General features: G+C 40.0%; 1 long non-coding RNA gene across 2 annotated transcripts; it reads left to right on the top strand.

The window, feature by feature from the left end:
• The first annotated feature begins 4,949 nt into the window (after positions 1-4,949).
• Positions 4,950-38,153, top strand: LOC121935286. 2 transcript variants are annotated; one of them, XR_006104772.1, is made up of 4 exons: positions 4,950-5,147; positions 6,705-6,892; positions 26,987-27,024; positions 36,299-38,153. It is a non-coding gene; the product is annotated as an uncharacterized LOC121935286 (long non-coding RNA). The 2 variants fall into 2 exon arrangements; XR_006104773.1 differs by lacking the exon at positions 6,705-6,892 and having other exon boundaries at positions 4,977-5,147.
• Positions 38,154-72,089: the final 33,936 nt, after the last annotated feature.

Consider the following 72,089-nt stretch of genomic DNA (forward strand, 5'->3'; position numbering starts at 1 on the left):
CCGAAACAGAAGGGCAGGAAACAGTGGCTTCTGGCCACATCTGGGGTGGGGCATTCCGATCTGCTTCATCTCTTAGTAAGGATCAAAATAAGTAAAGGTGGAAGATGCAGGAGCTATGGAGTTCGTGACTCTTTGCATCTGTGCCACATAATGGTTTAATTTAACATAGCATATCATGTTATATCATTGGTTTATATTTTTTTAAAAAGCATAGCAACACACAGTGGTGTGCCTGTTAAATTGGGCATTGTGAGAGAGAGCAAAAAAGGACAAGTACTGCAGCAACTGCCGTATATGTCTCTCGTAACTTCTAATTTCATTGGAACTAGTAGAAAGCTTGTATTCAGTGTGAAAAATGGCTTTGGATGGAACAGTAAAGCTGTGTGACACACTTTAAAAGCAATGACAGCACAAACTATATAGCCAGAAAATGCCCAGCTCCATGGGAGACTGACAAGCATACATCTGTTGTAAGCTTCCAAGTGTAACAGTCTAACCAGCTCAGGCCTGCAGTGGATGTAATATCAGGTCTGTTAAATCACAGGCTGCAGTTAAATGTGATTAGGTGCTGTCACAATAAATTTAGTCCTCATCTGTTAGAGCCCAAACCAGGCTAAAGGTTATTTAATGCTTTTATTTGCTCTAATTGAAAATTATAGTCAATAAGAATAATTTTGAAACCTTATTTGAGTCAGTGACTCTATTGAAAATGGTGGGTGCTTCTGGCATCCAAAGTACAGTAATTGCCATAAGCTGTATGCCATGTGATCGTAATAGGGGTTAGGACATTAATGAAGTGCACAGTCTCCCATCCACCCCATGATTTTCAGTTGCCAGCAACACAGGTCTTTGAAGACATGATAAAGAGACACACTGTCATCCAGCTTTCACCTGCTTCTTCTCTTAATTGTTTCACTAGAAGGTGAGGGTTCCTGGCAAACATGGGCCTGTTACAGACTGCCAAAATAAAGCTGCTTCGGGTCTCTTTGGAGGTATGCTGTTCAAATGATGCATGCATCCTAAGAATCCGGAAGCTGCACCAAAGCTGCACTCCAGTGCTTAGGAATGGAGTGTGGTTTTGGCGCGACCTCCGGAGTCTTAGGACCCATGCATTATTTAAATAGCATAACTCCAAAGAGACCCAAAGCAGCTTTATTTTGGCAGTCTGTAACAGGCCTTAGTTGAGTTTGCTTTCTTTGGACTAAAGCTTCCAGAAATCTCCATCCAGAATGGGATTTGTAGTCCAAAATGTACTTTTTCCCAGTTCTGAAATCAGTTAACATTTTTTTAAAATCCCAATTTTATATTAAAACAATTATAACAGCAGCTTCTGATAAAGTCACACAAAACATAGTATTGAAAAAATAACACCCATAATCATTAAATGAAACACTCATTTCAACCTGCCTTTTTTGACCTGGCACCTTCTTGATGTCTTGGACTACAACTCTTATCACCCGCATGCTGACTGGCATGGGAGTTTTACTCCAGCACACCAGAAGTTCAGCAGATTGACAAAGGATAGTTTAAACAATATAAATAAATGCCAGAACAGCAAGCTAGTTTTTGCAGAGAAATGAGGGGGATGAATTGCTATAGTCCTCGGTTCCTTAAGTGGGTTTCCTGGAAATCCTGTTGTTATAGACATTGTTTTCCATTGCTATAAAATGGAATGCAATGAAAAATGCAATGGAAGATGCAAGGGCTGAAGCTGGGCCTTGGGGTCTCTTCCACTGTTGAAACATTAGCTTCTGAGGATTCTGAGAGTTGTAGTGATTAAAAAGTAACATTTCATAATATGAGTATTAGTTCATGTTTGTTTGCCCAGAGGATATCAAATAATGCAGGTCTAAGGTAAGCTTTAAAAATGAGCACCCACATAAATGAAATACAGTGGATCCTTATTATACGCTGGGGTTTGGTTCCAAGATCCCCCGTGTATAACAAAATCCGTGTATGCTCAAGTCCCATTACATATAATGACATAGCAAAATGGTGTCCCTAATAAAAAATGGGAAATCAAGGTAAATTTATACTTTTGGAACATTTTTAAACCGTGTATGCTTAAATCCGTGTATAAAAAATCCATGTATAAGAAGGGCCGACTGTATCTAAAACAAGTCCTGCTTGTGCCTAGTTGTGGACACAGGATACCATTTTTATTATTTTATTATTATTCATATCCATAAAGCCCTGATGAGTTCTCCCCACTGGAGGATTTAAGGCTGTGGTAAGTAATCACAGCTTGCTGGCTGCTTTCATGGTGGTTTTGATTCTGTCTGAGGATTAGCCTTGCAAACTTTAATGTCAGCTATTTCTAAGTGCTGGAGAATATGCACATATGATTCTCTGCTGGAAACACATTAATTATCAGATCTAGCCATTTTAATTAGAAGGTATGTTGTTAGAAATATCGCATATTACACTTTCCCTGCCAAAACACTGCTACACATCAGTTTCAAGGCCTGAGGCACATAATTCAGAAAAGTAATTCAAGGAATATCAAATAATAAGTGGAAAAGATAGAGGAAGAGCTAATATTTGAACAAAAAAGTGAAGTTTGGAAATAGTGGACTGGTGCCAGAGGATCCAAAATCCTTCATTCTTCTTGCTGGAGTTGCTTCTTTGGAGATACCCATGGGATCCCCTTGCCTTGTAGGGTGCAAGATGCAGAGAGATCAGATCAGCTGTTGTCATTATGTCCTCTTTATGGGTGTTTCATTTCTGGCCAATCACTGCTGTCAGATCATACAAAATCTACCTGGTTTATATCGACAGTTTCTCATTTGAAGAGCATATAATGAGAATGCTTCAAGTTTGAAGTAATTTTTTAAAAAAATCCCAAGGACTAACATTGTTACTTTTGTTTCCTCAAAAACACTTTTAAAAAACATTATGAGTAAGTTTTAATTGTTATTTCAGAAAGCTCTTTGGAGTGTCATTTGGGAGAATTTGAATAATTGTTTGTATTTCAATACCCCCAATTAATTAATGAAAAGTAATGCATTTGGGCAATCTTTAAAAAGCTAATAGTGGTAGTAATGCATCACCAAGGATGACCCTAGCAGAGTATTTTTTCATTGAGGCTAAAAAGTGATGTTGGTTTATTTTTATATATAGCAATATTGAATTTAATGTGTTAGGTGTTAAAATAATGTTTCCGTGTTTGAGAAACTCTATGTGTATATATGTATGTAGGCATTTGCTTCTTGGGTGATATGTCTATAATGCTGATTACTATCAGAGTTTGAAAGTTACATTTTTGGGGTGACAGCTCTTAGAATCCCTCACCCAAATATATGCAATGATCTAGAGTAGCATTTCCCAGTCTAACAAAGATATTTGTTCAGACTAGACTGTCAGAGTAGTATAAATAGTAGTGCCTATGACACATGGTGAGCCTTCCTTAGCTTACGCTTGGTCCCTGTTGGGCACAGTTCTTGCCACTGAACCGAATGGCAGCCTCAGGGTAGATCTAAAATATATTGGCTTCTAGCTGCTTTTCAGAGACTTGGACTCAACATTTACTCAGTTCTGTTTTGTGTGTCAGGAATGATGATAGTAGCAAGGCAAGGTTAAGATCTTTGTGCAGTAATTCTTGCTTCCTTTGCACTTGCACATTTGTGCATCTGCAGACACATTTGTATAAATATCTTTCTGTGTTCTTTCCCATATTCAAAAGTTGTCATCTTTGCTATAATTTTCACTTCTGTGTAACAGTGGCTGGTGGCTCCCATTGTCACTCTGGGCTTTAGTATGAGCTTTACAGGAGGTAGCAAAAACTGTGGAACCCCATAACCAAATTAGATTCAGTACCAGGGACAGCTCCTTGAAAGTTCAACCTGAAACCCAGAGCAGTTTCACAGCTCCGCTGACATGGACATTATTAGACACTACTGACTAGCTATTTCAGTTCAGGCTCAGTACTGAATGAAAGGCTTGTGGTGGTATAGAAAATATCCACACACCCCCAAGACAATATACATTTTGTTTCATAGCTGCAACATACCTATGCATGTATGTGGCTTTTCATGCAGCTTTCCTATGCTGTGCAGGTGTACTGAATGGGTAGGGCCCCTTCCCCACATTTTGAAAGTGGTTTCTGAATGGAGGAGAATTCAGGGCAAAATTGATACAACCAGTTCCATTTGAAAAGAAGGAGGTGGGTCAGGGGACAAGGAGAGCACGTGCTGGAGTTTTACAGCATTTTCTTAGTCGTGGTTTGCTGATTTGTTCTAATTGTAGCGTCTAATTGTCCAGCTGAGTAAGCACCATAGAAATGCAGAACCAAGCAGTCATGCTATCAAGCACTGATCCCAAAGTAATATATGTCCTGCCTTTCACAATCCAAATCAGTTATTTGCTACCAAGTCTACCCCCACAAACCTTACTGCATTCAGTTTTCCTTTTCACACTGTCTAATCTAAATATACTTGAGCCAGTTTTAGACCTCTGTAGGTGGCTAGGACATGTAGCCACGTTGAGCACTATTTATTTATTTAAATAAATCTGGAAGGTTCAAAAAATAGAATAATTGAGTTGGAAGGGGTCTTATGGGCCACTGAGTCCAACACCTTGTTCAATGCAGGATCTTCAGATAAAGCATCCCAGGCAGGTAGCTGTCCAGCTGTCTAAAAAATCATAAAATATAAGAAGACAAGGACCAAATCCTGAAATACCCTGGCAGAGCATATAGCTGGGAGTGGGGGAGGATGATGGCATTTCTCCTCCAAATGAAATTCTCTCCACCCCCATGCATTTTTCCTTTGGTCACCAAATTTCCATCATTTTGGAGCAGTGAAAATTATTCACACTTCGAACACCTTGAACTCCTAGATTTGCTGTGTTTGAATTCCCTTGGTAACTTTGCTTGTGTGTTTTATTTTTTTTTTTTTTTTTGAGGGGGTGGTGGCGCCGTGCTGTATTTCTAAATGCCGTGCTGAAGATTTAAGTTGCTGCAATACTAGAAATTTGGGTAATGAATGAAAATTTCATGCCGGGGGGGGGGGGATTCTTATTACAGCTTACAGCTTTATTGGAGGAGGCTAAGGCTGCTTGTTACTACCTATTACTTACCTTGGGTACACAACAACAGCTGTAATAGGTGGCTTGGAGCGTGGCTACATCTCCCTGGACTTCTGTTGTTGGTAAGTGTGCACCCAAGTGTATTCTGGTTTTTTGAGCTTTGGGGGGATAAAGAAGTGGCCTACACCTCCACTTTAATGTTACCTTTTGTCCCTTGGGTGTACTAGAATAACTGGAACACACTTAGGTATACCCCTGCCCCTGATTGGTGGCTGGGAAATGGAGCTGCAGCCATAAACTGCCTGGTTGTAGTTGTACTACAGGGGTAGGAGGGGTGTGTGAGAAGGGATATTGAATGCCTCATTCCACATTGTTCAAAAAAGCATACATTGGTAAAAGTGGGGACATGTACTGTATGCCACCTATACGGAGATAAGATCTTTTAGATAATCTTGGGCTTTAAAAATCATGAGTGCTTTGAATTCTGGGAATGTTGACCAGCAGGGTGGGCAATACACCAATAGAATCTCATTAACCCACCGTCAAATAATATATTCAAGTTTGTGAGATGAGGCACCTGGTGAAGGTAATGGAAACATAATACACCACTGCAACTCCATTTCTCCACACCCCAGGTTTTGCCTTATGAATGCCATGTGCTACATATTATATTTTGAGAAATGAACTGGCAAAACTATCTCTGAGAACCAAAGTGGAGAAAGCTGGGAGAGGTCAATCCACTCATCTCTTCATCCAGCCTGATCTCTGTAATGCAAGCCAGTTGGGCATTCTCATCCATTACAGGGTCCTGGATCAAGGCTGTTTTTCCATTCCCTGGTTTAGCATTAAGCAGCAGCATTTTCAGGGTTATCCAAGGTTGCCAAGGGCATTGGTCACTGCCAAGGCTATCCAGACTGAGTTGGGGGACCTCCATAGAGGCTGGGAATTGTCCCTAAGAGTTCCCTTTCAAAGCTTTTGTCAGTTACATGCTTGGAAAACAACCCCAGATTTTCCAGACAAAGATTTCAGGCTTTTAATTTGGTTTAAGGTTGCTTTAGGGCTGCCCATGTGAACGGCAAATTGTCTAGCACCAGCATCAGAGGTCTGATGCGGTAGCTCTATTTTCTTGTCTCCTTTATTTATGAAGAGCCTTTGTATATTGATTGCCTGTCATTGCTTCCTGTACTCTCCTGTTGTTTTTTTCCTTGAGTTTAAGAGACCAGAAGACTGAGTGGTTGATAAATAGATAGAAAAGATGCCTCAGTTTCATTGCTACTTCTCTCAGGACCTCTTGTATCCTCTGGTGAAATGTTACCGGGTACTTTGTTACAATAATAGTCTACAGTGATACATAGCAGGTATTACTTTGTCACCAATCCAAGCAGTGCTCTTAGAGGGAATTGTTTGTCCTTGTCTCAGAAGCCCATCCATTGTCACAAGAGTGGATACTTGACTAGAGAGTGGTTGTCACTACATTAAGATCAATAGATCATGTCAACTCTCAGCCTATAAGAGTGTTTGGTGTAGAGGGAAGGGGGAAGAGCTGATAATCCTCTTGACATTTTAATTGCATTTTCTGGAGACATATTAGCATTCTCTCACACATACGCATGGGACACATGGAAAATTCTTTCAATATCTTGGTCTCAGAACTTGGAATTTACATTTTTTCCCTACAGCTGCCTTAGCCAGCAAGTACTTTGCCATTGTGGCTGAAGATTTGGTATTCTCCCTGCATGTTCGTTTTTCAAAGTTGCTGAACTTTGTTGATGAAAGTATCTCTCCATCCTTTTCTGGGTTTTTGAACTCCCCCTTTGGAACATTAAATTTGACCACATAGTAGCTTGGATCTCCTCGAATATGAAAAGTAAGTGTTGTATTTGTGACAGATCAATTACTGCATTCTTGCTAGTATTCTAGAAGAAGCAGAGTTAGTATCACATTACTCAGTCCCAGAATTTATGTACCAGTGTTGTTGCTTTCTGGTAAAATTTGTTGCTTTACCACAAGCTATGGTAAACAGCAAAAGGTACTACAATACATGAAATACAATAAAATTTCAATACGTTACAATGTATTACATCTGTCTACTACGCATATACAGTATATTTAAATAAAAAGACAAGACATCTCGCACTCATTATAAACTTGAACATGGATTAATAATTCAGTACTAAAGGCATCAGATCCTGTTTGGTCTCGGAAGCTAAGCAGGGTCAACCCTAGTTAGTACGTGAACAGGAAACTACCAACAAATACCAGGTGCAGTGAGCTATATTTTGGCGGAAGGAACTGGCAATACTGTACTACTTCTGATCACTTCTTGCCTAAGAAAACCCTATGAAATTCATGGGATCACCATAAGTCAACAGATGACTTGAAGACAAACACACACCTATACCCCTAATAAGATGACAGTCAGAGTGAGAGAACTATTTTAGCTGTTGAACATGCCATGGAGTTTAATTTTGTAGTCAACATAGCAAATCTTGCAATTTGGCTTTCATTTTAATGGAGCAGTGAATCCATTCCAGGTTTTAATCTGAACTTTAAAGGAACTTTCCAATGTACTGAACCCTATCCTCAGAATAGATTGTAGTACCGGGTTGTGGTTCATCTGTATGCATATAACCCAAAACAATAAATATTTCAATCTGTCTGGATTCTTAAGAGCAGTAGCAACACAACAAGAATAATAGGTATGATTGATGTTTACCTTTCTTATAATTTATAGGCCACTGTTCTGCCAAGTGACATTCAAGGCAGAGCAGCAAAATATCATCCACAAATATGACATGATTAAAAAATATAAAATGGGAGCAGAATAGACAAGCACAGCAAATAAAATTGCAATAAAGGCAGCAATTAAACAATTCACGGTAGCCTGAAAGTTCATTCCCCTTACCCAAGCACAGTGAATCAACAAACAAATTCAGACATCAAATGAAAGTCTCTACTAAAATATAACTCTCATGGCGGCTGGGAAATTTTGGGAGTTGCAGTCCAAAGCCACATTCAGTTGATAGTTCCTACTAGAGTAGACTTATTGAGTCCATTGTATTTACACAGTTGTTGCTTTACTCTTCAGTAGTTGTTTGAGTAGGTTTCCTCTGTTTGGGGGTAACAATTTGAGTTAGGCTCCACTTACCACCAAGTACTTTCCAAAATCAGAGTGGGGCTGAGAGGAGTTGCAGTCCAAGAACATCTAGAGGGCCACATGTTCTCTCCCCCTTCATTAGATCTTCCACTTCTTATATAACTGCCTATCAAAGATGAATATGAGTTGGTATCCCTAAGGAGAAAAGTTTATTTTCATGACTCCTGTTCTTTGATATGCTGTCCAGATCTGGACCTATTACCTTGAAAGTGCTTCAAGAAGCCTCTTGTTTTCTCATTTTCCACTCCATTTTTTTTAAATCCTCAGGAATTTTCACAATAGTGCCTCATAGAGCCCACCACTGTTTCCTATCCCTTAAAAATATTTCCCCATAGGTTATGTCAATCCCTGAGGAAGTCCCTGTTTTGAATTTAAGTATGAAACTAAACACTGCAACTTGGATGACAGTCTCTCTAATTTTGAAACATCTGCCATGTTGTCCCCTTCTCTATTTCTAGGGAACCTCCCTTTGGAATTTTTAATTGAAACTGACTACAGTACTGCATTTGGACAACAACCAAAAGTGTTCTGTCAAATTTTGAGAGATCTATTGCAGTATGCCAATGAGTTATTGCTACCAGAGACAGACATAGAGACATACTCTTTCATTATTATAGATACAATATTGTAATTTAACGGTGTAATATATTTTATGATACTTTATTCTCTGAAAGGCATTATTATCCCATATTATTATGGTGGAGTGAAAACAAATTTTTGACAAGCTGTGGCAAAGATGGCAGTATGCACCTTCCTGAATAAATCAAATCAAATGTGCAGTCTGTTAATGTGCTTAACTGGAATAAGTGGATTTGTAGTTGATGTATGATATACACCAGAGGGAAGTGAGTGAAAAGGTGCAAGGTCAACCATGGTCAAGACAATTTCTGTTTCTCTTTCGGTCTGTACTCCAAAAAGAATGAAACAGTTCTCAATGAGCACAGTGAACTTTAGGTCAGCCATCTTGTTTTCGATTATTTATGCTAAACTTAAATTTTAGCTAAAATTAAATCTCCTTTAAAATATTTTGTCAGATAATTTGTGTATGTGAGTGCTATTTTCAACAAGCCAAGGGTCAAGAAGCCATAGGACAACAGATAATGGAAAACAAAACAATGGCCAACAGACTGGAAACAGTCAGTATACACCCCCATCCACAAAAAAGGAGACACAAAAGACTGCAGCAGCTATAGGACCATAGCACTAATCTTCCATGGAAGCAAAATTATGCTCAAACCCCTACAACACAGACTACTACTATACATGGAGAGAGAAATCCCAGAGGTCCCAGTGGGTTTCAGGAAAGGAAGAGGAACCAGGGACCACATTCAAACATATAGTGGATAATGGAATGCAGCAAGGAATTCCAAAAGGAATTTGAGATGTGTGCTGGAGGAGAGTGCTAAGGATTCTATAGACAGCCAAAAAGATGAACTCATGGGTCCTAGAACAGATCAAGCCAGAAATCTCCCTGGAAACCATGATGATTAAACTGAGAGTAAACTTTGGTCACATCATGAGAAGGCAAAACTCAATGGAAAAAACAATAATGCTAGGAAAGGTGGAGGGAAGTTGAGAGAGAGGAAGGCCTCATGGATGGACTCTATTAAGGAGGTCACAGACATGACTTTACAGGAACTAAGCAGAGCAGTGGAGGCCAGGGTGTCTTGGACATGTCTCACTCACAGGGTTGCCATGAGTCAAGATTGACTTGAGGACAACAAAAACGTGTTCAGTGGCATGATTGTGATATGGATTTTCTCCTGTAGAAACCAGTGCCTTAGATCCAAACTGAAATTATCAGCACTTGGTTTCTGTTAAAAGTGAATTGAACATAAATTAGGTGGGCTGAACTCCAACTATGGCCTGGTACAGACGGGCAGGAAGGGGTGATGAGACAGAATACTGGGGAAATGAATCTATGAACAATGAAACAAGATAATGATTGCAAAAAGAAAAATCTGTAATCAAAAAGCAGATCAATGCCATGGCAAACACACGCCATGGCACGCCACGGCACCGATCCAGCCTCCACAGAGCACAAAAAAGAGACGGTTTTCCCAGCTCCTTTTTATGCCTGTGACAGCCACTGCTGGATGGCTTGATCACATCCCTTTGGCACGGCACCATCTGAATGGTGCCAAGATGGCGCCTGGGTAACACATGGAGGGCTCAGCGTGGGGACCCTCAGCCCTCATCCTGCCTGAACGGTTGTTGATAAAAACTAGATCAGTGACCAAGGGGATATGTGGGTGAGTCAGAGCAAAGCTTAACCCCCAAAGAAGAAGATAAGGAAAGAAAGTGTAACAGACAGAATCTAAGGGGAATAGTCCATATTAATTTAAAAGTCACCCATAGTAAGTGTAGGAATGTCATCTGAAAAAGTCAACTATGGATCATAATCAGAAATAAAACTGGAAACTGGGTTGCAATCCACAAGTGCAAAGGAGAAAGTGCCTCAGTGCATGAGCCTCAAAAAGAAACTGTGTATTGCTGGAAAGGGAAAATAATAATAATAATGTTGATATTGGTTTAAGCAAGAAAATAAAAGACCCACCCCACACTCAAGATGACTTATGCGAGGAAAGGAGAACCCCCAGAAGGAAAGGGCAGAAGATATAGCTGTATCATGAGCAAGAAGCCAGGATTCAGTGAGAGCTAGGAGATAAAAGATCCAGAAATGAATAAATTGTGAACAATAACAATTTGATGAGTAACAGTTCCATAAGGAAGAAGAAAAAAGAATCTGAGAAAAAGAGAAATAACAAATTTAAATTAGAAGATGAACCATGACATAGAAAAAGGAAAATTAGGAAAAAAAGAAAAGGAAAAAAAAGCCCCAAAACAAATGTATTACAAGGAAGAGTACTGGAGCTTGCCTCAATTATCACTACCAATGAAAACTCAGATCCTCAGTCTCCAGACAAATGGCACCTCCTGGGTCTAAGTCCTGCATAAATTGGAGACATCCTAATTTTATTCTCCATCCCCTGCAGCTTGTCTCATCTAGGGGTGTCAATGCAATTCCTGGGCCTGGGTTTGCAAGGAGATAGCTTGGAGTCAGTTAGAAGTCCTATAGTAAATCCTCACAAAGGCCGGTTACAAACCGGCAGTTGGGACGTCCTCTGGACGTCCCATTTTAAAAAAGGGGCGTCTCTTATAGACGCCCCTGAGTCTAGTACGGACTGTGTCCGTACAAGATGGCGGCGCCCCTTCCACATGGGCGCCGCCATCTTTACGTACTGGACGCATAGCGTCCAGACGTGTCGCGGCGCCTATGACGTCACGAATGCGCCAGGGGCGCCTCGTGATGTCATGGAGGCGCTGCAAAAAGAAGCTCTGAAATGGTGCTTCTTTTTCGGTCCGCACGGGAGCCGCGCCGTCTGAAGGCTCCGGCTCCCCCGCGGACCTACCGGCGGCGGCAGACCGCCGCAAAGCGGCGGTATGTACCCCGCCAGCAACAGCATCAGCTGGGTGACACAGTTTGCCTTATACACAATGGAAGGCCTTGTGCATCCCCCCTTGCAGAAAAATATGTTTGTGTTTGCAAATCTCACTTGCTAGATCACCAATGCCTAGTTTAGTTGTGATGGATGAATTCACCAGCTCCCCTTCCCTCTGCAATGATTTCCATTATATAAATATACAGTGGGCCATTGGTATCCACTGGTGTTTGGTTCCATGGGTACCAAAATCTGTGGATACTCAAGTCCCATTGTACACAGTGGCATAGTAAAATGGTAGCCCTTATATAAAAGGACACATTCAAAATTTGCTTCTTGGAATTTATATATTTTATAAATACTTCCAAAACATGGATGCTTGACTCCGTGGATGAAAAATCCATGCATATGGAGGGCTGACTGTATAGATGCCATTCTTCTAGAGATCCAGTGTGGTGTAATGGTTTGAGTATTGTTCTAGGACTCTGGAAACCATGGTTTGAATCCGTGCTTGGCCACAGAAACCCACTGGGTGACCTTGGGCATGTCTCACACTCTCAGTTTAAGAAAAAGGCAAAGGCAAACCTTCTCTGAATAAATATTTGCAAGAAAACCCCATCATAGATTTGCTTTAGGGTTGCCATAAATTACAAACTACGTACTTGAAGGCACACAACAGCTTTCTTTTGAGGGAAGGTCTGAGGGTGTATGCTTGTTTGTTGGAGATTTAAAACTCATTAGGAGATGTTAAAGGACACCTTGTTAGAGGAAGCAAAACATCCTTAGAATCATAGAATCATAGAATCATAGAATCATAGAGTTGGAAGAGACCACTAGGGCCATCCAGTCCAACCCCCTGCCATGCAGGAAATCCAAATCAAAGCATCCCTGACAGATGGCCATCCAGCCTCTGTTTAAAGACCTCCAAGGAAGGAGACTCTATCACCCTCCGAGGGAGTGCATTCCATTGTCGAACAGCTCTAACTGTCAGGAAGTTCCTCCTAATGTTCAGGTGGAATCCTTGGATGGTATTAGGTTTGTAATGGTTAATCCCACATACTATCCTTTGTTATCAACCCTAATTCTGTTTCCTTGTTCCAGCTAGTTTGAGGGCAGAGATTTGCATAATAAAGGAAACATCATTCTAATTAAGCAAGCCACCTCCAGAATCCTTTAAAAAAACAACACACACACACTTGCAGGTAGGAGGGAGTTTACTAGTATGAAAACATAACTCATTCACCTTCCCAGTAGCTCCTTCATTGTGCAGCGATTATTATTAGTGAGGTTGAGCACTTAAAATGCAACTAGCCTTGCATTTAAAACCTGTATGGGTGAGGAAGGGAGAATAATCCTTTCTGAGCAGCAGGGGGTTGAAAAGGCACAGGAGACAGAGGATCAAAGAGGTTAGTGGGAAAAGAGCACGTTTCAGCAATAATGAGGTTGCTCTCTGTCAACTCAATATATTAAATGTATCCTAGTTTGACAACCCTCTTGGCCTTTACTGGTTGGCTTATTTAGCCTTAGGTATTGAGGCTGGCTGTTCTACCCAGCTGAAATGAGTGGCTGCGTTCTAATTGGAAGCAGGGAGAACCAGAATAAACTTGTGGCCTCATAAGGTAGAAATGCTCTTAAGTTATTATCCAGATGAGGGCATTGATCCATTTCAGTGCTTATAGAGTTGGCTTTACTCTAGTACGTCTCCCTGTTCAATACTGGGAAGGCAACCAAATCCCTTTCCTTAAAGTATACCTCTACATTTCATTTAAAGGGTACTCATCTGAAATCGCTCAAGCTTTTCAAAACAAGAAGCCAAGGCAAAGGCCCATTTCCTTTCATCATTACTTACAATTTTTTTATTGGTGCTATGGAAGTTTACTGGATGTCTGTGTTGTTTTTTTTAAATCCTAAGTGATTAACTGATTTTCATCTTCACCATAAACTGCTTGTTTTTTTTTGTTTGTTTTGTTTAAAGTACTGCACATATGCCACAGCCATCTCTGCCGTTAGGCAGAGTGAGACAAATGTTTTGAGGCAGCATATGCTACATGGGGAAAGAAGCAGCCCACCTCCCCAGCTAGTCCTCCTCAAAATCCTGGTGATTTCCTTCTGTTGGAAAAGAAAGCTTCATGTACCTTGTGGACTGTCTTGCACCCTTCAAATATCCTTCTGCTATCAGGTGCAGTGGAGGACATTGACCTGTCCCCAGTACTGGAGTAAGATTTCTCTCTGGATCAGTGGGCATTTGTGCATGGAATGGACAGCAAAATGCCTTGGACTCTGTCACACATACCACACCACCCACACATGCACACACTTGATTTCACATATTACAAAATATATGGTTTTAATCTTTTCCTTCCTTTTTAGATGGCATAAACTAAGACACATTACTTAGGTAGCATATGTTGGAACAATTTGAATCTCTTTTTTATGTGGATTATATTCATAACTTTGCTTGTATAACCCAAAGTTGTGTTTTAACTCTCAAGGTCTGATATTTTAACATTTCTTAAATATCCCAAACAGTGCAAGTTTGTATACTATTCAAGTTATGCATGTTGTTAAAGCAGTAAAATTAGATTAGATGTGAAAATAAGTATTGCATATATTTACTGTCTTCCCAAATTTTCCAGGTTTTTAAAAAATGTATTATCATGTTTCATAAGCCACTTTGAGTATTATTCAATCACCAGGCGTGGTTTAGATTCACTAAATATACCTGTTTAGTTCAAAACTATGCTGCTAAATCTGAACATAAATCAGCAGATATGGCACATGGCTCTGTGGCAAGATGAAGTTGCCTTGAACCTATTGATAGTCTTTGATGAAAAGGGTGTGTCTTGAATGGAACCTAGTAGTATTTTCTGTGTAAAGGACACAAATCTAGAAAAAAATCAATTTTGTTAAAGAGTTGTTGTTGTTGTTGTTGTTTTTAAAAAATAAATAAATAGAAAACTGGTTGGAGGGGAGACCAGTCTTGTTAAGAGCTAAATGAAAAATGGAAACAACAAACAAACTAAAAAAATCAGGCACAGACTTTTCCTCCTGATCAAAGCAATGGTGCTTGTTACTAAGACAACAGGTCTAGAGTAAGGGGATGCATGGAGTTTGTGATGTCTTGGGTTAATGCACAATATTATGCCATAACGTTCCATAAATACAACAAGCATTGGTCAGGATTCTGTTAACTATTGCTCTAGCATAAACTCCATATGCTGCTGCTTCTTGAGGCAGGAAATTGGAGAGAAAGGCTGCTTCCTCTTCCTCAGGTGGTCAGGAGCTATTGGACAGTTCCCAGGTACAACAACCCTTAACCAGTCACTGATTTGCTACTGGGTCACCTCTACTTTTGCACACCCAGCTGTCATGCCCTACCTCCTTTTGAACATTTAAATGTTCAAATCTTCAAATGAGAAACCCAATTAATTTTATCAACAAGGAAAGGAGGAAATCAAGCTGACACTTGAGTTCTAATCACACCACACCATTATATCATCATGGCAGAGGTTTGGTCCTCCTTTTGTTTCAGCCTTATCACATGGCACTGTGGTTTTCCTGGTGCCATTGAGCTGTATAGTTGTTGGAAATGAGCGGGTTTTTTTCATGCTGAAAATAATCTGTTAATGACCCCTTTTGCCACTCTAATTCAGTAGTCAGTTTGCATGCAGATTTTGCATTCCACTTCATTGCAGGAATGATTGACTAGCGGGTGTGATCTGGCTGTGCCTCCTTTGGGGATTCCCAAGGAAATCTTCAGTAGGGAAAACTCACACTGCATCTGGTGCTTAAATGGGAATGACAAACCTTCACAGAGAATAGATGTGTTTTCTGTGATCTATATTCTTGAAACTCTTTTCTGACATTTTTCCTTTTTTAATATGTGTGTGTGTGTGTGTGTGTGTGTGTGTATGGTTTAGTGCAATAATGCTGCAGTCCTGACCTGTTAACCATTTAAAATCACTATTCAGATACCTTTACTGCATGGAGATGTTTTTCAAAAATTTCTCCACTGTTTTGGTGTGGTATCACACACCAATGTTGCCACCACAGCTTGTTTTTTTAAAAAATAATTTTAATTTAAAGGTAATAGTATAATAATGCTATGATGTTACGCCATACCAGCATTATTATGGCTTAAGAAGTGAAAATGAAGTGGTTTGGGAACAGGACAACCTAAAACAACTGACTAGCGTGATAAACTCTTTTGTTTTTTAAAGGAGAAACATATCAATAATGGCAGGGGATGGTGTGAGTCATTTCTTTTCATGTATCACCTGTCACAATGTGAGATCTGGGCACTGATGAGTGCACTGTAATGATGTTGTGCTATAATAGTGTTATTATGGCTTAGTGAGTATGAGAGAAACAGTTTTGAACAGGACAGACTGAAACAACTAACTAGGGGGTGCGGGGAGTACAAGCTGCACTAGATGACACCTTAAGGGAGGGGGGACATCTCTGTTCCTCAGATGTCCGCTTTTTGGTAGGAATGGGCTATGGTGTTTGCTCAGGTCCCTTTAAAATCCTGAAGTTCAGTGGAAGAGAAGGCGTGGGTGGAGTGGGCTCAGTGGGTGGAGAAAGGAAAGACACTGGGATTTGTTTTTTTTTAAATAGTTACTCTCTATAAAAACATCACATCTTGCTAAATTTTTACTTTAACCACATGAAACTATGTAAATGTAAATACATTTAGGCTGTGCTTATGATATTGTAATTTAAAGGTTTAATTTTAATTTTGCTAGTTGTTTATGTCACAACTATTGCCATTACATTCAAATGTAATCCATAAATTGTAATCCCCATATATCACTATATGGGGATTACAATTTATGAATAACATTAGTCCAAAAAACATTGCTAAGAATTCTGTATTATATGGTATGAGAGGAGGTAAATGCGGGGGGGCGGGGCGGTATGACACCATGAGTTACCACTCTGGGCACTACTAACCCTAGTGATGCCACTGCAACTGGCTGGTGTGATTAGCACTTCTTTCTCAAAAGAAGAAAGAACAAAAAATGGTGTGGAATGGTGTGATCTGGTTCTCTTCCTGTGACACTGCTCACAGGGAGAAATTTGGGCAGTGATAAGTGTGCCATAATGGTGTTGTGCAGTAATAGCATTACTACAGATATGTATGTGCGTATGTGTGTATATATATTATATTGAAACAAACCAATCATAAGTACAAGGCAGGGCAAATTGGGTGGTCACAACAGCGTTAGTACAGATTAAAAAAAATGTGCAAATCATGCTGTTACAACACAGATGTGGCACCAGCAATCAGCTGTTGTTGTGACTACATATGAAGTAGTTTTTGAAAGATGTTTTGAACCAGCATAACAGCATGTTGTGATAAGGACCTTGGTAAAACATGAAGAACAGCCAGACCTCACTTCAGCCAAGCCAGTTCAAGATCTGAAGAGAAGGAACTTTGGGAATGATGAAAGCTGAAACAGATGACCTATGTGACCTCCCTCAGACACAATATGCAGCTACAATCATGGTCTTCAAAGGGGATGCTGTCTGAGAATATCAAAATTAAATACATCTGAGAAATATGGGACTAGAAGCCATCAGCATTAGGAAACAACACAGCTTTCCTGGTGATACTTTGCTTGGTGGCTGCTTTTGCAGTTTGGACCCTTGGTTAGTTTACAATATAGTGATTGTTTTCATGGTTCTGTTTATAGATAACAGAAAGTCAAAACCAGGTGTTAATGTGGCCGGGCAAGTGCAACCCGTATGCAGTCCAGATCCTCGCCATGCTTATCCAGCTCCTGTTTTTGAAAAGCCACTGGATAGGCATGGCTAGTGTCTGGGCTGCATACCGGTTGCACTCGCCTGGCTGCGGCTATGTCTAATAACACTTGGTTTTGACTTTTCAATCTCGCATCTATCCTGGTGGGATTTCCGGGTGTGATAATCTCCAGTGATTAATGGCTTTCAACCTGGAGTGGTAATGATATATGCTTTCCTCCCTATTCCTGATTCTCTGAAAATGACCATGGCTCCACACACTGACCAGTTGTACTCTATGGTAATTAAAGTCAAGGAAGGCACCAAGGAGGAAGAAGTCAACTTTGAACCCACTCCCCACCTCCCAGTTTCAAAGACCATCTTTTATTCTCAGGTGTGCAAGGGTACCTGGATAGTGTCCAGGTGTACAGACATGGCCATATCCAGTTCTAGGAGACATTTGGTTGCCCTTGCTTATTCAGGGGAATGCCCAGCAAAGTACTTATGCTCCGGCGTAACAAAATACATGACTAACAAAGTAATCACTTTGGCACAACCAGCAATTACTGCAGCATAGGTTGCTGTTCTGACCATTTTTTCTTATCCTAGCCATTAATTTGTTAACATAAAAGTTCATGGAATTGTGCCTGCCTGAATCTGAATTGTGACACATTTGGCTAAGCCACAGCAGCAACTCTTCAGGTAGTATGCTTGTCTCTTCAAGCAGAGAACTGTCTACTGAGACAGTAGACAGTAGGACACATGGTCCCTGAAGCCTGCCTTCCTCTCTCTTTCATTGATTAATGACTTTAGGAAATAATTTTTGTCTGAAAAGCCAGGCAAAAACAAATGTATTCTAAACATAATACAGTACATAATCACCAGAGAAATCAGTGCAGAAACAAATCCCTAAGGGCAGGAAGTTTAAAAACAGGTTAATTCACTCTTTGTTCTTCAGGGTTTTATTTATCTTGGTTCCTTTCCCCCCCCAATGAAGAGCAGGCTGTTTGAAGCTTCCTGATCATCAAGAATTATAACTGCAATAAAAGACAAGATATAAAAGTTTTGAGTTATTAATTTGATGATTATAGTTCTCAAACCTAATGGGAATGCTGCAGTCCTTATATTTCCTTTCCCTTCTTTGTTGTTGGCAAGATACAGCGTAGATTTGATTTGGGCACAGTTACTTTGTTGTAATTATGGGGATGGAGTAATAAATCTGTAGAAGCTGATTATAAACAGTTTATAAGGAGAGTAGACAGTTAAATAAGGCATGGTGGAGATTCACAAAACTCACTAATTCCATGTCTAGCACTATTGGCATCACCAGTACCATCACCATCAGAATGGCAAGTAGTCAATGATTCCAGTCTTTCTAATATTTATTTGTTTAGTATTTTGGCTTTTTCCCAGGGCTGAGATACAAGGCAGGCTACAGCATATCAAAATAACTAGTAAAACACAATAAGCCACACACATACAAAATAGTACATTAATTTTAAACAACCATCTAACCGCTTTAAAACAACAACATAATAAATTAAAAGATAAAAATACAGTATTAAAGTCAAGCATGTCCATTAGATCCAGTTGGTTATTAAAGGCCTGCCTGAATAAAAAGGTCTTTACCTACTGGCAAACAGACAATGGGAAGAGAGCTAGGCTAAACTCCCTAGGACATTAGCCCCATCTTCATAATTCAGGAGTAGCCACCAACTATCCCTAACAAACACATTTTTGAAGGTTGTGAGGCTAACAGAAGGACCTCTCCTATGGATCTTAAACCTAGGTCCAAAACACACTGGAGAAATAATACAGTTTGAGACCAGTTTAACTGCCATGGCACAGTGCTAGGGAATTCAGGGAACTGTAATTTTGTGAGACATTTAGCTTTCTCTGTCAAAGCGCTCTGTTTCCACAATAAATTACAGTTCCCAGAATTCCCTAGCACTGAGCCAGTTAAAGCGGCCTCAAACTGGATTATTTCTCCAGTGTGTTTTAGACCCTAGGGAGTTTATCACACTGGGGAGAAAGCGTCATGTTCCCATTTTTTCCCGTTTTACCATTGCACAGTTGCAAAGAAGATGATCACATGATGTCGGGATAATTGCTTTGCCCACAAGTTATCAAAGTGTCATGTTCCCATCAGATTGTGTTAATGATTTGAATCGTTAATAACATCTCAAAAGTGCAATCTAAATGTTATTACCACAAGTGTGTACTTACAAAACACTACAATTACACATTTCTGCAATTGCGGTCTCATTCCCAGCTTGCTATTTGAAATAACAGCAATGACCGGGGGGGGGGGGGGGGAGGGGGACGGGAGAGACTACAAAAATGGAACCATAATGCTTTAGGTATGTACGCTAAATGCGCTATTCTTCTTTAATTAAAGTGGAACTGCATTGTTTTTGGTTTAGGTGTGATCATCTCCCGTTACTGTTTCATTGCTATTGTGCAATTGTACAGTGGTAACAGGAAAAAAAAACCTGGGAGCATGACGCTTTCTCCCCCGTGTGATAAACTCCCAGGTAAAGTTATAGGAGCAGATGTGGTCCTTTAGATAACCTGGACTCAGTCCTTATAGATCTGTATATGTTGTAACTAGCACTGTGCCATTATTTTAAAATTCTGATTGATTATTTGTTCACAGGTATAAGCATCAGTGCCTATCAATATCTATTCCAGATGATCTAACAGTAGGGGGGGGGGGGGAAAGAAAGAAAGATTACAAAAAAGAAAAAGAGAAAAGAAGAAAAGAAAAAGAAAAAATGTGCTTGATGGGAAAGTAGTATTTTTGTCTTAATAGTCTCAAAAAGATTTAAGGAATGTAATTTCTAAAGTATAATGGCACATGTCTCTCCAAGAGGAAGCCTTCATAAATCTTATTTATGTATCCTGCTTGTGTAATGCATTTTTAAATCTTTAAACACAGGCATTAATTTTCACTGAATTTCTTAACACGTGGGTACAATGTAGGATCTCCCCCCTGCCTTACCATAGGGCTAGGCTAGTTTCAACATGTGCAAAGAAATATTGAGTAAGAGAAGAAAAACAAAGGTACAAGTGGAGTGTCTCTCATCCTAAATTCTGTAATCTGAAATACTCCAAAATCTAAAAAGTTTTCTTGGTGGCTGAGATAGTGACACATTTGCTTTCTGATGGTTTAGCCTATACAAACATGGGGCCTGAACAGACAGGCCAAAATAAAGCTGCTTCGGGTCACTGTGGAGAGATGCTGTTTAAATGATTCATGTGTCCTAAGAGGCCCGAAGCTGCACCAAAGCTGTGCTCCAGTCCTTAGGACTGGGGTGTTGCTTTGGCACCACTTCCGGCCTTTTAGGACACTTGAATCATTTAAACAGCATCCCTCCAAAGTGACCTGAAGCAGCTTTATTTTGGCCTGTCTGTTCAGGCCTTCTGTTTCATGCACAAAATTATTAAAAACATTATGTATAAAATTTTCATCAGGCTATGTGTATAAGATATATACAAACATAAATTAGTTTCATGTTTAGACTTGGGTCCCATCTCTAAGGTATCACATTATGTATAAGCAAATATTTCAAAATCTGAAATAAATAAATAAATCCAAAACACTGCTAGTCTCAATCATTTCAGATAAGGTAGACCCAACCTGTTCATACTTTGAGATGCATATTGTAAAGACATATCAGTAAAGGCTTTGAGAAGCAACAGATTTAACAGATGGACATGAAATGTCGGGATAGGAAGATGCACTGATGTTGGGGACAGCATGAAACAGATGTCCTAGAAAAGGCCAAGTAAAAGACCAGATATAATTCCTTTAGGGATGTGTTTCAGAAGAATATATTAAATTTAATGAGTGCATTAAATTTGTTTGGGTCCTTTCATTATTCTAAGTTTGTTGGTGCTAGAAGCTGTGAGACCTGAAAATTTGTATGAAGGTGCAAAAAGGGATTTGTATGGACATTGTATTAGAAGTGAAGAAGAAATGAAAGTGTTGCCAAGTGGGACGATTGATACAAAAAGAAGATTTTTTGGGTTCTTAATTTACAGGAATGGCTGAATTGCCATTCTCCCCAGGAATTCTCCTAGTTGCCATAGGTAATTTTCCTTTGCTTTAATAATATTGGAAAAACACAAGAGGAAAACCAAGGACATGCTGTGTGTAAAGTAATCATGTTAGAAACAGCATCACACTTGTTTCACCATTCCAGCATTACTGGGACACCATCTGCATGAAAGAGCACAATCTAAGAGAAGTCAGGGTCAGTCGCATACGAAGCGAAACTCTGTTATTATTTTCCCTTGAAGCTTCTGTAACAAAAGTCAGGAAGAGGTTGAACAGAGTGGTGCTGTTGGTATTTAGTCCAACAGAGAAATTTTATTCCGCCAGAAGGTGGGAAGGAAAAAGTATTATTTAATCCTTTAGTAAGCTGCCTTATAGTCAGAAAAAAAGCAAAAACTGAAAAGCATTCACTCAAGTCCATAAAGAAAAATGAAACATCATCTCAGGATACTAGAAAGATGGTCTTTATTTGCTAAAAGAGTCTGAAGGTTTTGGCATTGGTGCTCGTAAGACATTTATATAAAGATTACAAAAGGAAAAAAGGTAAATATATGACATATATTTGCATAAAATATTAACATATTTATACATTCCTTTCAGTCAGTACATATCCTCTTCAAATCAAAGCTGCAGAAATTTCTCAAGTCGGGAAATCCAGAACAAGTCAGGCTATGACACATCTTGTTCCATATATTCTGTATCAAATGCAGATATCTCTCAGAGCTGGTCACCTTGTGCCATTTTCACCCCAAAACACTGTAGCTCCCAGAAGTGACCAGGAATCTACTTCCCAGTTTCTTTTTTTTTGGGGGGGGGGGCAGGTTTTGGCCAGTTGGAATGTGTTTTATTATGGGATGATTACAAGTAAACTGCTATTCCAGGTAATACATTTTGCATGAAAAATATTTTTGGGTGGATGCAGAAGAACCTTTGGGCTACAAAGAGGGGGCCAGGGGCTGCATGCAGTTACATGCTGCACCTTCCCCACCCCTGGTCTATACTGATTTGAGAGCATGATTCTTCAGGGTTTCAGACAAACATTTTTCTCAACTATACCTGGAGGTTCAAAGATATAGCCGTGTTAGTCTGCAGAGAGATCGTGTAGCACCTTTGAGACTAGCTGAAATAAAGAATTTGATAGCATGAGCTTTCATAGACTTCAGTCTACTTCCTCAGATGCATTTAGTGGAGTGGAAACAGGGACAGACATATAAATGCCATTGGTATGTGAGAATGTCGGTTCAAATTCAAAATCCTTTGTGTATGGAAATGAAGTTATGGCTCTTTGAAAAGAAGTGGTCCTGCTCCTTTCAATAGATTGAACGTGGGCTTATGTTCACAATCATTTGAATGCTCAGTTCTCACCAACTGGTTTCTTTATCAGAGGGAAAATGTTCACTTCCATGCATCTTTTACCTTTTGGGGAAAATATTACCTTAAGTGTGGAAATGTAGGGAAAGAAATGTTGGCGAGGGAGAATTAAACAGCTCCCATGTTATACTCCACCTGTATTTGAATTTCTAAACTACAATAGTGTTCTTAACTTGCAATACTTGCATATCACACTAGACAAGCGGTGGTGGTAGTGGTGATGATGATGATAGAAAACAAAAATGATAACAGCAACAGTATTTTAATCATAAAATAAAATTTTCACAAGAGGAAGAGCAAAATAAAATACTGCATGTGTAGATCCGAATGCAGAAAATATTTTGAATTTTCAACAAATAGCACTAAAAGGACATAAAAAACCTGTTGTAAGTGTCCATTTTCCATCGGCATTGACTGACCCTTTGGTACATTTTCTTTGGGAAGAATTTAGCTGAAGTTTCAATACTTCTTGATGAACAAAAAAGCAGAATATGATCAGAGGTACCAACAAACTTATTGAAAACAAGTACAGAGGGGAAATCTTTATTTTATGTCTCACATAGGTTTTTGTTTCATGAAATTTTAAACCAATAAAAGGTACATACTCTGATTAATAAAATATGCCAGAGATCTTTTAGGGAGGTGGTGGAGAAGAGAAATTAAATGATCCCAGCAGTACTATAAAAGCTAAATCAGAAAAAAAAAACTACACTACATAGCAGATTTTTGTAAGATAAATCAATAACTACATGCTCCAGAAGTGCTTTGTAAGCTAAAACTGAAGTGCCCTTCTTACTATTCTACCAAGGGCTCCTTCAAACATTATTCATTTTCTATAGAAAGTTTGAAATTCCTATGTAGCATCTTCTGTTTCTCTTGTAGGGATTTTCTGTTTTTGAAAAAGGTAAGATTCTTGGCATAGAATACATTGTAGTCCCATTCTTGGACATATTTGAAATTAAATAATAGAAATCGGTGCACTTTAGATTCATTTTAGGTGTGTAGCTCCTGGAACCTGCCACTCAGTGTGGCAACTGGCCATCTGACTGAGGTTTCTGGGTGCTGTAGTCTAAAAATAACTTTTCCAAGCTCTGAATTTAAGATATTTTAGTGTCTCTGCTTTTTATATCATCTAGTTGCAGCAATTCTATTAAATGTGTCTGCCATCTCCCTTTCTTAGTATTCTTCCCATACACTTTCTCATAAGCTAAGCGATCTCTACTGTTGGCACATACTGTATAACATCCAGGGGCGGCTCTGTCATTAATCTAATTGAGGCTATTGCCTTAACTGGTAGGGCAATGGCAGTAGCAAATGTGCTTCTTGCCCATTGGGCTTCTCTTAGGCTAGAGAGATGCTCTTTTCCATGGAGCTTTTGAAAGCTGACTTATGGCAGGGGCAAGGACTATGACCATCTTTGCTTCCATCTCCTTCTTCTTGGGGAGAAGGTGCTGCTGCTACCACATCTTGCTCATTTGCACTCAGGCAAGCAGGAGTTATTGACACCACCATGTCCTCTTCTGTTTGGATGACTAAGCAGAGGCATGGGTATCCTTCTGATGCGGGTACTGCTGCTGCAATCTTGCCCTCCACTCCTATAGGTAGCATGTTGGGTTCTGTGTGTCCACAAATTGCTTCAGGCCAGAAAATTGCAACTGGCAGTAACAAGTCTGTGGCTCTGAAATAGGAGTGGGCAAGAGTTGTCTTTGGTGCTGCTGGCTCCAAAAATGCTGCTGCTTTCCTTGAAAGGGGCATGATCCAAAAATCTCTTATTAGGGCATCCAGAAACAGGGTGCGGTGTAGTGCAAGCATCACATCTGTGGCATTCTTTTCACAGGAGTGGTGATGAGGATGTGGACACCACTGCCTCATCCTCTTTATTTGGGGGTTGCTGCTTCTGTCATATCTTCCTCTGGTTGAATGGAGTTATCACTTCATGGCACATAAGAGCAGGGAAAGTCCTTCGCTTTTAATGAGAAGCAGAGGAACAATTTGGGTTGCCTCTGAGCATATAAGCCCACCTACTTGTTCATTACAACAGTTGTGCAGGGAGCTTTCTAGAGACGCAATGAGTATTGCGTTGGGGTAATTACAGAAGAAACATGAGGAATTCTTGCCAGCTCCTAATATTAATCCTACTCTCTAGTTTTTCTTTTGTTTTTTTCTTCTTTTTCTGCTATTATGATGTCTATATCATTGTAATGTAGAGGTTGTAGTTGTACGTCCACTTACAAGGAAATAAACCCCAATTATTTTGTGTGGTTTACTTCTAAGTGCAAATGCCTAGGATTTTACAGTTTGATGACTCATCTCACCAGCTAATCAATTTTAAAAATGGATAACCAGAAAGGGTGTCCCTAGTTAATTAAATAGTTTTGTTTAAATACAGTCGCCCTTCCCTTTTCATGGACTTGGAATCCGCATCCCATGCCTGTTTGTGGGCGGCAAACACAGGGGAAACAAAATGGGGTGCATGCTGCCATTCAAGCTAATGTGGCTTGAATATTGGTGATTTTCTGTTTTCACGTGCGCGGGTGTGTGTGTAAATGGATCCTTCATGAAAATAGAGGGGCAACTGTATGTCACTGGCATAACATTTCTTTAATCTCAATATTTACAAAAATTACCGATCGCAGGGAGAAATGTTTGCAGGGCTCATCCCCTCCATCAGCCAGTGAAGCAGTCACTGGAGGTAGCAGATTTCAGGTGTCATGAAAGAGGAGGAAATGTATACTTATTTAATTGATCATTATTGTATTTTTGCTTCAAAGGAAGAGCAACTTTCTGAATGTTCGGTCTTGGTTAGTTTTTATTACTAAGCACTTTGACTTGAATGGGGGGTCAGGTGGGATGTTGCTCCACTTCAGCCAGCAAAATGTCCACGCTTCTACAGAGCAGCAGAGATCAGGCTAATATTTTCTTCTGCCCAGTAACTACCCCTCTGTTGCCTCATTGCCAGGTTTCCTGGTTTGAATTCTTTCTGACAGCAAGCATAATATTTAAAACATGTGAGCAGACATTAGAGGAAATTTTAAAATCTGAAGTGTTTTCTGAAATTTTCTTGTAGGCAGAAGGCAGATGTCTTCTCTTTATGGCTCTCTCTGCCCCTCTCTCTATGGCGAAAAAACTTTTGCACAGGGACTGTATGGAAAGCTTCATTAAATAGTTACTAGATGACACTGAACACTGGGTCAGAACAGACTGGCATAAAAAGCTGACTTCCAGCCAGCTTGGCAGCATGGTGTAAACATGATGTATGTCCCCAAGACTCCTGGAAGCTGGCTTCACACTGCCAGCTGCCCACACATAAGTAGGTTTCCGTGTGTCTTGGGGATGTGGCAGTTACATGACACTAGCCCCCGACTTGCCAGGAAGCTGAAGCTGGGCTGTGGAAGAGCCGGTAAAGGCAGCATTTATGTGGCTGAAAAAGGAGTGGCTGAAAACTGCTCCTTTTTTGGCTGGCACTGCAGTAGACTGGGGCTACAGCGTGTGGTTGCTTGGCCCCAATCCAGCTTTGTTGGGGCTGTCTGTTTTGTCCCTTGGTGGCACTTGGGTGTAATAAGGCATTTCCTCTTTATAAATGAAAATAAGGTTTCTGTCTAGGTTCCTGGCTGATGTGATCTCTAAGCCTTCCAAGAACAAGACCTTGGTGAAAATGTGTGTGATTTTTTTTCCTGCTAGCATGTAAAAGAATTACAAGTGAGTCCATTAAAAACCCTGTAAAACTAAAACATAGTTAACCAAGAGTGTTCTTTCTTTTTATTAGCCTGATGTTCTCACCCATGGCTAGAATGTTCTCTAAATTTGCTATGGGTTTTCGTTACAGCATATTGTTACAGGCCAAATTATACTTGTTATATTGTGCTTTTTGTTGTACAACTGAAGTAGCATAGCTTTCTACTTCATCTGGTAAATAAACGGTACCTCTCAGTAATGTCCTTGAACAATTTTACATCTTAAATGCAAAGCTCTAGCTTGTTCTCAAGTTCTTTTTTTCCAAATCATCAGTATGTAATAACAAAATTTTAAAATGCCCTAACCCAAGAATTACAAGCACAAAAGGATTCCAGGACACAATCAGATAAGTATTAATTTATTTAATTCAGCATATAGAATTATGTTGTCAGTAGCTTCTTTATAGCTGAACTCCTGATTAGCTATAGTTTTTAATCCTGTTTTTCCTTTTTTCAGAGATTCACACTGAAATCCTCTGGAGCTCATTCACTATGGTAAGAAATTGCCACCAATAAATAAATGTTTTATGCAGAGTTCTCCTTTGCTTTTCCCAACTAATGAACATGAGACAAATTTGTATAAATGATTTGCTTGGGTTCTGGGAGATGCACATGAGATACTTGTGAGCAAACTAGTTCATTCAAAATAGAATGCTTCATTTGCATTCCCATAAGGCCATTTAAATTGTGCAATGCTCATGTATTTCAGTGGTGGGCAATATCCTGGTCTGTGAAGTTGCATAAGACTTATGGAAAACCATATTGACATTTTAACTGCTATAATTTAGGGTCTGTCAATAGAACTTGATGCTGATATTTTGTGGCAAATACAGGGGTTTGCTGTGGAGTGTCCCCTGCAACATGTGGTCCTTCAGTCTTTTGGGACAGAGTGTCTCCCTCCATTCCAGTAATGAAACAGGAAAATGTCTCATTTTTATCAGTGCCACATTTCAGCAGTGTGCTTCTTTGAGCAATGGGAAGTGGCGGTGCCTTTACACCAAAGGCCCAGGAAGCATATGTGTGATGTTTTGTGTACGCTAGTAAAGTTAGCAGTATATGGGTTATTTAATAGATCAGTTCATTAGAATGGACAGTTTGGCATGTTATGTGCTCACTTATCCTTAAACTGTGAGGAATTCAAAATAGCATTTATGGCCTGAAAGCCTTTTTTTTGGGGGGGATGGGGGTGTCTTTGTTCTGTATTGTACAGGTTGAATATGTATATAATAGGCAGGAATAAAATAGCCCTCCAGATGTTGTGCAGCTCACAGCAGCTTTAGCCAGCATGGCCAGTGGAGAAGATGCTGGGAGTTGCAGTTCAATAGCATCTGGAGGGCTACCCTTGGTATATATACACGCACACACCCCACCACCACCACCAAAATCAGAGTGATTTCCATTACACTGTTCTCCTACCTTGTCACCGAAATGAGTTAATGGCACAGAAAAATCCAAACTAGAAGTGGCTATATATGAAACTGTGTCCCTTTCCAGTATTTCTTTGCCATCTCCCCCTTCAGATTAGTAGCACACAACACAGCAGTTACAACTAGAGCTAGGCTTCTTCTCTGCATCTTTCTTTCAGTCTCATTCCCTCTGAGCTTTCCCCCCTGTAGCTCCCTTACTGCCAAAGATCTCTTTTCTAACTCTCACCCTGTCCCTATGTGAAGTTTTATCCCTATCCACATACTATTCTCTGTTATAGAGTTCATTGCAAACTTTTTTTGATGCCTGAGCCTCTGAATATTCTCATCCACTACACCATCAGCCAATCAACATGAGAGAATTCATTGCCACAAGCAAAGTAAAATATAAATCCTTTACCATACTTTCGAGCATAAACACATGCAGGGGATTGTGCCTGCCCTGATGTTTCATAATATCTTAAAAGATCAGCCTCCATAAGTCACAACAAATGTGCAGCCATCAAGAGTGGGTAAAACTATGTCAGAATGGGGCTAACATTTGTGCTGTCCTCTTTTAAGTCTGTGAAAACCTAAATAAAATCCCCACTTGACCATGATGCTTGCTGGAAACCACAGTTGGTCATTGTTTTTCAGCATAATCTGCTTCTTGGTACTATGTGGAGAATAAAAAGGAGGAGGAGAAAGCCATAGAAATGAAACTTAAATGTTTCTGAATGGAAATAGCTGGAATTTTTAAAAATTAGATATTGGATTTTAATGGTATCTATATCATACATAAGCCTCGTTGTTTCTGGACTGATATGGGGAGCTACTCACTTGGTTTTAGTTGACATTTGTTAATAATTTAAGTGGGCAATCTCTAAGGACATGCCTTGGAATATGGACCTTATTGCACACACAATTTTAAATGTTCTGGGGACGGAAGGAGGATGCTCGTGTGTGCGTGCGTGCTGCAGAAAACGGAGTTTATCGCACACGAATACGTCCTCCAAGAGGCCCTGTTCTGTCCCCCAGCGCGCACCCATTTGCATCCAGTCCTGACGGGCGTGATTTTTGCCTGACGGATCCGTCAGCAAAAAATCATGCCCGTCAGGACTGGACGCGAACGAGTGTGCGCCGGGGGACGGACAGAGCCTCTTGGAGGACGTATTCATGTGCGATAAACTACGTTTTCTGCAGCACACGCACGTACACGAGCATCCTCCTTCTGTCCCCAGAATGTGTGTGCGATAAGGTCCTACATTACATGCAGTTGTCTTAACATGAGACATACTCTGCCTGAAAAAATTATTGTACTGTTTTTCTGTTGAAGAGAAATGAGTTAACTGCCTGGTTTAACCTGACTGGTCAAAGTAATCAAATGTGATGGAAGAAATGATGCAATGCCAAATCCATATCCCTATCATCCAGATCATAAAAATAAAAGTTTATCTTCAAGCTGTTTATATTGCTGGAATTAAAATATTCATTTACTCAAATTATGATTTAAATTATTCAAATATACACTGCTGCAAAAAGCCAGGCAAAACATTGATCAGCAATTCTGCATAATAGACATACCAAAATAGAACCCTTTTATAAACCACCTTGATATTGAAAAATGTACAGATGTGATTGTATGCCATTGTTTTCTGCCTGCATGCCAACTCATATGGCATTGATGTAGTTAGGAAACATACTCACTCACGAAATGTTTTTGAGAGTCCCTTCTTTCTCACTTCTTAGTAGAATAGCTTTGATTCCAATTCATGCTTTCCTTCCAGTTCCAATGTGACACAATTCTTCTAATTATTGCATCTTTTCAATGGCTTTTGTATCCCTTTCTAAAGAAGATTTATCACAAGAGGCACACCTGCTACCTTTACACTGAACTTGATGTTATAGTGTTAATTTCATCCAGTTTAATTCTCTTATTCTGTAGAAACAATCAACCTGGTTATGAAGAAGGATATGCAGATTTTTAGAAGTAGTCAATTATAAATACATAGTTAGTTGCAATTAATTCCTTTTGATCTAATTATAACGGTGTAACTACATTATACCAGAGAAGAGCAACCAAGATGATCTGGAAACCAAGTCTTATGAGGAACTTAGGGATCTAGGTATGTTTAGCTTGGAAAAGAGAAGACTGAGACATGACATGATACCTTTAAATATATGAAGAGATGTCATGTAGAAGATAGAGGTAGAAGGTAAGAGTGAGCTTTCTGTTGCGCAAGAAACTAGAACACAGACCAGTGATTTAGATTACAAGAAAAGAGATTCAACCTAAACCTTAGGAAGGCCTGTTTTACTGTAAGAACTGTTAGATATTGGGATAGACTGCCTTGAAAAGTGGTGGACTCTGCTTCCTTAGAGGTCTTTAAACAGAGGTTGGGTGAATATCTTTCAGGAGATGTTTTAGCTGTGTATTCTCGCATAGCAGAAGGTTGGACTAAGTGGTCCTTGTGGGTCCTTTCTATTCTATGATTGTAACTCAGTGAGGAATAGCATTTCTTTTCACAATGTAACTGTCACTTTTATTTACTTAGAGGTACTTAGAACCTTTTGTCATAGAGGTATTGTATTGCAGTTCAGGGGTGTGGACTAGAGATCTTTTGCAAATTATCACTGAACTACAAATCCCAGGAGTCCATAGAAAGGAGCCATGATAGCTAAAAGTGGTGTCAGAGTGCTATACTACAAAGCTTAGTGTAGCTATGCAGTGTAGACTGCAGTCCTATGCAGATTTTCCTTATTGAACTAAAAAAAATTTTTTTTAGAAGATATATATTAGATTGAATTGTTACATACTTTATTAGTCTCAACTATGTACTTGAGAGCTAGCATGCTGTAGTGTTTTGAATGTTGGGACTATGACTCTAGAGACCAGAGTTTGAATCCCCACTCAGCCATGGAAACCCACTGGGTGGCCTTGGGAACGTCACAGTCTCTCAGCTTCAGAGGGGGAGGCAAAGGCAAGCCTGCTCTGAACAAATCTTGCCAAGAAAACCCTATGATAGGTTTGCCTTAGGGTCATCATAAGTCGGAAACAACTTGAAGGCACATGTACACATACAGAAAGAATTGTGTACTCAATTGTCTAGGAGTAACTCTCACTGTTTCATGGTATTTTAGTATCACAGAGAAGAAGCATCTTTATGAGTGCTGTTTGTAGATTTGAACCAACCAGCAAATTCTTTGCTTGCAGACATTTAGTTTGGGTTTTTCTATGCTATTAACTCATTTTCATAACAAGGCAGGGGCCAATGTTGTGGAATTTCCTCTGTGTGTATATAATAGGTACAGGAATTCTGCAGTCCTCCAGATGATGTTGGACTGCAATTCTCACCATTCCTGGTAATTGGCTATGCTGGATGTTGTTGCATTGTGTGCAACAACATCTGCACACGATGCCTACTCTTGCCATATTGCAAGGCATAAAATCAGCAAAATAGAGCATTAACCACCACCACTGTCAGTTCTATTTGCTTTTTGGGAGAGGAGTTCTGGGGGCTTGGTTTTGTTTGCTACTGGTTTTTTAATCCGCAGAAAAAAGAATCTCAGTTTTCTTCACATTTTCCTGGAAAATTTAGATGAGAGGTTGTGTGACTGGCAGATGCACATTGGTGATGGAAGGAGGAAGCTGTGGTGGTGGGTAGGACAGACAGAGTCCAGCGATCATATGATCAAGTGACAATTCTCAAGAGACATGAAGTTTAAGAGGCTCATTCACATTTTTTAAAAGGGTGCTGCATTTGTGTGCATAACTGGGTATACCTGCTTGATATGTATTAATATCTGTATCTATGTACCTCTGATTGACTGGCTTAGCTTTATTGAAGGCCAAAGGCTAGTCCTTCCATAGTAAAAGAGGAGGCAGGGAGGTGTCTTGGATCAGGGTAGAAATGTTTTCATGCTTGACAGACAGGAAAAAATAAATATAGTGGACACATAGCTGAAAATGATTCATGGAAATTAGCTTGTGGGCCACCATTTTGAATGAAGCGATCTCACAGTGGGGTAACATGTGGCTGCTTAAGCCAAATTTGCCATGATTTGCCTCGACGTCTGAAGTAATAGTTTAGACAAGCCAAGGGTCTCTGTGAATCTGGAAAACCTGGGGCCCACCCAGATTTTATAGTAAGTGTAGACTTGCCCAAAGGCTGCCACAAATGAGGGAGAAAAGTGGCTTGAAGCAAGGGGGCATTTGACCTATTTAAACAACAAACTGCTATTCCTAGAGACTTTCTGGAGAGCATTTGTAAAAAGGATTTGTGGGCCACATGGTTGCAGTTTGCCCATACCTGGTGTAAAATAATATAAAGATTATGTAAATCATTTCATTTTTTAAATAGTCCTGTGACACACCCACACCCTTTCAAGATCCATTCATTGTGTCATTTGTAACTCACTTGTAACTTGCCCTGGTTACAGCGGAGCCTAGTCAAGCTTGAAGTCATTCTCAGGTTCCATTATTTTCAGTGGGCCTTCTGACATTTCAGACTCTTACCAAGAGGCAGCCTTTCCTGCCCTTGACTTTAGTTACTAAAATCCAGTATAGCTGATGAAAGCAAAACATATTCTTCTCTCCATTACTCTGTATTACAAAAAAATAAAATAAAAAATAGAAGTAGAAGTGACTCAATAGGATGAGAGAAATTCTGCATTCAGCACTCATACTTTACTATTTGTGTCCAGTTTTATTACTTTAATGATGAAGACAGTGGTTAGTTAGCGGTACTTTTTAACAACCCACCCTAGACTTCCTCCAGAGTAGACATGTCTAAGATTTCACTGTGAATGACCCAATTTTATATGTATGTTTTGTTCCTGTAGTCAAGACCAGGTCTTTGTCTGTCTGTTTCATATATTAGAGCTCTTGCCAATTTAATATTTGTCAGACATTTAGATGATTGAGTGGCTGGTGGAAAAAGTAAGGACGATTAATTTTTAGCTAATGGAAACAAAAGGGAATCTTTTTTTTTTTGGTTTTGTTTCATATAGTTTCATCAAGGCTATCCTGCCTGAACGTTATTAATATTAATATAAATATAACATCCAGGCACAAGTAGAAATGGATCAGGCACAGGGTTCCCTGTGGCATAGAAATTGTGCTGGGAAAATCTACACGAGAAAGCTGTCATCCACATAATAAATGCTTTTTCTTTGTCAGTCAAAAGTAGTTGCCTCTTATAATGTGAGCAGAACATCTTCCCAGAAGGGTCTTCTATGGTTATCTTCTTAGTTCCCTATAGTGACATTTTGTCATTTTTACAATATATTCAACAAGATCTTACTTTAAAACCACCAGTTAAGTGTGCTATGCAATTTTCACTAGTGAATTTGAACCATTTCCCAACTGCCTCTGAAATTCTGGTAATTTCCCTGATGCTTAATTGAATGTATCATTGTGTGGTTTGTGTCTTTGGAAGTTGTCAACCATGACTGTACCAGAGAACTTGATCTGAAAATCTCTAACTTGATTCCTATCTGAAGCTATATGTTTATAGGAACACATTGGTTAAATGCTGGTACTGCAGCCACAAGGTTGTGAGTTTGATCCCAGGCAGGGCTCTAAGGTCCATTCAGCTTTCCATCCTTTTGTAGCTTGTTAAATTTTCTACTTTTTCAAAAGTAAAAGTAGACTTCTGATACTTTCCTCTCCCTTTTTCCTTTGGAATGTGTGGCAGTCTGTGTGTTCTCTGGAGTCACAGCTGTTCACCCTGATGTGAAGGAAACTGAGGACAAGTGTTATAGACCTGCCTGTTCTACTCCTAACCTCCCTGTGTGCAATGTCTGCAAAGGAGGTAAAATGTTCAGATAAACAGAGTTCCAAAGATCCACATGACTATTTCCTTATTTGCACAGGGAGGGCTGTGTGAGAATTCCTAAATACATCCTCTCCTCCAGTTGTCTGAAGGGGTGGGCAAATCATCAAATTTCTTGTTATCTCAATTGTAAATTAATGTCAGCATGCATTAACATCAGTTTGCAAACTGAGCAAAGGTCATTTTTAAAGGAGTAATTAATACTTTTCTTACTTATTATTATTTGCGCACACTTTCCCCTAACATTTTGATTTCAGTACATTGTTGTGTATAGTTTCCCTTAAAATACACATTTTTATCAGTTTTTAATGAATTGGGCTGTAACATTCTGAAAAAGTGTGGAATTCATCATGGAAAGGTATTCTAGTGTTTTATTTTAAATAGGCTCCACGGATGTGAATCTGATAAGAGCACATAAAAAGTCATATCAGATCATGTATAGAAATTCTGGCAAATGGTATTTGAAGAGATAAGAGAGATAATGGGACAATATCTTGAAATAAGCCCAGATACTGCTTTATTACCAATTTCTGATAAGGTTAAATGTACTCAAGTTATTAAAGATTTGATCACAAATTTATTGACAGCCACAAGATTAATAATACCAAGAAAATGGAAAATCCAAGGTAGCTACCAAATAGAAGAATGGTATAAAAAGTTTGTGATATTGCTATTAATGTTAAATTAACAGGTAGACTTAAGGTTAAAAAAAAAAGAATTATGGAAGAGGAATGATTTTGAAGAGGTATGGAATAGGTTTACAGTGTATGTCTTTATTAGAAACAGATCACTGGCCATTAAACAGATCACTGTCAAGTAGAGTACTCCAGGCCTGTTAGAGATGACTTTTCTGTTCACATATTTATTTAATATTATTTATTTATTGATTTATATCTATTATTTCTCCCAAGGTGGGATTCAAGGCAGCTTATAATAATTTTAAAAAGATCAAGCTAAAACATTAATTTACAAAAGTTAAAAAAGAATTAGATAACAATATTTTTAGACTATGATTAAAAAGAGTTAAAATCACTAGAGACATAGTTAAAACATCCTTTACAATAAAAGATTAAAATTACAACATACCACTTTATATACACACACAACTGCTCCATAATTAAAATGCAAAGGCTTGCCTGAATAAAAAGTTTTCCACCTGCTGTGGAGGAAAGAGAGCAGGAAGGGGGCCAACCAGACCTCCCATGGAAGGGAGTTCCACAGCCTGGGAGCAGCCATGGAGAAGATTCTCTCCTCATTCCTCACCAAATGTGCCTACAAAGCTGGCAAGACTGAGAGAAAGCCCACACCTGCAGATCTTAAAGCATGCACTGGTGTATATGAAGAGTTACAGTCTTTCAGATTGTCTGGACCCAAGCCCTGTAAGGCTTAAAAGGTCAAACCCAGCACTTTAAACGGAAACAGATTGCTAGCCAATGGAGCTATTTCATCAAGGGAGCAGGGACGTAGCCAGGATTTTGGGAATGGGGGGAGGGAGAGTCCAGACTAAGTGCCATCACTTTAGGCACTCTCTCCCACCCACCCACCCAATCTTTTTTGTGGTGGCCACCCAGGCAGAAGAGGGGTTCGGACCCCACGCCCCCCTCCTTGGCTACGTCCCTGAAGGGAGTTGTATGAACCCCATAATCCAGGAATTTAAAGTTTATTTCCAAGACTGAATCTCCCAGTACCCACATGGGCAGAAGGAGGAGGGGCCCACCTGCATGAATATCCTTGCATATCATCTGAACTAAGGACTACAACTACAACATTTTGACCAAATACAGAGCTATGACAAGGGGGTGAAACAGACTGCCCCTTTGCGCTGGCTTGGGGTGGTATCAGAATGTGTATTTAGACACTGCATGCTTTGATGCTGCCCCCAAGCTGGTGTCTTGCCACCCACCCAGCTACACAGTGGGCAGCTTTGTGGTGCTCTGGTGGCATGGTATTTATATGCCACACAGTGCAGAAGCATCACAAAGCCATGGCGGCAGAGGAAAAGTTGGCTTTTTGTGCTCCTTATACCTATTTTTAGTCTCAAAATCAGATTTTTAAAAATAAAGGAAAGTGTGCTTTGTTTTTTTTTAATGGAACTGACTTTTGGGTTACTCCTGGATTCATGTTGAGAGGCTAATGCAGCGCTAGAGGATTTACAAGCTGCAAAAGTAACTTAGGACTGCCCAGGTTTATATAGCCAAATTTGGAAGTAGGCGTAGGGAGATATTAGCAGGCTTTGGGAGGAATCCTCAAGATTTATAGAGGGATAGCAATTGTTATTGGAGGGTGGAAATCTGAAAGTGAAAACTGATCTAGTGAAAATACAACATGGCACTGGGTATAGAATACAGATTGAATTTTGAGGAATACTGCCAATAAAGAGACTAAGAGGAGGAACAGAATTGGATGTTAGGAATCCTAGCAGCATTTTGTGCTGTAGCATTTTGTTATAGGATCCAACTTGTTCATTCAGATTAGCTGTGAGAGGTCTAAGGGCACTTTACTAACAACTTGTTCTTTTTTGTTTTCTTGCAGACATTGTTGGAGAACTACTAAACACCAATATCTTCTGATGGGACTGAAGGATGTATTATTACTGCTGAAGGGGAAAATGTATTGCAAATTGTTTTCAAGTGTTAAAATTAAGTAACCTGCAATGCAAATAGACAATCACTCCTCACATTTGTGTTTACTTGTATGATGATTTTCTTTTATCTAATGCAGTGCAGAAATTATTAAACATCTGAAAAGTCAAATTACAATATCATAGTTCATTTGTAAGGAAGAGAACTGCATTTGAACTGTTAAGGTGAAGAACACAAAGTAATAATAAAATATTTCTTTTTAAAATTTGTATTATTTTGTATATATAATTTTTATTTTGATATAGTGGAAGTATATAAAATTCTCTAATGGAATTTTCATCTTTGTGAAGTTCACTTATATTTTTCCAGAAGGACTAAAACTGGGATAGCATCTCTAAATGGGGACATAAACATTTCAGAATCAAACGTTTACATAGTTTTGTGAAATTTTAGTTGGCCATAATAAAGACATTACTGATTTCAGACTTTGTTTTCTTCTTTTGGACCAATGCAGCTTCCTTTATTTTTATTTCAAATTTCAGTTTGCTTCATTATATATATATGAAACAGATGTGTCATAGGTTGTGTAAGTTTAGTCCCTAGTACAACTGATCAGTCTCCAAGTTATCTTTTTCACTTGGTGCCCTATCATAGTACACAATTATAGCACTATGATCCAACTGCCATGGCAACATCTTATGGAATCCTGGGATTTACAGTTCGGGGAGAGGTTCTCAACCAGTACCTCATTAAACTACAAACTCCAGGATTCCAGAGGATGTAATTGTGGCAAGTAAAGTGGAATTTTAATGCTATGACTGTATAATGTGAAAGAGCCCTTAATGAGTGAACTGAAGGCCTTGATACTCACTGCACATTTGCTTGAGAGCTAACCAAAACAGAAAGTGAAAGGAAGCTGTTAAGAGTTGGATTGAGACTTAATATCTACCTATCTTGAAGAATGGTCCATGGAAAGCAGGAGCAACTCAGACCAAAAGTCCGGGGCAATGGAAGCAGCTCAGACCAGAATCTGAGGGCAGCAGCCACCGACAAAGCAAGGGAGGGGGAATTCGACTGATCATATTTATACTTTAAAACTAGCCACAAGCCACGGTGATTTCATGGGAAACAAAGACTTGATCACCCTTTTGAAAGACCAAAAGGGTTCCCAATGTGGTGGCTAGCTTTGATAACCAAAAGATAAAAAAGGCTAATTTGTCAATATCTGGAGAATCCCAAAATGAGGGGACAGGAAGGACATTTAGTAGTATAACTGGATGAAAGGGACTTCAGTCTCATTTGATTTAGTTGCCAGAACTCATATTTCGATGTTTGGTTTTTTAAAGAAGTTAAATGTATGTGTGTGTGTCCTCTATCAAGCCCCTTCTCCCGTTGTTTTCAGCTTTCCACATTTCTGGGGTCTGTGTGCTATATTCACAATACTAATTTTTCCAATGTTTTATAACTCTACAGCTCATGCTGGCCTCACCAGTTTGGTATCAAAACATAGCTGACCAACAGTCAAAACCTTATGCATTTTGCCAGTTGATCACTGTGGGTTAAGCAGGTATAGAAAATGAAATAAATGGGTTGGATCCAGACTAAATTGATCATACCTTTGCCTATTGAAATCAAGGGGACAAATTAGTCATGATTAGCATGAGTTCCATTAGTTTTAGTTGGATTAGAATATGAATAACTTTAGTTGAGATCTGTCTCATCATTGGGCAATACAGAAAGCATAAAAAGATTACAGCTGGATTCTATTCCAATCTATTCCCACCTGTAACATTGGCCCAATACAGATAGGCCAAAATAAAGCTGCTACGGGTCTCTTTGGAGGTATGCTGTTTAAATGATGCATGGGTCCTAAGAGTCTGGAAGTTGCGCCAAAGCCACATTCCAATCCTAAGCACTTGAGCGCAGCTTTGGCGCAGCTTCCAGACTCTTAGGACGCATGCATCATTTAAACAGCATACCTCCAAAGAGACCCGAAGCAGCTTTATTTTGGCCTGTCTGTATCAGGCCATAGCTTAGTTTTGTGACTGATCCTTTTTTCCTCTGTATAGCACACTGCTGTGAAATGTAAGCTAAAAAGTGAGCTTTAGAGCAATATACAAGTGTCCTATATGTATTATGATATATATGTAATGAAAATTTCCAGTAGTATCTTTTATACTGGTATTTTCTTAATGGTGGAAATCAAACATCTGCTTCTCAAATGAAGTGTCCCTGATTGCCACTAATTTTTGTCAGGTGTCAACTGTTATTTTATTTAAAAGACTGTGTGGCCTTTTCCATACAGACAAACAAAAAATCCTGTATGGGTTACAGAAAAGATACAGAAAACCTACACATCAATAGGGCAAAAACTAGTAATCATGGAAAACATGACTTTTCCTCAGAAATTAGTAACACAGACAGCAGCTCAAATCAGTATAAGGAAACAACAGTACTCAGACAAAACAAAAGAAATAAAGCTGCAGTCCCACCAAACTATACTAAACCTCATTCAGTGTCACATGTGTCAATACATTAGCTAAATTACCTATTGTTCTCTTTCAAGTTTTTGATAGTAAGCTGCTTACAGAAATGCACCTGGAATCCATAAGGCCTAAATGTTCCGAAGGCAGTATATCCCATGTGATCTTGGAAGCTAAAGTTATCACTTGGATTGGAGAGCACCAGGGGACACCACGTGCTGTAGGCTGTATTTCGGAGAAAGGCAATGGCAAACCACCTCTGTTTGCTAAAAAAACAACAACAAAAAAACCACTTTGATATCTGTGGTGCCATCATAGGTTGAAAGGCAATTTGGAGGCATGCACACACCTAGAATCTATGCACAGTGATATGCCATGCCCCTGCCTGAGGAAATGCAGAATGTTTCAACTTCCAGTTTATTTGATGCTTTAAGATAAATGGATTACTCAAGTTCATTGTGGTGTGGGGTACATATCTCAGGAATGAGGGCACAGCTTTCCAAATTGTTGTTGTAGTTATTATTATTATTAAACTTTATTTCTAAAGCGCTGTAATTATACACAGCGCTGTACAAAGTCGGTAAAATTAAAGAGAATATAAAAGCCTGCCCAAGGCATACATTCTAAAATAATAACAATTAAAAGAGGAATAGATAAAATTACCATATAGAAAAGAAAAAACAAATTAAAAACATCAAATATAAAACAAATCACATCACATCAAATATTATCAGACAGCCAGATGACAATCACAAATTCCCTGAGAACGCTTCCCTAAACAATATGGTTTTCAGCTCAGCCTTAAAGCTGGTTAGAGAAGTGATGAGCCGTGCATGCAGAGGAAGAAGGTTCCAGGAATGAGTGTCCCTTCAAGTTGTTTCCAACCTATAGCAACCCTAAGGCAACCCTATCACAAGGTTTTCTTGGCATGATTTTCACAGGAGGTTTGTCTTTGCCTTACTCTGAAGTGTTCCAGATGCACAAGGGCAGCAAAATAGGTCATGCATTTGTTGGAGTTAGTACTTGAGAAAGACTGGCGGCAGGAGTGCCTACTTATGGATATTGTTAAGTGACTTGTCACTAGGTCCTATCCTTATTTAGAGTTCTGACATGCTTTAAATGAACTATCCAGTGTAGAACTGTCAGCAATATGTTGTAGTGTATCATTTTTATCATGTATTGGCTCTCATGCTATTATTCTTATTTGAATTATCTGTTCTCTGTGGATTGCTTACTGCACAGTGCAAGTGTAGAAAATGTGGCATATAAATAAATGACTAGACCTGTTAACCTTGCTCTAGATCAGCAAAATGGCACTTGATTTATTTACTGAAAGAATCGATGTAATGAATAAATGAATGAACTATTTCTCAAAATAAATAAATAAATAAATAAATTCAGAGCCAGCACATCAAAAATATAAAAGCATGAAATACATGGTGAAGCAACTCACATAAAATTGGGAATGTCAAAATACAGAAGCAAATGCACATGCAAATGGCTACCAATCTGTTCCCACTTGAACATGCTGACCATAAAGTCCTATAATCCTGTAATGTAATTTGGCAGTGAACAATTCAGAATCATTCATTCAGCTATGCAGCAAGACCAGGTGTTAAGATCTTTGGGGAAAGCTCTTCTCAGTCCCTTTGCCTTCCAGATGAATTGAAGTGCAGCTCCTATCATCTGTGCCAGCAGTGATATGAACTTTTCTGCAACACATCTGGAGCATGTCCAGGTTGTCGAAGGCTAAATAAAAGACAAAAAACAGCAGCAAAAATAACTTGATCCTTTGTGCTAAATACCTCCAGGGCATGTACATGTTTTAGCTAATGCCAGTAGGACATAAGCACGAGCATTAGGCCTACAGAGCTAAGAAGGACATTTCATGAAAGCATGTTTGCTAAGCTTCATTTCTCCATGACTTCCTCAAAAGAGACTCAACTCTTTACTAGCTGCTTCTTTTCCATTTCTCCCTACCTAGCTTTTCATATTTAGAAAATCCTGTCATTTGAAACTCACACTTCTCTTTTGCCACATTGCTGGGAAAATTATCACTCATATAACAGTCTGGCAAGTTTCATTAACTTTCTCTTCTTGTGCCACTTTATTCTATAGAAGTGCCAGGTTGGATAATGTCATGTTAAGCCCCAGTGCTATGACAGGTTTAAGATCTCCTTCAACAGCCTCCCCTCAAAGACCTACTGCTGGCAGTTCTAACCTTTTTTTGAGGGGGGGAACTATTGGTAATAATTTATATTAAAACTTTCTCATAATTTGAGAACTTGATCCTGATTACTTAGCTCATGCCTAAATTTTGCACTGCATGGGGTCTTCTTATTTTAGTGGCAGTTTATGATAGCATTGCTGCTTCCGCTGGTCTATTTTATTTATATATGTCATGCTGACCTACACTCCAATGCTATGTAGGTCTGTTCAAAAGTATACCGGTTCAGTGGCTTTCGCTTGCAGGTGAATGGCTTCAGGATTGCAGGTCTAAAGAGCAGACAATTCAGAAATGCTAAATGCCAGATTAGCTGGATCATAAGATAAAGCTTTCATCAAGCTTAGATGGAGATTCTGCTTGGTTACCTGCAACTTTTCTTTAAACATCCTGATCCATCAACTAAGAGGTTCTGTGTGAAATAACCACAAATGATGATATGCCACAAATATTATCTCTTGATATTGGCAATGATTCTCAGTTGAGCAACTTCATAGTTTCAGTTTTAAGCCATGGTGGGATCAGCAGCTCCTGGTGATTCCAGCATCAGTGGGGCAGTGAATCCATGACAGGTTTTTGTCCAAACTGTAAAGGTCTCCCGTGTGCTCAACCTCTTTTGAAGGATAGAGTGGAACATCTTTACCCCTTTAAAATTTGGTCTGACTGCATGCAGTGCTTTATCTAGTGGTATATGTTAGCAAATGTAGAAACTTTGCAGTATGATCACCAGTGCATAGTTGCTGCTGTTTCACCGATTAAAACAGTGGCAAGGCTGGAAGCCATTCCTCTAAAAACAACTCATTGTTGAAATCTCTCCATATCACATGCTCATGTTATATTCATTTCCTCATGTACAATGCATTCTCTTTCACTGTACAGTATTAGAAGCTAAGAAGATAAGGCCTCTTTTTTTTTAAAGTAGGCATCCTTAAAAGTCTGTCATTATCCTACAATGTGTTATCTATCAACAGCCTTTAATATAGCTCAGCAGTCTCCACGTGTGAAGTGGTGTTTTTTAAGGCCCAAACTAGACATCACACTATCTGTGCTGTTACTAACTATGGGGATTGTTTTAAAAATGGAACATGCACCCCCTTAGAATAGAATCTATAAATGGAGACCCTGCTAAGGCAGAAGACAACCTTTAATGCTTCACGAGCCCAATCTTGATTGATTCCTCATTTTCTATTTGCATTGAGGGAAAATTTCACAGTCAGAGACATTTTCAGAAGGCAACATAGAGCTCATAACCTTCAACTCTCCTGATTTGGCAAGTGCAGTCTTGATTAATCTTTACCATAGACTGAGGTTGTTTCGACACATGTATTCCAGTTTTCACCTGTGAAACGTTAAGTGGCATGAGGGCTGCACATGTGCATGGAATTTTTTGAAGGGAGGGAGGGTATTGTTAAATTAGGATGATAGGGATTTTTCATTCTTCTGCAGCTGCTTGTGCATTTGTGTGTATTTCATATTTTTCTTAGACTCATATTTACAAGTTTTTTTAATTTAAAATGTCCTTATTAGGTTTACATTTTCAAGCATTTTGAATTCAAGCATCCATCCATTTTTGAATGAGAGGACTACTATTTAGGGGTAGCCTTTACATGAAGTAAGGGGAAGTGTGTATGTATGGCGGGTTACAGACGGGCAGGGGAGGACATCTTGGAGGTGTATTCTGCTGAATACGGAGCCTCCAGATCGCCTGCCCCGGGGGCGTGCTTCAGGTGTTGAAGCTTCCACACGGGGGGCAATGAAGACGCCTCACCTGGGTCCGTTTCGGACCTGGAGTTTCCAAACCGCCGTCTCGGAGGACGCTGCAAAAAGAGAGGCAGCTTCCTCACGGGCGGCCCAAACCGCGGCTTTTTTTTCTTTTGCCGCATGAGAGGTGCGCAGCTGCGCAGCTGCATCGCTAAGCAGCGGCGGCAGAAAGCCTGTCTGCGCATTTAAAGCACCCAAGCCCCTTTAAACTTTTTCCCTGTGCACTCTAAAGCTAGGCAGGAGTGGTGTGAGGTAGCAATGTCCAAACTCTGTCCTCCCAGGCGTTTGGACTTCATGTCCCAGAATCCCAGACCACAGGGCAAGGTGGCTGGGGATTCTGGGAGATGAAGTCCAAATGCCTGGGAGGACAGAGTTTGGAGATTTCTGGTTTGGGGACCAGTGAGCCAGGCATGGTGACACGCTCCCCATTGGTGGCTAGTCTGTTGGGCCTGATGCTTCCATCACTTTTAATGAAAGCATACAGCTCCTTGTAAAAGGGCGGGGGGGGCGCCCTTCGTAGTACTTTTTTCTTTTTTTCCTTTGCCGGCTGGTGGATGCGCAGCTGCGCAGCGCTAAAGCAGCGGCGGCAGAAAGCCTATGTGCGCATTTAAAGTGCCCAAGCCCCTTTAAACTTTCCCCCCCGCTCTGCCCAAAAACAATGGTGGTCGCCTGCCAGCTGGTGATCAGCTGGTGTTGGCATCCTTGTCCACTTGCATGTTGCCAATGTCACCAGCATCATGGATGCCTCCTCTCCTTTGGTCCCCGCGCTCCTGCTGAATCTGCAATGCGCAGCCACAGCTGTCTCCGCTGCCACCGCTGTCCCCCTGCCATCTCCCCTCACCTCATTTGTACATATGTCAATATTTACAGTTTTAGCGTTTTTTATTGTTAGGTGAAAATGGCAGAGGAATGTGTGTAGGGGTGCACTTTAAAGTCCAAACTTTCCAAGCAGCGCATGCGTACATGTTGCTCTAGGGTTAGGGTTAGGGTTAGGGTTACGAGGCTTAAAATGCGCCGCAGCTGTGCCTCAGCTTCCACAGCTGCATGGCAGCGGACATTGCAATTAAAGCCTGATTGCAAACTGCGCATGTTCCAAGACCCCAACTCACTATGCGACGGAGCTTTTAAATGGGCAACTTAAAGTAGCGGCGTAGCAATTCTGGTGTACTGGTGCAGCAGCTCTCATGGCTTCTTCCCCTTCTCGATATGTGTCAGCATTCAGGTAGGACTGCTCTAGTTTCTGCAAAATGTTTGGCTGGGACCATATAGCTATGAGGTCAGCCGTCTCAGTATGAGACCAAGACGTCCCCCTGCCTTTTTTTGGGGTGCTGGTGGATGGCTGAGCCATCCTGCCTGGTGGCAAAGGGGAGCCGCCACACAGCTGTGCCAGGAGCAGCCGAACTGTGCCCGTTCCCAGGTGAAAATGGCGCAGGAATGTGTGTAGGGGGTCACTTTAAATCCCAAACTTTCCCTTTTCACTTTCTACAACCAAAACATCCGCCGGCAAAACTTACAACTTCCCGTGGTTCTAGCAACGCATGCGCACAACTGGCTCTAGGGTTAGGGTTACGAGGCTTAAAATGCGCCGCAGCTGTGCCTCAGCTTCCAAAGCTCCATGGCAGCGGACGTTGCAATTAAAGCTTGACTGCAAACCATGCATGTCCCAGGAACCCGACCCATTATGCGACGCAGCTGACACGGAGCTTTTAAACCGGCAACTTATATTTGCGGCGTAGCAATTCTGACGTATCGGTGCAGCAGCTTACAGACGGAGATGCGCAGGTACGCCGCAAATCAAAAAGAAGCGGAAAAAAGCAGCACCTTTTTAATGCCGCTTCTTCCCGCTTGGGGCGTGCGGGGGGCGTGTTCATGGCGGCATTCAGGTAAAGCCCGTCTGAAGGCTCTACCTTCATGACGTCATGAGTACATCCCTTTTTGCCCGTCTGTAACCCGCCAATGTATGTGTTAAAGGAGCCTCTTTCAAAAGAACCCATTGCTCCAGCTAAGCCAGGCCTCCAGTTATTATTTCTTTTATTTATGTATGTATTTACTTATTTAATTTAGATCCCACTTTTCTCCCAGTGCAGAATCCACATAGATTGAAACCGATTCTAAATAAATTAAATGATAACAGTAAGTAACAATTTGAAAAGACACTGGTATTAAAAACAGAATGAAGAATAGCATAAAGCCATTAAAAATTGTTTTAGATGTCTCCTTTCAATAACACTGTTTTTTATTTTTTTTAGATTGAGAAATTTAATCACTAGCAACGACAACAACAATAAAGCAACCTTTTGTGATATACATATTTGTTGTGTATGAAGATTAAGTTCTGTTAAGAATTGATGGGACTTTATTTCTGATTAAAGATGAGTCTGAGTAAATATGCACAGAATTTCACTATTAAGTACCCAGTGGTTCATATCTCTGAAGTACTGAGCTTCATTAAGCTTCTCCTAAACAAGTCCAGCAGCCTTAATAAAAATGCATTTTTATTGACCCCCCCCCCAACAGTGTGTAAACAAGTTGTTTTCATATTGATAGAAGGAGCTTGGATTAAGTTTAAATATTCCAGAATACTGTTTCAAATGAACAGAGGGTCTCACTGTAGGTGTGCTTGCTCATAAAGATAACAATGACTGAAGTTGGCTGTCTTCCTTTCTGCCACAATTGCCATTTCCCAATCACAATTTCATTGCATCCTATATACTTTTTAAAAGTTCACACATTAATGTGTCTCCTAATATGTATTTTTGTGTACAATTTTGCTAAATGCATGCATTTTTCAAAGCAACTGTTCCTAATATAATGCATTCTTGTACATTATGTTCACAAATACTGCCATTTTTGTGTTCACTTTCCCCAACAATACATATTTTTGGACACATTTTCATAGAATATGCCACCAAAAATAAAATAAAATAAAATAGAGTAGTGTAAATACCGACAGATAATTGTGGTTAGTGCATTTATTTGTTTGGGAAGTGACTTATTTTGAATGAGCCAGTGGGGTTTCGTGGTTTCATTGTTGTACTTGGACTCTGAAACACCATGCTTTGGATCCCTGCTCAGCCATGGGAAGCCACTGAGTGACTTTGGGCAAACCAGACCAAGGCAACGGAAAATCTTGCCCAAAGGGCCATGATATAGGTTCACCTTACTTGAATGCACACAAAAAATACAACAGTATTAGAGAACAAGTTAAAGAAATCCTCCCGTCCTCTGCTACTTGAAGATCATTGAAATTTGGTCAGATTTTTCTCTCTGATATGATGACATGTACTGGATTAATGCTATATGTTTTGTTTCTTAGCATTTTTGCATAAACTTCTTAGTCAAAGGATGAGATGGAAGGTATTTTGAAGACATGTAATTTGTTCAGACCTCATACTCCAACAAATTCTATCATAAATCAATTGTGATAATTCCTTCTCCCGGTTCTGTCTCATGGTGATTTTTCAACAGATTGAAAGTAAGCTAATGAACATTCCTGTCAAAGCTAAAGCGTGCCTTTCCCCATCTCCCATACTGGGCCTTATTGAAAAGGAGATGATGATTTATGTACGGAAATGGAAGGGAATGTGCTATACTTGCCTACCTTCCTCCCGAATGCTGAAGTAAAGCTATTCTCATTTATGGTACTGTACTTGGTATTTCCTCTAGTATAAGTAACTGGCTATGATCTCTCATTTTCTGCTGCTTGACACCAAGTAAGTGATAATGGTGACAAGAAACACTGTACTTGCTTTGTAAGTCAGCAATGTAACCTGCACTGTATACCTTTCTCTTTTAGAAATCATATTTAGAGAGGTCAAACCTATATAGTCTTAACTCAATGTCAGTTAAATAACCCACACCAGCTAACATACCTAAGGAAGTGAAATGACACCTGAAATAGGAGAGAACCATTGGCACTGGTTGTTATTATCTGAGTTTGGAAATACAGATTGGTTCTCGCTTATTCAAATTTCCAAAATTCTCCAAAAATCAAAACTTTTTTCATAGGTGGTTGAGATAGTGACACCTTTGCTTTCTGATGGTTCAGTGTACACAAAATTTGTTTTCTGTATAAAATTATTAAAAATATCTTATAAAATTACCTTGAGTCTATGTGTATAGGTTATATGAAACATAAATGAGTTGTGTGTTCAGAAAGGTCCTATCTCCAAGATCTCTCATTATGTATGTATATGCAAATATAAGTATTCTAAAAGCAATCAATCCAAAATCCAAAACACCTCTGATCCAAAGCATTTCAGATAAGAGAGACTCAACTGGTATTACCTTTTGAACTGCAGATCCCAGAACCCTGCAGCTGGCATGGCCAGCCAACCCCTATTTCACATATTGGCTACTGGCCATGCTGCCCAAGGGATTCTGAAAGTTGAAGTCTGCTTATACTAACCATTGGTTCTTTTAACCCATTATTTCTACATAGTATGGTCTACACAGAATAACAGGTTTGTAATATATATAAACTGTGAAACAGATTATATGCAGTGGTGTCACAAGGGGTGTGTGGTGGTGCACACCGCCCCAGGTGACACCCCAGAAGGGGGATGACACCCAGTTGGGTTCTCCCCTGCACCGTTCCTGCTTGCACTGTCCCAGCACCTCCTATGTGCAATCTCATCCCCATCACCATCCCTGCACTCCCCACATGTGCTCATCCTCATGCAGCCCCAGGCTTCCCCCGTGTGTGTTCCCACCGCCATATACAATCCCCCTATGCCATCTGCGCATTCCCCCCTGTGGTCTGCCGTCCTGTCTTTTTCCTCATCAGGAAAAGGACGGGGCAGCATGGGGGGGAAGGAGCATGTGTTGCCCCAGAAGTCATGCCCCCCAGAAGCTTTGGCCCCCATACCAGATAACACCTGGTGCAGGGGTGCTATTGGCTATATGAGTACATTTAAGGGGCACCAGTCATGTGCATTGGCTCCATTCTAGTGAATGTCCGGGAAAGCAGCCAAAGGGCTGATAAGGCAGCTAGTTCTCAAACAAACAACCCCCTCCCAGCACAGCAAAGTCAGTGTAAGCTACACAGTCCTAGAGAGTTGCAGTAGCTTTACCAAAAGGGATTACCAAGAGAATTGTCAGACGGTCCGAGGTTCAGGGTAACAGATAGGCAGGTTGATGAAGCAGTCCAAGGTCAAGGTTTCCGGGTATTCAAGACAAGGAGCCAAGGAGCCAGAGACAGAGTCTTTCCCCTAAAAGAGTCAGATATCCACTGGCAAAGAACCACACATGCTCCAGGTGCTTAAGAAGGCAAGGAGCTGGCCTTCAGCTGTGCCTGATTACGAAGACGCTTCTGATAAAGCCTCCGAGATCTTCGAAGGCCCTCTCTTTCTGCTCGACACTCATTGAAGGTAGGCACACTGCCCAGATCCTCCTCCATGTCCACAGCCTCGGCACCAGGCAAACTTGACTGCTGAACCTCTGGAGGGGCCATAGACTCTGCTTCAGCAGAACTAGGGCCAGCCTCTGGCTCCTCCATTACAGGTTCAAGCCCCTGGGGCTCTGGCTCCTCCATTATAGGTTCAGATCCCAGAGGCTCTAGCTCATCCTCTGAGTCCTCCAAGCCATCTTCCAGGCTGGGCATGACATTGAAGCAGTCTCATGCACCTACGCCTCACATACACTGGCAAGTAGTTTTGAAGAAAGCTTGAACTGATATGAGTGTACGTAGAGACAGTATATTTGTTGTGATATGATATGTAACTGATATGAATTATCATTGTGATATATGTAACTGATATGAATGTGAGTAGAGTATGAGAGCCATCGTGGCATAGTGGTTTGAGTGTTGGACTGTGACTCTGGAGACCAGGTTTCGATTCCCAGATCAGTCATGGAAATCCACTAGGTGGCCTTGGGCAAGTCACACTCTCTCAGCCTCAGGGGAAGTCAATGGCAAAGCTCCTCTGATCAACTCCTGCCAAGAAACCCCCATGATAGGTTTGCCTTAGGGTTGCCATAAATTGGAATCAATTTGAAGGCATATAACAAACAAAACAACAGAGGCAGTATGGTGTAGTAGTTTGAATGTTGGACTAGGAATCCATAAGACCAGGGTTTTAATCCATAAAAAACCACTGGGTGATCTTGGGCAAGCCACACTCTTTCAGTTTTAGAGGCTGGCAATGGCAAACTGCCTCTGAATTAATCTTGCCAGGAAAGCATTATCACAAGTCACCATTAGTCAGGGTTGATCTGAAGGCATGTCTCAGCAAGAATCCTCAAGATTATCAGGATCTGTAGCTAAACAGGGTTCATAACTGTAAAACACAGGTTTTAAAATAATTACCCAAATGCAGCTGTATCATGAGTTCAACTATACTTTTGAAGTAAGATAACAACAAAACACAATGAGACACTGTTCTCTATCATGTTTCCATTCCCTTAATCTCCTGAAGCAATTTTCTTCCATTACAGCAAAATGACAGTATGTAATTTTTAGCAATTTTTAACTTGAGTGACACCTTTTAACACTTAAGGAAATAAAAGGGTGGAGCCAGTTAGCTTCAAAATAATGTACATGTTCATTATCTTTCACGTGAAGGCTATGAAAACTTTCAGTAGCGGAAAGGGAAACATTTCAACCCCCAACTTTTGTCTTAAAACTGTTTTGTGATATTTAATGTGAGGGTTTTAAAATGTCTCCAACCATTGCTCAGTGGCTCCTTAGGAAGTCATAAACCCAAGGCTGTAAAATTTGGAATCAGATGGCAGTGTCACTAAATCCTGTCCTGTACTTGTCAGGATCTTAGGCACCAGCAATCAAGGCTGACAAACTGTACTTTATTATTTCTTAATGTTGGAACCAGGTCGCTTTAAAGATGCAGTTTGTATCTAGCTGTCAACACCTTGAAAGCCTGTATTGGCCACAGGAGAAAAATACAGTAAAGTACTAGCTGCAATAAACAGTTTCACTATAGCTACAGGTATAACTCCATGAATGCATGGAATGAATGGGCTCAACTGTTAAATTAAAATGTTGATTTAAATTATAGCCTTTCCTAGTGGAAAGTGAAAAAGTCAGTGCTGTAAGTGACCTATGCACAACCTTGTATCCAGGCAACAAATGGGTCAAAAGATGTTAATTGAAATTTATAGATATAGAACTGCAAACAAGACTTTGACCAGTTGACACAAGAAAAGTATGGATGCCTAAACACATATATTGTGTGTCAGTATTCATGGAGGATATGATCATGCATATATGTTAGTCATGACAGCTATACAGTGGGTCCTTGGTATCCACTAAGGTCTGGTTCCAGGACTCTCTGTGGATATCAAAATCAGTGGATGCTTAAGTCCCATTAGATACAATGGCACAGAAAAATGGTGTTTGCTACATAAAATGGCAAAATCAAAATTTGCTTTTTGGAAGTTACATATTTTTAAATATTTTCAAGCCATGGATGGTTAAATCTGTGGATACGGAGGGCTGACTGTATATTACTTCCAATATTAGAAGCAGGCTATGAAAAACATATTTAGGACAGCACTATTACCCTCACATCCTGCTGGTGAAGTTTCCATGGACATTAGTTTGGCAATAGTGGGAAGAGAATGCTGGGCTCCATAGGTTTTTGGTCTAATGCAGCATGGCTTTTTTTATGTTCTTACATTTTAATGGAAAAAAAAAGATGAAAACAGGTGTAATTCAGGTCTAAGGTAAAGAACTGCTGATGAGAATTTGTATGATATAGTGGGTGCAGTGCAAGATGACAACTAGGGTCTAATCCTCATTCAACTATAATTGTAGAGCATGATCTTTCACTCTCTCTGCCTAATTCATAAAAGGAACCAGCATGGTGTAGTGGTTTGAATGTTGGACTATGACTCTGGAGACCAGCTTGGCCATGTAAACCCACTTGGGCAAATCACACTCTCTCAGCCTCAGAAGATGGCAATGGTTAATCCCTTCTGAAGAAACTTGACAAGAAAATGCTATGATAGATTCACCTTAGGGTCATCATAAGTTGGAAATTACTTGAAGACACACAACAATAACAACAACAACAAACAATAACAGCCTAATCTATGCCTCATTGCTGTGGGGAGTGCTTCATATACTACACTGAACTCCTCTGAGGAATGACAGTAAAATGAAGTATGCAAGTAAACACCCATTACACTAAAAAGGCCAGGCCTAGTTATATGGTGTGTTAGCATGGCAATGATTAATGGCCCAATTATTTTATCAATAGCACATATCATATCTGTTTGGGGCCTTTTTTGTTTTTGATTTTGATGTTGTTTTTTAGATCAATAACTTGCTGAGCAACTCAGTCATATACTGTATGTACATATATTGGGGGAATTAATGGCAATGTAATATACTATCCAAGCATGGGGCTGAGGCTGGGACAGTCACAATTTGATTTTTTAAACCAAGACTATTGCATTTGTTTCTGTGTATATAGCAAGAAACAATAGCAAAATATTTCTATACCACTTATCAGTGCACTTCAGCGCCCCCTAAGTGGTTTACAATGTGTAAGCTAATTGCCCCCGACAACTTGGGTACTTATTTTAGCGACCTCAGAAGTATGCCAGGCTGAGTCGACCCTTTTAATAAGAGTTAAGATATAGTACTTACCCATGGATAGGTCGACTCGGGTTTTTTGGGTCAATTTTTTGACCTAAAATTCTAGACTTATACATGAGTATATACAGTATGCTTTTTTGAAGTGTTTGGTGCTGCACTAATGGCATTAGGCAATGACAATGGTGGTGATAGTGGTCTCTAGTAGATGTTCTCTGTCTCTTTCACACTATACAAATAGAGCTCTTTGATACCTCTTTACCTTCCATGGCTCTATCTGTGGAATTCTGAGATTTGTAGTATGGGGAGATACCAGAGCTATCTGGAAGAGAGTTCTAAATCCCTTATGTGGTCTCCAGCTGCTATGTTGTGTAGTGATTGTAGCCTCTCTGAGAGCAGGTTTATCCAATCTAGTACCCTCTTGGATTACATGTCTCATCAGATCCAGCCAGTATGGTCATTTGCATGGACAGCACATCTGGAAGACACGAAGATGATGAGGGCCTTGACGTCTGTATAGAAAAAGAAAGCCAAATGGGCCTTAAGCAGCACTCACAGATGACTCAGCTTCTCCTTCCTTTTTCCCAGAGGAAAGGCAACTTATAAAAACGTGTCATCAGAGCACATACTAAGTTTTGCACACTGATTTTTGATGGCACATAAGCAGCATTCACATTCTTATTCCCAGATTGGGATCCATGATTACAAGGGAGATTCCTTTAGAGGAGCATGCAGGGAGATATCCACTGTGCTCTGGTTCATTCCCAGGAAACAACAATAAGGATTATTTTCCCTGCTACCCACAAAGTGATGATTGTGGAAAGGGGAGATTCTGACGTGAAAAACCTTGTAGGCTGGATTCAGTACCACCATGAATGCCTTTAGGCCTAGGACCCCTAGGTTTTGTAATCGTAGTTAGGTGATGCATCAGTGTGTAGTAACTCTCCTTGTCTATTTATTATATTTTGGTTTATGCTGGTTCCCCTGTACAAATAAAAAGTAATAATTATCTGGTGGGGTAAAAGAATCTTTTTTTAAAAAAAACCCAAACCAAATTATATCACTGCCACAGAAATGAATATAAATAATGTGATATTCCTACAGCTAATTGGGGGACTTTTGAACTAATGTATCTATAAAAAGTCACTTGGTGTGGTACATTTTTCTTACTTTACGTAATTTTGGTAATTGTATTGATATACTTCCTTTGCTCCAATAACCTCCATGTACCATATGTAGCAGGGCAGTTGGGGGCTTCCAGTCTGTAGATGCAGTGTATCTTCTCTGATTTGTAGCCTGAACTATCCAAGGTTAGGAATCCTATCCAAAATAGTTTCATCACTTTGGATAGTTCAGATAAAGCAGATAGATTACTCCAGTGAAGGGAAGCCACCAGCCACCTCAGGTACATGGCCTTCTTCCTTCTCAACCTGTTGTTGTTATGTGCCTTTAACACATAATTGTAGATGTTTCATGGCAAGATTTATTCAGAGGAGGTTTGTCACTGCCTTCCTTTAACACTGAGAGGATCTGATGTGCCCAAGATCCCCGAGTGGGTTTCTGTGACTGGGTGTGGATTCAGATCCTGTGCATGCTCTATGCTATCACTATCATCCCACTTTACTTGCTATGGTTCATCCTATGGCTCATCCTATGGAATTCTGGGGGTTGTAGTTTGGTGAGGCAGCGGAGTGGTCTGGCTGAGAATTCAAAATATCCCCTAAAACAACAAATCCCATGACTCTATAGGACAGAACCATGGCAGTTAAAGTGGAAGAATAGCACTATAATTCTGTAGTGTGCATGGACCCCAAAAATGGGCTCTACTTCATTCAGCCATTTAAACCACCACATCACACTGACTCTCTCCTTCCTGTTATCCTTCAGAATAAGTCAAGCTGAAAGATAGTAGCTGGCTGATGGTAAACTAGTCATTTACATGTAGATGACTACATGTGGAACCTTGAACATCAATCTCCCAAATCTTAGTCCAGTGCTCTAACCATTACATCACACTGGCATAATAATTAAAGAAAGTATTCAGCTTTTCAGGACAAGGCACATCTATGATATAGAGTGGAAGCAGCAGAGATATATTTTTGTTTCTCAGAAGCTTATTATGCAAGTACTATATCATTTTAACAAGCAAATTGCAGGAACAGGTCTTGAGATTTAAACTCTGCAGACCTTAAGTAATGACTTCTCTCTATTTTGTTACACCATGCATCTTAAAATGTTAAACACTTTCCCTTTTTCTTTTCACAACAATTTAATTTACTCTATTGATGGTACTATAAAAATCCCCCCACTTTAAGAGCGTAAACAATACAATTGTAGATTTCAGGCAAAAGTGAAAGTGAAGTATAGAAACAATAATTCAAATGTCTGCAATAATTGTTTGGAAAAGCGCAATTAGAATGCCATTTACTCATCCACTCTATCACTCCAGTTTTGCATGAATTCCCTACAAATAGGGTTTATTAGGTGATTAGTGAGATGTTACTGTGAAGAACAGTGTAAGACATAGCTTTCTTGGGCTGGATAGATTTCCTGGAAACCATTAGAAGAGATTATTTGTGGCTATTAGAAGGGAAATAAGGGGCAAAACAGACAGCCAAAAAGAGCCAGCTTCCTGGTGAACTTGGGGGCATGGTGTTCAGAAAGCAACACACCCCCAGCCCATCAGGAAGCTGCATATCCAACCACATGTGTGGCAGATCCACAGCGTTTCGGCAGTGCAGTGTCTCCACATGCTGCGCCAAAGGAACACTGAAAAAATGCTGCAGTGGGGCAAAGGTGCCCTTTTCCCAGTGCAAAAAGGAGCTGCTCCTTTTTGTGTCAGCAAAAGGCCGGGTGGGGTGTGTGACGTGCATTTACTGCGACCCCAACCTGGTAAGTGGCAAGCTGCTCCTTACCCACTGTCTCTTTTGCCTCTCAGTTTGATTTAAAAAAAATTATCTATGCTAATTTTGGGATTTTCAGCCTTTCATATAAAAAAAAGGTGGTCTAGTTTTTATTCAGAGTGTGTATTCATTTTGTAGGGTTAAGTAGAAGGTAAGAGCTCCTCTACTGTCAATACGGAGAAAGGGAGAGTGTGTGCGCACAGCACTAGTCAAGCCCATGGATATACATGCAAGCAGTAGAAAAGCAAAAGAAAGTGGTGTGGGAGGAAAGAGATGTTAGGACTACTTGGCAGACCTATTGCAATAAATAGAATCTCAGTTCACTACAACCAACTTTGGCTCTGTTGAGCTGTGGGTCCACTTTGAATAAATTTAGATCCAGTTCCTTGCATTGTATCTTATTTGTAGGGACTGTAGATTTAAGCATGCATCTCAGCATTTGAAAGCTTGCACAAACACTATAAGAATGAGATGTGCCAGCAAATTATTCCCATCTATGAAAAATATTCTTCTGGGCAGGGGATTTTAATGACACCAACAAAAATTAGAGGAGGAGATTTCAAGGTTAAATGTGTATTCCCCACAATTCCCCTTCTCACTTTTGCATAACTGCTTGATAACTGGCATGCAACTTGGCTTGGATTCTATTTTACTCTGTGTGTGTGTGTGGGGGGGGGGGAGTGCTGCTGCCAAGTGCCTTTGGCTGATTTTTTAAAAAGCTGCTGAACACGCATACCTCCCTGTTGCTTCCCTGGGTTCTGAAGAGAGATGCTGGGTGGCAGAAAAATCAGTGAACTGAGCTTCTTTAAAGTTCTTGGTAGCCTGGGAAATAAGAGCATCTGGCTTAACCTGCTCAGTGTGTGATGGTACCTGCTCTGAATTGTCCACTGGGGATGGAATGATAACACGATCTGTCTTGCTTTCTTGGGACTGTCTTTTAGCTAATGTTGTTTTTCACTGAGCAGCTTTTTGATTGGATAATATCTTTGGGTGCATATGGGTGGATGTAATTTGAGCAGGGAAGCCACCGTGGAAGTACAGCATTTTGGTTAGATGTACAATTTTATCTCCAGGATTGCACTCTGGGGAAGGCAATATAGTATGTTTATAGCAGAAACTGGAACAGTGGTGATTGGTGGGAAAGTAATGTCACCGCTTACCAGTTTTGCTCCCTTTCCTTCTGAAGCAGTTCCGTTCCCTGAGCAATATTTTAAAATTTCATTTGAAAAAAAAACACACGGGAGGCAAGAACATGCGTATAACTGAATAAATGTACATGAAACTGTGGGCATGCTATTTATTTAAGATTTTAAAATTGCCTTATAGCTTGAGTTCTGTGGTCACTGTATAAATTAAAAACATAAAATACAAGGGAAAAACAAAACAATAAAAACAAGACAGAGAAAAGCCAGGTAAAATGAGCAGCAGCATATAATAAACCCAGAGGTAAAACCAGCAATGTTGTACTGGGGAAGAGTTCTATATGGATACTGTGGACTGCTAATCAGACAAATAGATGGGTCCTATTGCAAATCAAACCTGAACTTCTCCTAGAAGACATGGTGACTAAAATGAGGCTGTTGTACTTTTGTTGTACTTTTCACATATCAGAAGACATGACTCACAAGAAAAGACAATAATGCTTGGCAAGGCTGAAGGTAATAGGAAAAGAGGAAGGCAGCATTCCATATGGATAAGAGTCAGTCAAGGAAGTCATGGCTCTTAGTCTGCAAGACCTGATCTGTGGGGTTGCTGTAAGTTGAAGTCAACTTGATGGCAGTTAATAACAACAAAACCAGCAACAATAACAACAAAACATGGGCACAACAATGTGAAGATCCCAAAAAAGGGTGGGAAACATTTGGCCCTCCACAAGGTACTGGGGCTGCAATTCCTATCATTGTCCATGTTGGCTGGAGCTAACAGGAGTTAGAATCTAACAGCATCTGGAAGACTACAGGTTCTTTTCCTGGTGTCCAAAAGATCACAGTTCAGGTGCCAGGCGAATTTCGTGTGTGTGTGTGTGTGTGTGTGGGGGGTGTATCCACAACTGAGGCCACCACTGAAAAGGCTCTTTCTCTGCTTCAGTTTATTGGCAGGGGTACCAAGAAAAGCCTACTGAGAAGGGCCTCAGAATATGACCTTAGTGTCCATATAGGTACAAATTAGAATGAATGCTTTTCCAGGTAACATGGGGATTTAAAGGTTTGAATTAGTCTAGAAAATGGACTGGCAGCCAGTGCAAAGTACTAGTGACATAATAGGATAGTATTGGCTAATCTTCATCTAGCTGCCCTGAAACATGAAGCAATTTAGATGAGCCCTTGTTTTGCAGATTAGAACATTTGTCAAGTACATTACAAAAGTGTAGAGAGCTAGTATCAAAAGGCAGGAGAATGAGGAGGAAGAAGAGGAGGGGAAAGTAAAGTGGGCCCCAATTTGCATGTACATTCACAAATCTGTTGTATCAAGAGTGGACAAAATGCAGTTCTCCATATGGACTGCAACTTCCATTAGCCCTTCCAGTGGGGCGGAATGCTGAGAGCTGCAGTACAACAACATTGGAGCTGCACCTTCCACACCTTACATTAGACACTTAGATTTACTGGAAGATACTAAATAATGAGAGTGGCCTGACAACCCAGGAGGAGAACTGTCCACTCAGAAAACTACCATGCTCACATTTTGTTTCTATCACTTCTGCACTCCCTTTCCCATAATCAACTCAGGGCTGCAGCTTAGCATAGCCCTACTCCTGAATTTAGGAGGCAGTGGCAAACAAAATTATATTTCCTTGGAAGATAATGTGTGACTATTGTTTAAAAGCAGAATTACACTTCTAGGAGGTAACAAGGAATATAACTATACTTTAAAACAGGGTGACCCATCCAGATTTGGTTGGACTGCAGCTTCCAACACAACATGGGATATAGACTCAAGTTGTGGAACTCTCTCCCATGGGAAGCTCAGTTGGCTTCCTCTCTGCTCTCTTTCCAATATCAGGCAAATATCTTATTTAGAGACCTTTGGCTCTTAATTTGCTGAGGCAGAAGGGCCTTTTATGCTCCCCCCCTTTTTTTTTTACAATGTTTTCATATGTTCATAAACTGTTTTAATTTAGTATTTAACAGAATTGTTTGTTTAGGGTTTATAAAAACAACTTTTGTTTCAAATTTATTTTACTTTATCTTAATTTGTTGCCATGGGTCCTGTCCTTGAAGAAAGGCAGGATATAAAATACATACATACACACATACATACTGTACATACTTGCTTTGCTGTCTGGGTCCAATAGAGGTTGCAGTCCAATACTTGCTTGAGGGCCACACTTTCCCTATACCTGCTTTTTGAAAAAGGCACATATTCTCTTCATGCTTTACTTTCAAAGAAAACTGTAGGTTTTGACTGACTGATTGAATTGCTTCTATTGCGCTGCCACAGTCTAGCAGATGGGAAAAGGACCTAAACTAGGGCCTTCTGTGTCATTGAGATGGTGATTCTGTTCTGGGTTTTTCTCTAGAGTTAGAATAATAAAATAATAACATAAAATAATAAAATTTTATTTGTAGCCCACCTTTCCAGCGATCAAGGCGGGTAACAGCATATAAAAGTTTGACAATATACAGTCCCTATTCAAGGTACAGAACCTATTTTGGGGATACCATTTTGCTCCTTGGATATCTCTTTAAAAGTTCAAGTTAAAGCCTAAAGTAGATTCACTGCTCCCACAGACAGGGAGGCCACACTTCACACTGCATGCTATCCACCCCATTGGACAAGGAGTAGATTTCACAGACAGTACTGAAAGAATGGATATGCCATGGAAAGTAACTTTGTTACTAAGATTTGTTAAGTAAGATTTGCTGTTTAAACTGCTGCCTGTAAATTGCTTGAAAAATACATCCAGTCCCATTTTGAAGGACTGAATGGTGCTGCTAGATTATAGTGCTTAAACTGGTCTAGTTCAATTGATGTAAATTATGTAGTTAGCTAGCTTCATTTATGTCAATTATGTCAACAAGAAATGTGTTTGCAAACCAAGCCTGGAAAGACTTTCCACTGGCAAGATGTCCATGCCAGCTTCTGCTGTGAGGTAGAAAACACCAATACATTCTTTGGGTACTATTTTGATTTCTTTAGAGGCCTTCTGAGAGAGGACAAATGAATTATTAATTACAGTTATAGTTTTTTGTGGGTTTAAACTATGGATGCCGGCCATGAAAGCCTTTGACTTCACAATTACAGTTATGTTTATTCAATAATCCTTAGAGCAGAATGGGGAATTTCATGGAAGTGCAAAACAAAAGCAGCTGCCATTATGTTAAAAAGGCATTTGGTAAAATAGGATAGGATATCTTTGACTGCTGTACTTTAAACATTAAAAAAAGTACTTCAGCACTTTATAATTTTATGTTAACAGTTCTTTCACTGGACAGAAAGCCACTTATTTGAGACACAACTGTCTCATACTGTGAGGATTTTAAAGCATGCCTTTTCCCAATTACTTTTATGATTTTTAAATTTTACATGGATAATTGATAATTAATAATTGGTCCTGAACACATATGATATACTCTCCCAAACCTCAATTTCTCTCCCCCCCCCAATACACCCAGTTGAAAGTAATGGAACTGACTCCCAAGATGGATAGGAGTAAAAACATCTGAACTGATCTACACCTCTGATATGTGAAAAGGTAGTTTATTAGTGGTTGAAGTGACTAGAAGAATATTAACTGGGCAAGGTCAGATTGTTTTGAATAAGTTTTCTCATCTGGAGTGCATAGCGTGCAGAATAAAATTAAATTCCTTGGACATAGAAATGTACACAGAAAGCTAAGGTTATGCTGGGATCCTTAATATGGAAGTGCTTGTCTTCTACATGCAGATTTTTACAGAATGGGAAAATAAGCCAAACATCCTCACTGTCTGAAATGGTACAGTCCTGCCAAAACTTTGCTATGTAATTTGATTGATTATGTGCCTCCATTCTTTCAGCCCCAGGTGATGTAATCATGCTGACATCAGCATGTTTGCAATCCACTGAATGGTCTAAGATAGTAAGAATTTCCTTCGTAAAATATGCAGGAATTGTAATATTAGGCCAATGACCCAGAGATAACCTCTGAATTCTGCTTGTGTATACACCCACTGAACCAAATCAGTGGAATTACAGCTGTATACTTCAGGGGTATCTGAAGCAACCCAGCTGTATCTGAACAGTATATGTATACAACAAAGAGTCTTGTGGCACCTGAAAGACTAACACGTTTTATTTGTCGTAAGCTTTTTTAGACTGCAGCCAGCTTTGAGATGCATCGAGTGTTGACAGCTTATTAAACTCTTTGTCTTTGTTTTCATATATTGACACAGCTGCTCACTTGGACTATATACAGAAATAATGTCTTTCATTTATACATAGGTGTGAAGACTTAGTTGTTTTCCAAAATAACTGGTAATTTTGTTGTTGTGTGACTTCAAGTCATTTCTGACTTACAGTGACCCTAAGGGGGAATATCACAGGGTTTTCTTGGCAAGATTTCTTCATAGGGTTGGTGGGGGCTTTCCTCTGAGAGAGTGCGATTTGCCTAAAGTCACCCAGTGGGTTTCTATGGCTGAACAGGGATTTGTAACTGGTGCCCAGACTTTTAGTCCAAACCCCAAACCATGCAGGCTCTTGGAACATTTTTCCTTTATAATAATATTCATACGCGTGTAATACATTTACAACAATTCAGTTTTAACCTAAACAGAAAAAGAGAGAATAATCTTCTTGCTTGATAATATCCCGAAACTATAGCAAAAGGTGGGAATCATGCAGCTCTCCAGATATTCCTGTACTGCAACTCCCAACTTACCATTTGCTAGGGCTGCTAGAACTTGCTGTTTAAAATACCTGGAGAGCTATACGTTTCCCTCCTTTGCTATTGGGGCAAGAAGGAGATTCCTAATAATAATAAAATTATTTATATCCTGCCTTTCCAATTGGATTGAGGTGGCTTATGACCTAAACTGTATCTGAACTGCAGAAATAATCCAGTTTGACACCACTTTGACTGCCATGGCTCAGTGCTATGGAATTCTGGGAACTGTGGTTTGGTGAGATGTTTAGCTTTTTCTGTCAGAGCGCTCTGGTGCCACAACAAACTACAAATGCCATGCCAGAATCTCAAGCAGTTAAAATGGTGTCAAACTGGAGTATCTGCAGTGTCAATGCAGCACCAGAATGGCTCTCGTTGCTGCACTGTACCTCCCAGCAGACCTAGCCATCATAGTCAATGGGGAGGAATTTCAGTCAACAACACCTGGAGGGCAGCACAGTTCTTACCCATGCTCTGAGTCTACACAGTGGGAGGATTCTATCATGCTGCTGCTTAGAAGACACTTTTAGCAAAGAAGAGTTTGATCTTCTTAAACCTGGGAGTAATAGAGATAATTGTCCCCATAGACACAGATAAATGAAGATGTGGAGCAGAACTGAGGTGATAATATTTCAGATTTAGAGGAGGTGTCAAGGATGTATGCAGGGGCTTGGTTGACTGCCTGCTAGGAAAAAAGCTCAGCTCCAGAGATCTCTTTGGAGGTAGAAACACCTGAACTCTGGGTGTGGCTTAGAAACCCAGTAATAAGAGCCTCACAAACGGCTCATCTAAATTAAGGTTGTGTTTTGGATTATAGCGGGCAGGAGTTTTGACCTGGAATGGTTAGGTCCTGGGCTGTGATCTGACACTTAGGCTTCCCTGAGCCTCAGGCAAGACATTCTTTTGACTTTAGTCCATTTCATTGACTCTGATCCCTGCCTTTTGGTGACTTTCGGTCTTGAACCTGGATTATTATATCCTGCTACCATGTTGAATCTGGCCTGAAAACTGGATGTGTTTTTTTAACCTGGAAACAGGCTTTCATTGTGTAAGGCTATTTGTCCATATAGTACTAGAGGGCTGGAGACTGACAATGGGAAAAGGCTCCTGTACTTTTAATGGTGGTATGCAACCAGGTAGCAAGCAACACCTGTTAAAATTTCCTCTTCACCATGACAAGTGAGAGGGTTGTGTCATTTGCAAATTTTATAAGCATGCCCTCTATTTCTTCATTCCAGTAATTGATAAAGACGTTGAATAGCACTGGGCCGAGGACAGAACCCTGTAGCACCCCAGAAGTAATTTCTCTCCAACATAAAGAGGAGTCATTGCTGGGCATTTTTTTGGGTTTGGCCATTTAGTCAGTTACAAATGAATCTAACAGCTGCATTATCTAGCCCACATTTTACTAGCTTGTTTGCCAGAATATTGTAGGAGACATTTTTGAAGCCCTAACTGTAATATTTGTTGAGGCACTAGACTTCTCTGGCTCATGCTGCTGCCACACTTCAGAATTAATGCAGTTTGAAAGCACTTTAACTGCCATGGATCCATCCTATGCAATCCTGGGATTTGTAGTTTGTTGATGCATCAGAGCTCTCTGACAGAGAAGGCTAAATATCTCACAAAACTACAAATCCTATAATTTCATTGCATTGAGCCATTTCAGCCAAAGTGGTGTCAAACTGCATTAATTTTGCAGTATAGATACATCCTCAGTTCTTAACATCCCCTTCCCCAATTTCAAGCCCCAGGATTCCACATTATGTTGCCAGGTTCAACAGAATCATAACAGTATAATTGCGCACTGTGAAAAGGCTCCAAATTTGAACAGCATGTAAACAACTGGATGATAGTATCTCTCCACATTTCCATATGAAGGTACACCAAAGCATGTGGTAGATCTTTGTAGTTTATTAATTCTTTAGATTCTGAGAATGCTTCAGACTTGATGAATGCACAGGAGGCAAGGTAACAATTCACCCTGCATATAGTTTCTTTTTCCTTACATGTCTGGTTAATGTAGAAGTAAGCTTGGTAAAGAGTAACAGGCTCACAAACACTTTAAAATAATTGCTGATAGTCTCTGGAATCCACCTAATTGGCATCCTGATCGATGCTGTTCTGGCTTAATTGGGGTGATGGACAGTGAACCACTCTGTGCAATGCATCTCAATTGCAATATAGATCACACACTGTGTTCAAGGAGTTTTTATATTTAAATAGAGTGCCTGATATTGCTTGTCACAACCTATTCTTAAGAGCCGACAGGTGAGAACTGTAGAGTGTGGTATTCATTGCATCTTTGTTCTTCATCCTTTTTGTTTGCAAATAATGAAGGCTTATGCCCATGCTTTGCCCATTCAATCTTGTTATGTTTGCTGGGAGAGCAATTGCAAGTAAGATCACACCAGAAAAGCACATCTAATGGTTGATTTGCTCTCAGTTTTACAGTAGTTAGGCCATGTGCTAGCAGAGGTCACTCCGAGGTGCACAGCTAATTAACAGGGCTAGATGCAGGCATAGAGAGATGTTGTCCAGCAACTACATAAGACCTAGAAGCTGCTCTCCAACTTCTAACTTTAAAGAAAGACTTAAAGTCTCTGTTCCATCAGATCTGTGTAGCAGCAACTCTGTGTTTAATGTGTAATCATTACCCTAGGGATAGGCTTTCTAGCCAAGAACTCACATGTAGCTGCTGAATTTGTATTCTTTTTAAAGAAGTAATCTGACAACCTGCTAAAGATATTTTCAAGATAATGAAGTCCCTCCTCCCTTCCTTGCACAAATATTGTTAGTGACAAGGCATCGTTTTGCTAAGTTCTTACAATAACCAGGGTTCCCTTGATATATCTGAAGAGGAATGAGGAGTTGGTTGGAAATGTAAAAGGAATAAAGAGCTTAGGTTTAGGAGCAGGAGGATATGTATGCAAAGGGGGGAAATAGGAGTGATGGATGCATTTTTCTTTCTTTCTCATCCAAATTGTAAATTAGCAACTGCACTTGAAATCTGAGAATCCAGAACTCATTTGGGGGGGTTCTTTGTGGGAAACTATTGCAGAGGAAATGGCAGAGCATTGAATTAACACAGTGCAAGTAATACTGCACATATAATAACCACTAACATAGGGCTTTTTTGAAGTAATAGTGCAAGAGGATGATGGTCCATTGAAAGAAAATAGTGTACTGAGTACTAACAAAACCAGTGGAGTATTTATTATTATTATTATTATTATTATTATTATTATTTTGATGTAACAAATAAAATGTTTACTTGTTAGTTTAGTTGGTGGGGTCATTTTAGGGAATTTGGGGCAATGTTTGTGTCTTAAGTGATTTTTTTCTTTTAAAATGACTAATATTGCCCATTATTTGTAAGTAATGTATAACAAGCAATAGACTTCTGTTTCTAAAAACAAAGCAGAACATTACCTTTTGCAATAATACTTTAAAATACTGGGAAACAGCAGGATTGGCTATACCATTAATGAGAAAGTTAGCTGCCTTGGGTGGCAAATGCCTGCTACATACCTTATTCAGGACTCCCATGTCAGTGGAGTGGTGAATCCTCTCCACCTTTAAGCCAGGCTTTATTAAAGGTCTCCAAGGTGCTGATCTCTATTCTTAAACAAGACAAACACATCAGATAGTTCCTATAAAGTCAGCCAAAATCTGGCATGGCTACCAGCCATCACTGTAGCATCCTCTGGCCTGTTGTATTAGAAGTCTCACCTAGTTCTCTTCCTCTCATAGAACACAGGATGTACATGTATGTGGGAGCCATTTGCTTCAGTCAGCAAAATTTCTTGGGTCATCTTTATTGTTCATTTATCACATCCTTTGAACAGTAATTTATATTTTCTATTTGAAACCATCAGTTTATGATTCAGAAACCTAAGCTAAGAACAGACATAAAATAGCACCGCCATGGCTGAAATGAAAGGAGAGGGAAAGGTATGTTTTTAAGGGTTTTTTTTTTTGGAGGGGAGCAAAGCTAAACGTTTCTAAGCAAATACAAATAGCAGGCAATTTGCTAACAAATAGGTAATTGAAGTCTCAGTTGAAATTGTTTTGCTTTCATAATATACATTGCTCAACATTTTGATTGATTTTGTTATTAATGTGACCAGATGAGTTAATACATTGCAAACGTTTATATGTGTCCTACATAAATTTTTGAAGTTCCATAATGCAGACATTATAGACATGAAGAAGTGAACAGGCTAAAAGAATATATGAAATCAGTGAGTGAGAAATTCATCAATTGAATTAATGTCCCTCCTATCCTTATTAATTTATAATCATAATACAACAGATAAATCAGAGTTCTGCAAAAATAAGTGATGAAAAATATTATATACACTTTGGAGTATTATATGTCTGGCACTATTTAGATCAGAGCGTTGAAATACCTTGTAAATGTCTTGCATCCTGTAACTAGTTACGTGAAGTACTTTTGTTGGCAACTTCGGTATGCCTATGTTACTGTAACTGTAGTTACCTCTATAGAATCATAGAATCATAGAGTTGGAAGAGACCACAAGGGCCATCCAGTCCAACCCCCTGCCATGCAGGAAATCCAAATCAAAGCATCCCCGACAGATGGCCATCCAGCCTCCGTTTGAAGACCTCCAAGGAAGGAGACTCCACTACACTCCTAGGAAGTGTGTTCCACTGTCGAACAGCCCTTACTGTCAGGAAATTCCTCCTAATGTTGAGGTGGAATCTCTTTTCCTGCAGCTTGCATCCATTGCTCCGGGTCCTAGTCTCTGGAGCAGCAGAAAACAAGCTTGCTCCCTCTTCAATATGACATCCTTTCAAATATTTAAACAGGGCTATCATATCACCTCTTAACCTTCTTTTCTCCAGGCTAAACATCCACAGCTCCCTAAGTCGTTCCTCATAGGGCATGGTTTCTAGACCCTTCACCATTTTAGTCACCCTCCTTTGGACACGCTCCAGTTTCTCAATGTCCTTTCTAAACTGTGGCGCCCAGAACTTGACACAGTATTCCAGGTGGGGCCTGACCAGAGCAGAATATAGTGGCACTATTACTTCCCTTGATCTAGACACTATACTTGTATTGATGCAGCCTAAAATCACATTGGCCTTGTTAGCTGCCGCATCGCACTGTTGACTCATGTTCAACTTGTGGTCTACTTGGACTCCTAGATCCCTTTCACATGTTGTCTCCTTAAGCCAGGTGTCCCCCATCCTATATCTATAGTTATGTAGATGTGGTCTCACCCAAATGGTTGTGGAAGAGAATCTTTTGGCTCAAGTATCGGCTTGTGCTGTGCCTCATTATGTTGAATTTCTTAAGCGGGCTTACTAGTGGAGTTGCAATTTATAAGATGTACTTTTCAGACTTTCAAATTATAACTACAGCTGTTCCTTTTAAATACAAGGATATCCGTCTTGACCATTACGCAGATTCTAAAGTCCCAATTCTGCTATTAGAGCAACTACAGGGACAAAGACTAGCATGAAATTAACTTCATCTGACATGGATATTGTGGCAATCTGTAATTTCTGATAACCTAACAGTAGTTTGGTGTGACATTCCAACTGACAGGCCAACAGCAAACAATCTGGAAAGTACAGTTTGAACATTAGTAAAAGCATTGTTGATGTTTACTTTGGTTTACTGCTGTATCCAAATTGTCAGATTTTATCCAGAATTTATCTGTTGGCATATTCTTGTCTGGAATATCCTCCTGAGGTTCTGATCTCTATTCATCAGTGTCAGCCAGGCCACCAGCCTTAGACCAAGATGAATCAACTGATTAATCAATAGCTGCCCTTGTTCCCTATTAAATTAATTTCACTGGGATGTGCATTTGAAACTGAATCATCTTCCTTATCTTCCCACATCTCCTTCGAACTACGCAGGCCTAGACCTAGATCAGAGTGAAAGTCTCACTGCATAGCAGTGCCCATAACTGAAACTGCTAACAGAGTATGTACTGAAAGACTGAGAAGGTAAGCTTTGTTGCCTTACCCATGGAAAGGGAAAGTGCTTTTTGTCCATTCTGTTTCAGAATTAAGTTAGTGCGCCATTTCCCTCCAGTGACATTGTCATGTATTGAGATCCCACTGCTATATAGCACCTGGGATCATCCACAGAAGGAACACTTTGATGAAACACACACATACCACTGAAGCAGCTGAAGGTCAATGAAACAACATTTTGTGTGCTTAATAATAAAAAGGATTCTTCCTTGTGAATGTTTTCACTTCTTTTCCAGTGGTTTTCACATTGGCTTTTAATGTCCATGCAGCGTGGTCCAGTGTGTAGTTGTGTTTTTTAGGGCAGAGGCGGGACTCATATGGTTCTCCAGATGTTGTTGGACTGCATCTCCCAGCAGCCCTAGGCAGTCAGGCCCATGGTGAGGAATGCTGGATGTTGTAATCCAACAAGATATGGAGGGCTTAATGATTCCTTCCACGGTTCAAAGAGAAAACATTAATGGTTTAGTGAATGCTGCACCTAAAACATGAGTAGTAGTGATTTATTTGGAAGGAGAGGGAAAAGAAGGGAGACATGGCACTTCATAGGTCTTTTGGGAGGAAATTCTAGACAGCCTGGGGAGTTCTGGGGGTTGCAATTCACAGCAGTAGTTCTTCAGAAATGTGGAGTTCTAGTTTGATGAATCATGACTTGCCGGTAATGAAACCCCAAACTGAAGCCCTTGATCAACTTCCACAGTTACTGCACGCACGGTAGTGAAACCACTTGTTACAAAATATGCTCCAGCAAAGAAAAAGAAAGGGACATGGGTAACAGATGTTGTGTTTCCAAGGCATTTGAACTGTCAATTTCTCTTTCCTCTTTTGATCTGTATTGTGTGGTGTCCCCTGTCATCAACCAGTTCACAAGGCAGGGAAATTACGAGCACGTCAGTTGAGATTTTTTTAAATGGTGTTCTAGTGCTTATTGCCTCTGCTGTTACACTTTCAAGAACTGTAATCTAAATCCCCTACAAAACTAATAGCCCTGGGAAAGGAGACTGTAACGGTGGAGCCAGTATCACATTATATAGCCATCTGCCACTGGGCCAGGACTAGGCAATCATGAATAATAATTTAAGGTGATTAAGGGCACAATAATGACATCTGGCCCCTTGCTTGTCTGGCATCCATAATCTTGAGAAAGATTGAGCCTGCCATCTTCTTGAATATTCTTTAGAAGTCTGGTGTCACCAGTGCTAATTACTGCAGTTGTTTCTTGCCATTCCTTTCAGTTGCCAGAGTGGCACACATGCAATAGCTTGCATGCTTTTATTTAAAGCAAACACTGTGGACATATTTAAAGCTTCTGTGGGTGGGTGGGTGTGTCTGTCTGTCTAGAGAAGGTATGTATGTATATGAGGTCCTTTCAGCACTATTACTAATAGGATATTAATTGTGTACTATGCAGATGCCTATACTCTCCAAACTTTTGAGGACGAAACCCTAGATGGTCAAGCAACATCTGAGTGTGACCAAAATGGCAAAAGTGATTAATGAGGAAGAACACATGAGCTAAGAGAGGCTGCAACTGTTTGCTTTTGCCCAAGTCTACTGGAAAGGGCAGAATTTTCTCCCTCCTATCCTTTCCCTTTCTTCTAGGTTAATGGAGTTGGAACTACTTTTGCACTTTGAACTCAGTTTGCACCACATGAAGTAAGCTGAGAGGAGAAGCTGGAAGTGGAGAGAAAAACGAGGACAGTTTAAGAGCTTAAAAATGGGACAGCAAAGGATGAATCAGGATTGTCCCTGCCAAATTGTAACAGCTGGAGGATATGGATACCTATTACTACTACTACTACTACTACTATGTGTGTACCTTCAAGTTGCCTGTGGACTAATGGCAACCCCTTTAATTTCATAGGATTTTCTTAGGCAATGGCTATATAAGAGGCTTTGTGAAATATAGCCTATTGCACATGGTATTTATTGCTGGTCTCCCACCCAAGTACTAACCATCACTGACCCTGCTTAGCTTCCAAGGTCAGGGCAGTATCTGGTACCTTAGGGTATTTATATACTGGGACTGAATAATTGCTTGAAAACAGAGATTAATCCTCCATATGAGTGGTTGGGTAGATCTCCCCCCACCTTACCAAGAGTGTCTTTTAGTAATGACAGGGAAAGAAACATATTGTGAATCACAGACAGAGTTGCAACTGCATGAACAGCTGAGGTGATTAACATGAAACCAGTCCATAGCAATCTTTTGGATATTGTAATCTTCATGCTCTTTGAAAGCCTTTTGCTGATTACCACAATGTAATTTCATTTGATTTTATTAATTACAGCTTTCTTCTTTCTCTGTCAGGTTAATCTATAAATATTTCCATTGTATCAGATCTTTAACCTTTCTTCCTCAGATCTGTAGCAGATAATCAGCACAATTTGATTAAAATGGGATTCAAGCTTTTGATTCATGTTTTCTTTCAAAGATTAGGAGGGAGGGAGTCCTGTCCACCTCTCAATTGCTTAAAACATTAATTAGGATGCCATGCTGCTGTTGTGATGGTAGGATATTCACTACCCTGCTGTACTTGCTTTGAACATTAAAGCATGCCTACAGTACTGAGAATCACTACATGTTAAAACCAATGCATTTTAAGTTTGACCATCATGCTCTTTAGTTCCTCAAAACTAAATCTGCCGAAGAGAAGGAAAGGAGTCACTAACCTAACTAGATTGGAAACTCTTCCTAGGAAATCCTAGACAATATAATACCAACACTCTTTTCTTAGCAGGATGTGAAAGATTCAGCTCAATAATTATGTGGATATGTCAACAGTGGATAAACAAGAAGCAGTTATAATATAGTTGGAGACTTTTAAAAGTGATTGGCAAAGTATCTCATGAAAGGAAATACTGCACAGGTGATTAAGAACCGGTTGGAGGAATTTGAATCATAGTGAAAGAAACACACCATAACCTTCCATTTGGATGGATGGACTGACTAACATTTTATAAATTAATCTTTCAATTTATGAGTGCAAGTTTGCAGTTGGAAGTTATTTTAGACAGACATGGCTACTCTCTGGGAAATTTCTCCAAGAGAACAATGAAGAATGAGTAGCAATAGAAGTCACAAGAGCCCATGTGGTATAGTGGGGTGGAATATGCCACTGGAATATGTTTGGAGCCTTTTGAGGGCAAGGATTGTCTTTTCAGAATGTCCAGTGAGGTGTGAGTTTTCCTCCATGGTCTACTTAGGACTAATATCTTTGCTTACCCTCCAACAATCGCCTGCCCCTGACATAAAAAGACACAGGATGACTTTGGCCAGTCACACACTATGCCTGATGTACTTCACAAAGTTGTTGTGCGTTGTGAATCCATGAATGATGCTTGAAACTCACTGGATGAAAGATAAGATATCTGATATAAATGTTGCTGCTACTACTAGTATAATGTTGCTGTTGTTTATTAATTATAGTTTGGGTAAAGTTGGAGAACAAAGGCCCCATAATGTTATAAGGAGCTGACACTGCAAGCTGAAACCTAGCTGGGAACAAAATTGCCTGAATTTATTTTGGGAATAACAGGACCCAAATTCACAAGTAGCCGTGCAGTGAGTTAATACCTTGTTCTTGGACTGTTTACACAGGAAAGAGTTGCTGTGCCTTTGGTTAATGCATTAAGTCCCATCCAAGAGCTCAAGAAGCACCCATATATCACCCTGAGAGTACCATTCCACCTGATTTGTGGTCTCATTCTAATCTAAAAGTATCTGCCAAGGATGTAAGAATTTTTTGGAAAGTTCGACATTAAAAAAACCAAAAAAACCCCAGCAGCTTCTATAAGAGAAATTGATAGCATACTGATAATTGTGATTACTCAGAAGTACTGTAAGTCTTGTTCAATTCAATCATTAGGTTTACTACTTCCACATAAGTATACAGTTGAAGCTTAAGGGAGTAATTTTATATTCCCTGAAGGGCAGCTGAGTGACTGTAGAATGTACTGGGAGGGCTACTCAATCAGTTACAAGGTAGTATGTTTACCACGCTTGCTCTTCTCCATGTCTGTGCAGCCTGACATTCAGCCACTGCTGTTGTACTTACTACCAGTGGTAGAAAACGATAAATATTGGGGGGAAAATTATGGGATGCCATATAGCTATATGATCTTTTGTTCTTGGGATGTGTCACCCATTGTCCCCTAAAACTATGTTAGCTTGGGGCTAGTACAATTAGTTTGCTCTTATTATAGCCAGTTAGGGTGGCATGGGGAAGGGATAAAATGGGAAATTTCAAAACAGGATAAGCATACATGTGCTAATGATTTTGCCGTTGGTTCTTCCTACTGTGGTATGATCATTTTGTCTTATTCTTCCCATTTTGCCATTTTAGTGTATGACAAAGAAGTAGTAAATGTGGGAAGAGACCGTTGCTCAAGGGTAGAATGTGTGCTTGTGTGGCCAAGTTCACAAGGTTCATCCTCAGTGTCTTCAGTGACATACTATATCTCTGTCTAAGTTTTAGAGAACCATTGTTAGAATAGAGGATACTGGTCCACATAGACAAAATGTTTGATCTAGTATTTAGGGCTAGCCCCAGTAGGTGAAAATGGGATCACAGAATCATAGAACTGAAAGAAACTACAAGGACCATCCAATCCCGATGATGGCCTAAAGTGATAGGTGATAGTGTAAGTGTACAGTGGGGGCAGCCTCTCTTCTGAACTTTGTGCCTGTCTCACTTGGAGAATCCATCCCCTCACAAATGTTGAAGTGCTGCAGATCTAGCTGAATGGAGAAGGTAAACCATCATGTCCTTTCCCCAAAGCAGCAAATTGTCTTGGGCTGACCCCACCAGCAGTAGTCTGCTTCCGAAGTTCCTTGTCCAATTCCAGTTATGGCTTACCTTCCATTTTTAATTGAAAGAAATGGAGAGTCCTAAAACTTTATGGAACCAACAACACCTTGCCTAGCCTACTGTTCTAATTTGTGACATCAGCCGTCTCCCTGTAAAATCTGGCTGCAGCAACCTGGTACGTGCAAAACAGAAAACCAAAATCAGCCAGATGGGAGCCTGCCATAAATTAAGTGGTTCTGTTTCTCATTTTAGCTTGCTGGGTGGGAGGTTGCAGACAGTGTGCTCATGCCAGACCCAGCAGCCGTGTAACTCTCTCCTCCATTTGAAGAATTTACAAATTGAGCGATGTATTGCCACTGCCGCAGTTTGCCCAAGGTCCTGATTTCAGTCACAGTGGGTTAATTTGGGACACCCTAAAACCACAAACTTGCTTAGACCTCTTCTTGTAATTTTTTTTAAAAGTGTAATTTGTGAATCGAAGCATTAAGGCTGCTTAAGAAGTTATGTCATGGCTTTGCTTTTAACAGTGGATGTTTATGTGACAAAGTGAGCTTAAAAGTATGACAATTTGCAATGATACAAAACAAGACCTGTGAACATCAACCTGTGGCAGTAAGAGTCTGGATTGTCAAGCATAATTGAACTACACATTGCCATACAACAAACAGCTTTTGGACACCAACTCTCAGGATTCCCTGGCCTGCCTAGTCAGTACAATATTGGCTGAGGGATGCTGGCAATTGTAGTCCCAAACCATTAACTTTTTTGAGCTCTGTTAAGTACTGGTACACCAGATTGTTGCCACATGGATGCAAGACAAATTATATAAATTCTTTCCATGGAATGAAACCTGTTAGGAACAGGGAAATTACAGTTGGCCCTCCGTATCCATGGATTCTTTATTCATTGACTCAAGTATCATGGCTTGAATATACAAAAGGAAAAAAAAACAATACAGAAACCTTGATTTTGACATTTTATATAAGGGGCTCCATTTTACTATTTGTTATATTTAATGGGACTTGAACATCCACATTGTTTTGGCATCTGTGGGGGGGTGGGTGGGTCCTAGAACCAAATCCCAGCAGATACCAAGGGCCCACTATAATGGCAGTAGTTGGAAAAACCTCTAAAAA

The sequence above is a fragment of the Sceloporus undulatus genome, chromosome 6, assembly GCF_019175285.1.
Source record: "Sceloporus undulatus isolate JIND9_A2432 ecotype Alabama chromosome 6, SceUnd_v1.1, whole genome shotgun sequence".
Classification (NCBI taxonomy): Eukaryota; Metazoa; Chordata; class Lepidosauria; order Squamata; family Phrynosomatidae; genus Sceloporus; species Sceloporus undulatus.